The 65516-nt window shown below is 60.2% G+C and overlaps 3 protein-coding genes and 1 pseudogene across 3 annotated transcripts; 2 read left to right on the top strand and 2 right to left on the bottom strand.

Moving 5' to 3' along the window:
* Positions 1-4432: 4432 nt before the first annotated feature.
* Positions 4433-26428, bottom strand: GNA11 (G protein subunit alpha 11). Its single transcript, XM_019430860.2, has 7 exons — positions 26254-26428; positions 14634-14818; positions 11566-11720; positions 11061-11189; positions 8386-8515; positions 8156-8309; positions 4433-7175 (listed from the first exon to the last, which is right to left on the bottom strand). The coding sequence occupies exons 1-7, from the start codon at positions 26387-26389 to the stop codon at positions 6985-6987; spliced, it is 1080 nt and encodes a 359-aa protein (XP_019286405.1). The 5' UTR covers positions 26390-26428; the 3' UTR covers positions 4433-6984.
* Positions 26429-49165: 22737 nt separating this feature from the next.
* On the top strand, positions 49166-49264 carry LOC128775763 (U6 spliceosomal RNA; annotated as a pseudogene).
* A 1589-nt stretch (positions 49265-50853) lies between these two features.
* Positions 50854-56389, bottom strand: LOC109255965 (translation initiation factor IF-2-like). Its single transcript, XM_053897515.1, has 2 exons — positions 55500-56389; positions 50854-51737 (listed from the first exon to the last, which is right to left on the bottom strand). The coding sequence occupies exon 1, from the start codon at positions 56387-56389 to the stop codon at positions 55736-55738; it is 654 nt and encodes a 217-aa protein (XP_053753490.1). The 3' UTR covers positions 50854-51737; positions 55500-55735.
* TLE5 (TLE family member 5, transcriptional modulator) lies at positions 56305-64612 on the top strand. Its single transcript, XM_053897516.1, has 7 exons — positions 56305-56414; positions 57537-57634; positions 59816-59879; positions 61240-61284; positions 61887-61949; positions 63315-63389; positions 63472-64612. The coding sequence occupies exons 1-7, from the start codon at positions 56388-56390 to the stop codon at positions 63691-63693; spliced, it is 594 nt and encodes a 197-aa protein (XP_053753491.1). The 5' UTR covers positions 56305-56387; the 3' UTR covers positions 63694-64612.
* The last annotated feature ends 904 nt before the right edge of the window (positions 64613-65516 follow it).

The following is a 65516-nucleotide window of genomic DNA, read 5'->3' as shown; positions in this document are numbered from 1 at the left end:
GCCTGGAGCCTGCTTCGGATTCTGCGTCCCCCTCTCTCTCTGTCCCTCCCTCACTCATGCTCTGTCTCTCTCACCCTCAAAAATGAATAAATGTTAAAAAAAAATTTTTTTTAAGAAAAACAAAAGAACGGATGAATTGACTGTGAGATATTCACCCAAAGGAATGCTGCGGCCACAGCTGGCGGTGACGATTGACAACCCACAAGGACACACAGCACTCTGTGTCACACAGATGTGACACTGAGTGATAGATAGAAATGACTCACCACAGTTCATCTTGCGCAGCTCTCCTCAGATAAAGTTCACAAATGGAGAAAAGGAAACACAAATTTTAGGGTAGCTTAATTCAGCTGTACGTTTGTAAAGAAAAGCAAGGAAGCTGAATTTAAATAAGTAAATTTAAAAAAACTAACTTGAATTTAAAGACAGAAATTAAAAAAAACTAACTTGAATTTAAATAAACAAATTTTTAAAAACCAACTGGAATTTAAATAAATTTAAAAAACCGACTTGAATTTAAAGACATAACTTTAGGGGCGGCTGGGTGGCTCAGTGGGTTAAGCATCGACTTCAGCTCAGGTCACGATCTCATGGTTGGGGGGTTTGAGCCCCACATCGATGTCTCTGCTGTCAGCACAGAGCCTGGGGTCCCCCTCTCTCTGCCCCTCCCCTGCTCACTCGCTCTCTCTCTCAAAAATAAACATGAAAAAATTAAAGTGTTACTTTCTTTAAAAAAAAAATACATTTTTAGAAACTGTTATGTAAATAAGTAAATTTTAAAAACCTAGCTTAAATTTAAATAATTAAAAAAAAAAAGCAAGGAAGCAAAGAGGGACATTACATAAGAGAATCGATTCACAGAGGACATGGGCACCGGAGCGTGTATGCACGAGGCACAGAAAAGCAAAATATGAAAGGCCTGAAAGGAGAAATCCACAGAGCCACAAATCTGCTCCCAAACGTTGACACCCCTCTCTCCGTAATCAGTAGAATAAGCGGGCAGAGTGTTAGCAAGAATATAGAAGATCTAAACACCACCATGGACCGCATAGACTCGGACCAATATGGTGATGTGATTTTTGGTAAATACAATGACAATTCAGTCGAGAGATGGCAGTCTTTTCATTTATTTAATATATATATATATATATATATATATATATTTTTTTTTTTTTTTTTTTTTGAGAGAGAGAGAGAGAGAGAGAGAGAGATCACGAGTGGGGGGATGGGCAGAAGGGAGAGACGACGCCCGGATCATGACCTGAGCAGAGATCAAGAGTCAGCCCTTCAACGGACTGAGCCACCCAGGCGCCCCAACGCTTATCTATTTTAAGCAGGCATATAATTTTGCGTTCGTTTCAGATGTACAACGTGACGATCCGATATTTGTGCCCATCGTGAAACCATCACACGATGGGTCTCGTTAGGGGACATTTCGTTTTCCCGGGATGAAGGCTTCTAAGATCTCCTCTCATCCACGTTCACATGTGCGGTACAGTGTCACTAACCACGGTCCCCAGGCCGCGCTAGCCACCCTGTACCGCTGACGGGCGCCCGGCTAAATTTCAGCCTGGGGCTGCAGCGAGCGGGGCAGCGGTGGACATGTGGCCCAGGCCGCTGGTGACCGTAGGAGCGACCTTGCGCGGAGAGAAACCTAACTGGGGAACGGTGGCTTAGAAGGGGTTTCCCGGGGACTGGCTTTGGCCACGGCGCATGCGCCACGTATGCTCCCGGAGCTGCGTCCGTTCCTTCCCGTCTCCTGTTTCCTGAACGGCACGCGCCTTGCTGCGTCTTTGGTTTTACGAGTGTCCTTTGTGCTTAACAAGAATACGATCTGTACATCGTTCCCAAGTACCTCCCAGTCCTCGGCTGCCGGGAGTACCGGCCGCTGAGGGCCACGGCTGTCCCCGCCGGCCCTTGGCCACACCTCAGGTCCTGCCCACCCCCCGGCAAAGGCCCGAAGTCAATGCCGGGGTAACAAAGTTTTTAACTGATCGTTTCTTTGGAGAAGACGCGAAAGTCTTCCTGCCGCGATTTCACTGCTAGTTTTATATCCAGGAGAATGGCAAGCGCTGTTCAGGCACTTGCGTACCTGTGTTCACAGCGGCATCATTCACAGCCCCAGGTTTCCGTCGACAGGTCAGTGGGGCAGGCTTCGTGGGCGTAGCAACCCGGTTCTGCAGGTTTTCCGTCTTGAAATTCCCCTATTTTTTTTTTTTTTTTTTTAAACAAAGATCGTGTGTTTTCATTTAGTTCGTGTCCGCGCCTCGCTGGACCGGCCGCGCCTGGTGTCCATGTCTGGCGAGCGCTGGCCTACCGTCAGGGCAAGGAACTGGCCACTCCGTGCCTTGGTTTCCCCATGAGAGGAGGAGGAGGAGAGGCCCTCGCGCGGAAAAACGCGCGTCCGGACCTGCCGGTGTGCAGGAAGGCCGGAGAGCTCGAGAGCGCCACCTGCTGGACGCGGCGGGCGTGACGTCCAGGTGCGCCGGCTGCGTCGCGGGGCCTTCTCCTCCCCGCCTCACTTCCTGGATCCTGCCCCCTCCTCTGCCCCCACCTGGTGCAGCCCCCATCACGCCCGCGGGGACCAGAGCAGTCCCCTCCGCCGTGGATCCCCGGCTCGGGCCTTCATCCCTCCAAGTCCGTCCTCCCCATGGCGGCCATCGGAGGGCGCCCGTGAGCACCCGAGTCAGGTCTGGCCCTCCTCGGCCCGCAGCCCTCCGGGTCGCCCACCTCTCTGGGGGGAAAGCCCTAGTCCTCCAGAGGCTCTCAAGGCCCTGCAGACCTGCCCCTGCCTGCCCTCCCCTCCTCCCTCTCTCCCCCTCACCCACTCTGCTGCAGCCACGCGGGCCTTCTCACTGTTCCTCCGACATGTGAGCCCAGTGCGGCCCCAGGACGTTTGCACGGGCTGTGCCCCGTGCCTGGGGTGCCCTTCTCTCACGTCATCATTGTTCCCCATCCGGCTTCCCTGCTGTGTCTGGTGCCACAGCCTTCAAGGCCTATCCCACTGATGAGCAAGTGCGGAAAGCTGGAGGAGGCCGTGCAGAGACTGAACGCCTTGGACACGGCCGGTGGGAGTGTGAAACGGGGCGGCCGCTGTGGAAACGGGTTGGTGGTTCTTCAAAAAGCTAAATGTAGAACTACCGTGATCTGGCGATTGCTGGTGCGGTCTGTAGTCACTAGAACGGAAAGCAGGCTCTCAGCCTGATGTTTGCACACACAGGTCCCCTTCAGCATGATTCCCAGTCACTGAGACGTGGAAATAACCCGAGTGTCCACCGACGGTAAAGCAGAAAGTGGCTCATCCATAAAATGATCATCCAGCCTCAGCGAGGAAGGACGTCCTGCCGCCTGCCACCACGTGGATGGACCCGGAGACACTGCACAGTGACAGGAGCCAGACACAGAAGGACACGTCCTGCGCGACCCCACCCACAGGGGGTCCCCATAAGAGTCCCGTCCACAGAGGCAGAGAGTGGATGGTGGGAGCCAGGGGTGGGGAGACCGTGCTTCATGGGGACAGGGTCTCAGTCTGGGGAGATGGAAAGTTCTGGAGACGGATGGAGGGTGGGTGCACGACAGTGTGTGTTTGATGCCGCTGGACAGCTCAGCGGTTAAGCGTCCAACTTCGGCTCAGATCATGATCTCGCGGTCCGTGAGCTCGAGCCCCGCGTCGGGCTCTGTGCGGACAGCTCAGAGCCTGGAACCTGCTTCGGATTCTGTGTCGCGCTCTCTGCCCCTCCCCACTCATGCTCTGTCTCTCAAAAAATGAATAAACATCAAAAAAAAAATTTTTTTTTAAATAGTACGTTTCTTTGAAGTAGGCTCTATGCCCAGTGCAAGCCCAGTGTGGGGCTTCAACTCATGAGCCACAGACCCAGACCTGAGCTGAGATCAAGAGTCAGATGCTCAACTGACTGAGCCAGCCAGGCGCCCACAAATGGTACATGTATGTGCACTTACCACTTTTTAAAAAGGAAAAAATTCGAGGAGTGGTTGCGGAGACTGGCCTAATACAGGTGGGCGAGGAGAACATGTTCCACAAGAGCATCCCCCACGGCCCCCACGGCCCCCACCGCGAGTAGCAAGCCCGGCCCAGAACCGGGCTCCTCGGTCCCCTGCCCCCAGTGAGGAGGCACTACTCTTGCACGATGCTCTAGTCCCGCAGCACAAATGAACTTGAAGCCAGGGTCCAGAAAGAGGCCCTCAGAGCAGGGGCCCCGATGCCACAGTCGCTGCCCGGGGCGGAGGCACAGGCATATCCCGGGGCAGCTGTGGCCACGGGTCCCAGGAGCTCAGACACCTGGCCAAAGGTGCTGGGGTCCCAGCCAGATGCACAGACACCAGGCAGCCCCCTGCAGACCCTCGGCACCAACACACTGCCCAGCACCCACCACGGCCAGCGATAGGAAATAAGCCAGAGGGGGCCACGGCATTTAGGAACAGAATTTATTCCAATTTAAAACAGAATTCATTTCAGGAGAAAGATATGAAAAGTCAATTTCCATCAGGTGTCTCTGGATTAAGGGGTCAGGGCCCCGACACGATGAGCAAAGCCTGCCGTCCAGCCCGCCCGACCCTCGGCAGCCTTGGCCCCAGGACGTTGGCATTGAGCTAACGTGCCCATCCCCCAGCGCTCACAATACATGCATTTCAAATGACAAAAGGTTTAAAAACAGTATTTTTATATAATATTCTTCTTTAAAATAGGTTAAGGTTTAAATCGTCTGAAATCAGGCCTGTGTAATATACAAGTATAACCGGAGAACGTCTGCCGGCGGCGGGAGGATCCCCGCACGATCCCCGCGCGGCCGCGGGGGGGGGGGGGGGGGGGGGGGGGGGGGGGGGGGGGCGTTGGCACTGGGAGCAGGCGCGGCTTCCCCTCTGCTGGGGATCTGACGACGCAGCGGGAGGGGCGGGAGGCTGGCACTCTCGAGAAAGCCCACCAGGGTGTAAAACAACACAAACCAACCTCACAAGATGGGCGAGGGAGGGGCCCAGACCACGTGGTCCCCCCCCCCCCCCACTGACATTGGCACAGAACTGGTCTCGCACCCCCCGCGGCGCACAGCACCCGCCCCCCTCCCAGGTGCCGGGAGCACCAGGCTCTGGCTTTGGGGTGCTTGGCATACTGCTCCCTCTGGGAAAAGTGAATACTTCGGGTGCCTCAGGCCCGCGGCTCACGTCACCCTGAGAGCCCAATCCTGTTCCCTGGCGATCCAGGCCCCAGAGAGGCGCTAAGACATGGAGGTGCCCACCCAGCCAGGACCCTGCGTTCCCCGCTGCCGGCCCACAGCACACACCTCGCATACACACATGGCACAAGGGCCCTTTCGGTAGAGGCACCGAGGGACGACTGGCACAGAAATTGGGGGCCCTGCCCCCCCTGCCAATTCTGCCCCCAGAGAGGGCCGATCACCAGGAACGCAGCCACCCCGCCCTCCAGGGACTCTGTGCGGGAGCCGCAAGACTCGTCCTTTCTCCTCCGGAGCACAGAGGAAGTGGGCCAGGCACACAGGACCGGCGTCCGGGCTGGTGGTTGAGTTGTTTCTACCGTGTTTGAAGACGGCCCCAATAAGCAGCAGCCACACAGACCGCTAACGCGCCGCGACCAGATGTCCTGGGCGGGTCCAAGGCATCACCGGCGGTTCATCCCTGTTACTTTGTGCAAATCAAAACAACCAACCCACAGAAAAACACTGTAGTGCTTGCCCAGTCTACATCAGATGAAACAGCCACCTCATACCCCCCCCCCCAAAACAGCCCCCTGCTTGTTCCCACCCTCTGAGCCCCTCGGAAGACGGGGGCTCAGGCAAGGCGGCCCCGGCTCTGGCTCAGTGCGTGGCCGTGGCCGTGGCCAGGCCTGGAAACCACCAGGGGGCCGAGGCGCCAGCTACCGGCCTCCACGCGGCCTGGCCACCGCGGGCCCTCGATGGCTCTGGGCAAAGTGCGTGTGCTGCGTGCTCGCTTCCCGGGGTGGGGCTCGGGGCGGACCCGCAAGACGTGGGGGCAAGTGCTTGCTGCCGGAAGCCTCCGAGAACCCCCGCCAGGGGCGACTCCCCCGCTCCTGCCTCCAGGGGACAGACCTGAGAAGATTCTGAAAAAGTCCCCACCCCACTCGCACTGTTTCCAAACTGCTTTCAAAACAGAACACATCAAAAGTGACTCCCAGTCCGAGGGGGCCTCCTTCTGGCCTCCTGGATGCAGCGGGGTGCCCTCGGCCAGGGCCGGAGGGTACGTGACCCTCGGGGGCGTGCGGATGGCAGCCTGCAGGGCCCTGGGAGGGCCCCCCGAGGTCTGCGGGGGGCGGGGAGGGCTGAGAGCCAGGCGGTCTCCTTGACCCAAGAGTGGGCACACTGCGTTTTCCTTCCTCACCAAAAAAAAAAAAAAAAAAAAAAAAAAAAGGTTAGGCACTTCCCAGGCGGGCAGCGGGGGGCGCCACCCACCCCCACTTCTTGGAGTCCAGGGTGTCAATAACTTAGGAAGAGAAAGAGAGAGAAGTCACAGTCCCCAGGCCTCCGCCGCCGCCGCCGCCGCCGCCGCCGCCGCCGCCGCGCCTGTGAGGGGAACGACCGAGAAACGAGGGGAGGGCAAGCCGGGGAGTCCGAGGCCGGCGGCTGGCTCTGTCCCCGCGTGACCGCCGGGAGGCCGCCGGCCCGGGGCCGCTCGTCTCCACTTGTCTCCATCCGTTCTTCTGTTTCCTTTTTTTTTCTTTTTTTCTTGTTTTATTTTTTTAGAAAAAAGCGAGCCCCGAGTCAAGGCCAAGAAAAGGCGGCCTTGCCGCTGACACAGGTGAGAAGGTGCACGAGGTGTAAGAAAGAAAGACGTACGTCCCCTGATAACTGTGAAATAAAAAACCATTTGTTAAAAATATGAAAACGAAATCAACCGGTCTGCGGGCGGAGCCGGGACAGCCGGCCGGGCACGGCGCCCCAAGGAGGGGCCCGCCTGGGGCTCCCCCTCTTCCCTCGGGCGGCCGCGGCGAGGTCACACGAGGTTGTACTCCTTCAGGTTGAGCTGCAGGATGGTGTCCTTGACGGCCGCGAACACGAAGCGGATGTTCTCCGTGTCGGTGGCGCATGTGAAATGGGAGTAGATGATCTTGTCGCTGTCGGGGTTCAGGTCCACGAACATCTTCAGGATGAACTCCCGGGCGGCCTGGGCGTCCCGCTGCGGCCCTGGGGGAGGCGGAGGCGGGTGAGGCCCCGCCCCCCGCCGCGCACAGCGCACGCGCGCATACAGAGGCACCGCCTCCTCCCTGCTCCTATGAGGGCCCCGCGTGGAGGCCACAGGCCCCGAGCTGCGGCCTCCCGAGGCGGCAGCTCCACCAGCGCCCACCGGCCTCCACGCAGGTCACCGCCCCCCCCACCCCCCACGCCTCCCGGTCGGCTGTTACGTCGGACACCCCACCACCTCCAAACCGCACCCACCTTCCTTCCCACCGCGTCCCCGACACACCCCCGTCCCAACACGGACGGGCACGTGGCCACGCGCATGCACACACGGCCCCATGCGCCCCTGCACACGCGTGCACACTTGCACAGCCCCGTCCCAGCTGTCGGCCCACAGCCACGCGACAAGAGTCCACCAGCCGGACAAAGACAATCGGGAGAGAGTGGCCAGACCCCGACCGCCCCGGCCTGTGTCCTCTCCCTGTCCTGTGTCCTGGGAGGCGGGCTGCGGGGATGCCGAAGGGCAAGGCGGGGGCCGTCTCTGCTCACTTTTGCCTTCTGCTTTACCCTGGGCACTCTCTGGGCCACCCTTTCGCCGCCAGTGCCTCGCTCCCCCCCCCCCCCACTGCAGGGGTGGGAGGCGGGGCGGACTGCCAGCTGGGGCTGGGTGGCGGCCTGGGAGCACCGCGTCCGTCCGGGCGGGTCCCTCTGCCGCGGCGCACGCCCTCCCCAAGAGGACGCCCCCGCTGGGGACACAGAGGCTCGGGAAGGGGCACTGAGGCAGGGGGCCCGTGAAGCCCCCAGAGCTCCAGGAAGCTCCCGGGCTCGCGCTAACTGAGCCACCAGCCTCTGCCAGGGCCCGCGGGAAACCCCGTCCTCACCCGCGTCCCCGCATGGCGGGCACTGGGGCCCCGAGAGCGAGAGCGAGAGCGCGCGGGACGGGCGCCCGCCCCCCGGCGGCAGAGGGGCGGAGGAGGCCGGCTCACCGTCGAACTCCGGGAAGTAGTCCACCAGGTGGGAGTGCAGGATCTTGTCCTCCAGCAGGTCCTTCTTGTTGAGGAACAGGATGACCGAGGAGTTCTGGAACCAGGGGTAGGTGATGATAGTCCGGAACAGGGCTTTGCTCTCCTCCATGCGGTTCTGCCGGAAGGAGGGCGTGAGCGTGGGCGGGGCCCCGGCCGCAGGGAGGGGGGGGGAGCGGAGGAAGGTGCCTCACCTCGTTGTCCGACTCCACCAGCACTTGGTCGTACTCACTCAGGGCCACGAGGAACATGATGGACGTCACGTTCTCAAAGCAGTGGATCCACTTCCTCCGCTCCGACCGCTGCCCCCCCACGTCCACCATCCTGCGGGGACAGGAGCCCGGCGGGGCTCAGCACCCACGCCCGCAGACAGACATCTGCGAGGCCGGGGGGGGGGGGGGGCAACCCCTGGAGACCCATCCCCTCGTCTGCGCAGGGTGCACAGATGTCTGTGACACACGGGGAACGGTCTCCATCTCCACAAGAGGACGGAGATAAACGCTGGCGCAAGAGGAGCCTCGGCATCACAAGGGGGCGGCTCAGAGAGCCAACTGTCTCTGCCAGCAGGTCTCCTGCCCAGCAGGACCAACACGCGGAAAGTAACAGTACTAACAACACGCTCACAAGCAGAAGGAGCAGCAGGGGGAGGAAACGCCAGGGACACCCCATCACGCAGGCCTGCCTGCAGGGGTTGGCCGCTGGCTACCCGGGAGTTGCTGGCCCCAGCCCTGGCCCCGAGAAGGCAGGGGTCCCCGCGAAGGCAGGGGTTCTGGCCGCGGCTGCAGGGAGGGGCTGACACTCAGGGCTGTCGCCGGCCTGGCCCACGGGAGCAGGGCTTCCTGGCAGAGCGCTCCCCCCACCGGGAGACTCCAGAGAGCACAGGTGGATGGTGGATGTGCCAGGGTGACGCTGAACGGACGGGACAGTGGTGACAGGAGGGTGGGGACTGGCCGAGGGCCCTGTGTGAGGGCCAGTCCGGGGAGTGCCGTCAGGGCTGACGGCGTCTGGGGCCACGGCCTTACTGGAAAGCGAGGCCTCCCCAGTGTGGAGCGAGGTCTCCACGCAAGGCCCCCGTTTGGGACCAGGCCCATCTCCTCACACGCCGGGGCCGTCAGGCCACTACTCGGTGCCGTCCCAACCCCGCTGAGGGGCCAGACCCAAGCTCAGCGCCAGGGCCCGGAGGCTGTCTCCACGAGTGCACGGCTGGAGGGGAAGAACGCGGCTAACGAAGGGTGGGCTGGCTGGGGAATAGCAGTGGCAGAGGGTGGGGGCCCACGACAGAGCTCGGGCACCCCACAGAGAGGGGGCGACAGGGAGGGGCACCAGGGAAGTGGTGCCAAGAAGAGGGGACACACCCAGCTCAGGCTCGGGCAGGGGAGGGGGAGGACACAGCAGGCATAGGACACGCAGAGGTCAGCGTGAGGCCGCGAGGAGTCCCCGAAATGGGAGCTCGGGGGAACCCTCGTCAAGCCGCAGCCTGTGCTCTGGAGACCTCGGGTCTGAACTCTGAGGTCACAACCCCGCCGAGGATCTAATTAAAACAGAAAGCCGTCACCAGGAAAACGGGCTGTCGGACACACACAGGGCGGGTGCCCACAGCCTCTGAAGGTTCCGGGGACCCCAGAGGGCTTCCGACAGAGGCCCGGCAGGTAAGAGAGGGTGCGGACGGCAGGGAGGGGTGAAGGCCAAAGGGCCCCTCGGAACACAGCCAACAGAGCTGGCGCTTTGAGGCCAGGCCGGGGACAGGGGCCACGGCTGACCGCCTCTCTGGGACCCCCGCCCAGGAGGCACCGGCCCCTTCCCCAGGGTGAGCCTGCACACAAGGAGCAGAGGGCGCCGTGCCGGGGGCGCTGGGCTGAACGTCCTCCAAACCAGCGCACCCAGAACCGGGCACGGGACCCGCCGTGGGAGCAGAGCCACTGCAGAGGTCACTGGTTAGGAGGAGATCACACTAGACAGGGCGGCCCTACTCCGCTCACCGCTGTCTTTACAGGAAGAGGGACAGCTGGTCGCAGACACGTGGGGAGAGGCTGCGTGGCCACAGAGGCAGAGACGGGGTGGTGCGCCTACAAGCCAGGGGGTGCCAAGGATGGCCGGCGACCCCCGGCCGTGAGACGGGCCGGGACGGGAGCCGGGAGACGCACGGAACAGACCGTTCCGGCCTCGGAAGGAACCAGCCGTGCCCTCGCCTCAACCAGCTCTGCCTCCAGAGCCGGGACAGAAACAACGCGTGTGGTTTTAAACCGCCCATCTGTGCTCCTTTGTTACGGTGGCCCAGCAGACACGCACCTGCCCTCTGCCACTTAGCGACTCTCCACCAGCTGGGACCCCACTGAGAGGCCGGCCCGGGTCCTCAAGGACCTCAAGGCACCGGGTCTACTCTGGCCACACGACTCTGGCCCCAAGGGAGAACCGCCGCACCCCTTCTGCCAACGTGCCACGAGCCACAGTGGGCCCGAGAGCCAGAGTCCAGGACCCTCCCGTCACCCAGCTCTGTGTGGGTCCCCAGGGCCGTCAGGAAGCCCGCACTGCCCTGAAGCGTATCCAGGTCTGGCGGGAACTCCAGATCACCCTCCCTCGTCTGCGGCCCTGTCACAGAGGGCCCCCCGGAAGACCCTCCCCTCCAGGCCGCCTCTGGCCAGCTCCGCCACCACCCGCACCACTACTGGGACACGGCTCACGTGGAAACTCGGTGGCCGCTGTATGAGCCTTCTCTCCCATCGGGGTAGGACGCCCCCTGGGAGCAGAGGCCGGGACCCAGTGAATCACACTGTCTCCACAGCAGGTGCTTGGGCCCCTCCCTCCTGCAGTTCACAGAGCCCCAGGTGGCCCCAGGGCCACCCTCCCCAGGGAACCAGGGCGCAGGTACCTGAAGATGATGTTCTCCAGGTCGAAAGGGTACTCGATGATGCCGGTGGTGGGCACTCGGACCCGCAGCACGTCCTGCTGGGTGGGCAGGTAGCCCGAGGTGGCAATGCGGTCCACGTCGGCCAGGTAGCTGTAACACGGCAGGGACGAGGCTGTTCGGGCCAGCGCGTGAGGGGTGGGGGGACGGCCGGGCCACCACGGTCCCCCCAGCAGCCCTCACTAGCAGGGGTGAAGCAGCCCCGCCCTGGGTCCCGTGGCCAGGGGAGCCGCACGACTCGAGCCGGCTCTGAGGGACCCTCTCCCAGGGGACTTTCCAAAACGAACCTTCTCGTTCTAGCACAGTAGCAGAGGCTCACAGAAAAGTGGCCACAGCAGACGCTCGGGCACAGCCAGGCTGCCTACAGTGACCACGTCTCGCCAGCGTGGCCCGCGTGTCACGAGCAGCAGGCGCCCGACAACCCCGTCGCGGCCCTGGCTGGGACCCGCGGGGCGGGCGCCCTACTCACTACTTGGCGGAGTCCGAGAGCTGATACTCGCGTCTCCGGTCGTAGCACTCCTGGATGCCAGGGTCGTCCCACAGGGTCTTGATGGCGTGGACATACCGGTGCTCGAACGTCGTCACCTTCTCCACATCGACCTCACGGATCAGGAGCGCGTTGGCCTGCGAGCGTGGGTAGGGAGAGCCGTGGGCTCGCCGGGGGCCTGGCCACACGGGGCGCCCGACCGGGGCGGGCCGTCACCCGGTTAGGCGGGAGCACGCGTCAGGCGGGGGCAAGGGTGGGCGGCAGTGGCTGTGCCCGGGAACAAGGCAGTGCCTGCGGGGGGTGCCCGGCTGGGTCAGGGCCCTGCTCCGCAGGGCAGCAGGCGGGACGGGAGGAGACCGCACACACGCACAAGCAGATCCCGTAAAAGGGACCGAGGGCAAACGGGACGACGGAACGAACACCACCGCCCGCACAGGAACCGAGTCGGGGAGCCGCTGTCTGGCCTGCACCCCCCACCCCCACCCCCGGCCTGGCACACAGCAGGCCAGGGGTGGGGCTTGGGCCGAGGAACCTGCCAGCGGAGGGGGAGGGGCTGGAGCTGAGCTAATCACCGCGGCCAGTGGCTTCTTCACTCACAGCTACGACAGGAACCTGCACAGCGCCCCCGAACCCGCAGGGCGAGGGGAGCCGCTCCTGGGGAACCAGTCCCCGAGGGATGCCCCAGACGCGCGCGTGCACACACACACGTATACACACGTGTGCACACACACAACAGCGAGGCAGGTGGCTCAGGAGACTCTCCATTCCTCCTCCAGCCCACCCCACGTGCCTGTCTTCAGGGTGGTCAGGCCCACACAACCGGCCACCAGCTGAGGGACCAGGGAGGACACACCCGGACAGAACTCAAAATGGGGAACGAGGGAGCCCTAGCCAGGGCGCCGAAGGCCAGCAGGCTCCTCCTGGACTCGAGGGCTGCCCCCGCTTGCCCCCCTCCAAATGATGCTCTCCGGTCCCCCGGCCGTGGCCTCCGGCCCTCACCTGCCTCTCGGTCAGGGGCCTGGAGAAGCAGGCACCGCCCCCGAAAACCCACTGACTGTGCACACGTGGAGATTGGGGACCGGTGATCTGCTTCTGTAAAAGCCCAGACAGGAGTGTTGTCACCTTTGTGGCCAGCTGTGTCTGCCACTGCGGCGAAAGCCACCGGGGCCTCTAGGTAAATGAGTACGCGTGGTGAGTACCAATAAAACTGTTCACAGAAACAGGCCACAGCCGGTGGCCCCTGTTCTGGACGCTGATGGACACCTACGGTCCAAACACGGGACCCGCGGGACGCACAGTCGGGACGCTGGAGGGGGCCTCGGCTGTGCAGGTCGCACTGACCCAGACCCAGAGGACAAGAGATTCCAGCAGGCCCCGTACGCGCGGCTCACAGCCAGGACGGCAGGGACCCCCCAACAAGCCCACCATCAGGCCCTGCTGGGGGTCCCTGATCATCTGTGAACCAGGCGTAAAGGGAGGAAGGTGCCAATCGGAGACACATCAGCAATCTAGCTGATTGACCTTCTTAAGCCTCGAAGCGAATGGATTAATTTAAACCACCTCACGTTAGCCCAGGGCAGACTTCTGGGGTTGAACGAAACACTCCAAAACCAGATGTACAAAAGCAAAGCCGAGAGGCCAGCAGCGCGAGCCCACTGGTGCGGGGCCGGCGGGGACGCTGCGGCGAGAGGAGGCTCGTAGCTCCGCCCAGGGGCAGACCCCGAGCTGCCCTGGGACCGCCCCCCCGTCTCCACTCCGGAGAACAGGCCCCCGAGAGCGGAGAACAGGTGTGCCAACGAAAACCTGCACGTGAACGTCTCAACAGCAGGATCCACAAGGGCCAAAACGTGGAAACGACCCAAGGGTCCATCAGGCGGTGAGTGCATTCACAGTGTCCTCCACGCACGGGCACGTCCGCAGATGAACGTGTCCACTGCGCACGCGCACGTCCCTCGGCCGCGAGCAGGAGCGAGGCGCCCCCCCACGCCGCCCCACGGACGGGCCCCGAACACGCGACGCTCAGGGAGGGAACCGGCCACGAGAGGCCACGCGGGGTGTGAGTCCGCGTGTGTGGAACGTCCGGGACGGGCTCATCCACGGACGGGAAGGGGGCTCGTGGGGGCCTGGGGGAGGAAGGGGCAGGGGAGGTCACGGCTAAGGGGGACAGGGCTTCTTTCTGGGGGGAGGGAATGTTCCCCCATGGATGTGGGCACTGCACACTTAAGTGGAGGCCTGCACGGTGACTGAATTCTGTCCCAACTGCTGTTAGTGAAAAAAAAAGGAACGTGGGTGGGCGGCACCTGGGTGGCTCCTCAGTTAAGCGTCTGACCGGCTCAGGTCATGATCTCCAGGTTCATGAGTTCAAGCCCCGCCTCGGGCTCGTTGCTGACGGCTCGGAGCCTGGAGCCTGCTTGGGGTTCTGTGTCTCCCTCCCTCTCTGCCCCTCCCCCAATCACGCTCGCGCGCGCTCTCTCTCTCTCTCTCTCTCAAAATAAATAAACATTAAAAAAAAAAAAAAGAAAGAAAAGAAGAAGGAAGGAGGGGCGATAAATAAACATTAAAAAAAAAAAAGAAAGAAAGAAAAGAAGAAGGAAGGAGGGGCGCCTGGGTGGCTGTCGGTTAGGCGTCCAACTCTTGATTTCGGCTCAGGTCACAATCTCACGGTTTGTGGGACAGAACCCCATGTCGGGCTCTGTGCTGACAGCGTGAAGCCTGCTTGAGATTCTCTCCCTCCCTCTCTGCCCGTCCCCCCGCTCACAGGTGCGCTCCCTCGCTCGCTCTCCCTTTTAAAATAAATAAACTTTAAAAACAAGGAAGGGAAATGCCCCCTCCCTTGGGATCACCCAGAGCATCACACAGGGTGCTGAGGGGCCCGTCTCCCGGCCGGCTTCCCTGCCGGAGGACAGGAGCGCTAAGGCCCGGCCAGGACGGGCCCGCACAGGCGCTGCGAGCAGGCAGGCCCTGGCCGGGACCGGGGACGGGGGGACGGGGGGACGGGGGCCGGGCCCCACGCCGCGTCCAGCCCGCCCGCTCCCGCCCGAGAGCCTCACCTTGTTCTGCTCGTACTTGTACAGGATCTTCAGGGTCTCCATGGCGCGGATCATGGCCTGCATGGCGGTGAAGATGTTCTGATACACGAGCTTGGTGAAGCCCCGCTTGTCCTCCTCCGAGTAGCCCGCCCCGTGGATGATGCGCATCTGCTTGATGAACGTGCTCTTCCCGCTCTCGCCCGTGCCTGCAGAGCAGGGCGCGTGAGGACAGGCCGCAGCCGAGGCCGGGGGCCCACCCGGCAGAGGAGGGCCCCCGGGGGAGTCAGAGCCCAAGGGCCCAAGGGCCCAAGAGCTCGGCGCTCGGGGCGGGCGTGGGATACGCGCGGCCGGCACGCAGCCGGTCTGGGAGGCGCGTCCCCCGTCTTACCTCCCTCGTGTCCCCAAGCATACGACCCTGCCACGCGATGGGAAACCGAGGCTGGGGGGCTGGCGCCTGCGGTGCGTCCGGCCCAGCCACCTGGCAGGGGTGACTGGCCTCCGTGAGCGCTTGCTGGGTACGCTGGGTCTGGTGCCCCAGGGAGGCACGGGGCCACGTCTCCGCCACATGCCGCCGCCCCAGACTCTCAGGTGACAAGCTCCTCCTCCTCCAGGGCCCCCACGGCCGGCCGGCCCCCCAGACCTTCCCACGCCCACCGTGGACACCGAGCGTCACGTGGCGACATCTCCGCGGGCCCCCGACCAGGGGCCCCACCGAAGCCGGCCTTCCTTTGGGTCAAGAGTCGGGTATCCGCACAGAAGCCTGGACGCTCTAAGGACCGAATACGTCCCCACAAAGGTCCCCGGAAGCTCCTTCCCCCTTAGCCCTGAACTCACAAACCCACCCAGCGTCACGCCGCCTGCTGAGCGCTCCACGCTCGCCCGGAGCGACCACGGCACCAGGAGTCCAAGCCCCGTGTCCCACGCCCACCCAGAAGCCACGCCAAACCCGGCGTCCGCTCCCTTCTCCGGCCCGCTGAGCTGGCACGCACAACATCAGCCCCGGGGTCTCCCTTCTCCCCCGTAAGCACGAGCGGCCGCGGGGCTCACCGGGCTGCTCCGGGGCGGCACGCTGGCCCCCGCCTCAGCCTCCAGGATCAAAAGGATCGGAGGGCCAGCTGGAAAGGGGCTACGTGGCCACTGCACCCTCATCCCGGCCCCGCGGAGCCCCGGACCGGCACGTTCTGATCTCGCCGCGGCACAACGCAGCCCGGGCTCCCCTCCTGCGTCGGCCTCGCACCCCCAGGTGGAGGGGGCACCCCACACTCAGGGCCCGCCACTGCAGAGGCCGTTAATGCCCACGGGCCTCCACGACGCCCCCTTCCCGAGGGGGAGACCGAGGCCCCGGCAGCGAGCGCGGGCCGGACTCCGTGACTCACTTGCAGCCGACAGAGGACAGATGACGGCGCGCCCCTCCCGAGACTAGGTCCGCACTGCCCGGCACCACTGGCCGAGGGGAAGGGGGGGCGCCACACCGAGCACGCTCGAGCGGCGCTGGGCAGAGAGGCCACGGGGGGGCCCGCAGCCGGACGCGGCCGACACGTGCTCTGCAACCCCATGAGGGACCCCGAACGAGGGCCACCCGGACCCCGGACCCCCAGAGACTGAGTCCCGGAGTGACGTGATCACACAGCAGAGACGACCTGTAACTTCTGAGAGCACGACGCCTGAAACCGCGGCCTGACGACCCTCCACGGGCACCCACTCGCAGACCGAGGCCCCAGACCCGCCCCACCCGCTGCTCAGGCTTATTTTCACCGCTCTGGGTCGGTCCACGCACCTCCCGCGCCGTGGCCCGTGAGGCGATGCGCGCTCCACAGAGCCCCGCGCCCTGGGGGTGGACAGCCCTCCCTGCACGCAGAGCCGTGGCCGCTGCCCGAGTCGGGGGCTCTCTCTGCAGGTGTCTGCGGCCGGCACCCTCTGCGGCCCAGGAGCTTCCGCAGGAGACGGGTCCAGCGGGCCCCGCGTGTCCACACTGTCCTGCGGCCGGGAGGCCCTGAGCCAGTATCTGAGCGACTGACCGCACTCGGGGAGACCCGAGCCCCTAACCAGACACCACGAAGCGGGGCCTTGGCTGCCTCTCTGGTTCTTTCACCAACTGCCTCGGATCTGCCGCGGAGTCAGTGAAACGACCTCGGGTCCCCTCGGGTCCGTCATCAGGTAACGTGGTTACCCGCCCGCCCTCCTCCATCCACCCCCCTTCAAACAACTCGCCTCTGCTGTGAAAGGGACGGGAGGCCACCTGCTCGCCCTGACCGGCCCCCCGCCCCTCGGCGAGGGTCCCACACTGCTCCCCCTCACCACACACCGCGGGGAGGGGCGTGCGTGCTAGGAACGCAGTTTCTCCCGTGCCTTCCTCCTGGCCAGCGCCTGTCCCCCGGGCGCTGCTGACCCCAGGCCGACTCACTCTCTGGGGGGCGACCCGGGCACTGTGGGGGTCGCTGTGGGGGTCGGGCAGCTTCCCCGGCCCCACCCCCTCGATGGCAGGAGCCCCCCAGTGTGACGACCACAGATCCCCAGACACGGCCCAGTGACCTCCAGGGGGCAGGACCGCCCTGAGAAGCCCTACTTTTGACAAAAACGCTGCTACAGGAAAACTGCCCCGCTGGTCTGTTCTGGTCTGTTCGGGAGGCTCGCTCCCAGGAAACAGCTCACCAGGTACCCGCGTTACAGCCACAGCCCCCGACGCAGCCCCGAAGGTCAGCCCGACGTGCAGACACGGCACGTCGCACGCCGAGGGCAGCACACGCGGGAACCTCGGGACGGGAGAGGCCAAGGCCACGGCTCCCACAAGAGGCGGGCGGGAGACCACGGGCGGGGCCTGTAGACCGCACCGTGTGTAGCCAAGGACCGGCCTCACACCGGCTCCTTAAAAATGAAGGCAAGGGGCGCCTGGGGGCCCCGTCGGTTAAGCTTCCAAGCCTTCATTTCGGTTCAGGTCATAATCCCACAGTTCGTGAGCTCAGGCCCCGAGCTGGGCTCCACGACGCTGACGGTGGGGGGCCTGCTGGGGATTCTCTCTCTCCCCCTCTCCCTCTCTGCCCCTCCCCGAACCCACGCGGGCGCTTACACACACACCTGCTCTCTCGCTCTCAAAATATATAAATAAGCTTATTTAAAACATTAAAAAATTGGGGGACGCCTGGGTGGCTCAATTGGTTAAGCGTCCGACTCTTGATTTCGGCTCAGGTCATGATCTCATGGCCAGGAGTTCAAGCCCCACATCGGGCTCTGCATTGACAACACGGAGTCCGCTTACGATTCTCTAACGCTCTCTCTGCCCCTACACTGCTTGGGCGCTCTCTCAAAATAAGTAAACTTGAAAAAAAAATAAATTAAAAACAAAATTTGTAAAAAAAATCAAAAAATTTTGTAATTAAAATTACAGAACAAAAATAAAAATGAAGGCAAAAGAGGGAAGCAGCCCCCGTGGAGGCTCCGGGGGCCGTGCACACACGTCCACACACACGTGTGCACGCCCGCACATGTACTCGAGGGCACACGAGTGCGCACACCCGCACCCACCCACCCGCACCCACGCCCACGGCTGTGTCAATCAGCACAACACACTGCTGTGAGCCCCGGAGGGGACAGGAGGCGAGGCAGGTGTGCCCGCGAAGGGGCCCTCGATGCCGAGCCAGAGCAGCCTCGCATCCGGCACGAAGCCGGGCTGAGGGAGGACGGGGGGTGGCAGGGACACGCTCCGCAAAACCGAGATATAAGCAGGATGTCAAGGAGGCCGGAAACACACAATCAGCTCCCGGAGAGGTCGGGGGCCCCGGACAAGCTGCGTGGCCCTGCTGCCTAGTCTGCAAACGCCCCCCACACGGCAGCGTGGCCACAGCAAAGACCGAGGCTGTGGTCAAACTCCAGCAGAAGCGAAGTGCGCAAAGACAACGTGAGACGATGTGCCAACTAACCTAATGTGAGATAATGCGCTAACTGACCTGATTGCAGCAATCATTTTGTGGTACGTGAGCGCATCGAATCCTCAAGTTACATACCTTAAACCTGCTCAGCATCGACATCGCTCATGTGTCAATAAAGCCGAGGGGAAGAAGGACGCAAAAGGGATCGGCATGGCCGACAGTCCCCATCTGCCTGGGAAACGGGGTAATCAGTGACCCTGCCCACGGCAGCCACGGAGAAAGGAGGGTATGGAGAGAAAGGCAGGCGTGGGCAGGTGAGGACCTCAGAGAAAAATGCCACGTATCGCGTGTGGCGTATACTCTGGGCCTACGTCAACGGAGCAGGAAGGTCCCCAGGAAGGCCCGGTGCCGCAGCACAGCAGGCGGGAGCCAGCAGGGCCCTCTGCCCTGGCACGGGCCAGGCCCACTGCCCAGGAGGCGCTGGGCCACCGCAGCGTCCGGGAGGGAGGGGAGGGAGGGCTGGACGCAGGGGACCCGTGCAAGACTGAGCTGGCCAAAGCAACCCAGGTTCGTTTTCCAGATGCCCCGTTTCTGGGGCCAACTGAGCCACTGCCATATCTGTCGTCACGTAGCGCCTGGAAGCTGGGACTGGGGCCTGTGACAGAATCCCTGGCCCCAGGAACTGCCACACACCTGACCCGACGTGCACCTGCCCACAAGCGTCTCGGAGGCCAGGCCTGCCTGGACCTCACGGCTGAGCCCATCTGGAACCAGCCGCTCACCCAGCCCCGCGCCGTGGTCGACGCCCCGGGTTCCACTCAGCCCTGCCCCCCTCACCTCCCACGGGGCTCTCTCCTGCCCGACCCACCGCCCCGCTCAGTCTCCAGCCTCCGGTGCAACCTGGCTGGCCCACGCTCACACTCCCCCTGAAAGACATCTGGTTGCACGTGCCCTCCTGGCTCAAAACCTTCTGGCTGCCCACCAGGGAGGGAAGGCCCCAGCTCGTGCCCAAGCGTGTGACACACCCAAGACCGGGCCCCACTCCCCGACGCAGACTCGCCTACCGCGCCCCTCCTCGCCCCCAACCACGCAGGCACAGCTGCCCTGGACCCAGGAGCTCCAAAGTCGCTCGCTCCGGCAAAGACCGGTGTCTTCACTCCAGCACCCACGTGTGACTTCCTGGAACTTTCCTACAGCCACCGAGAAGCGGCATCGGCCCGGAGGCCCCCCACGGCCCCCACGGCCCCCACGGCCCCCACGTCCAGGCAGGTGGTTACAGCGGCCCAGCCGTGCTGCGGAGCGCACTCAGGGCCTAGTGGGAACCCCTGCGGACGCAGGGTGAGATGGGTGGCGGGGGTCCCTGCGGTGGGGTGCCCTGGGGCGGGTGATGAAATCACACCGCCTCCCTGGAAGGAACCGTGCCGGCACCAGGTCCTGGCTGGGGGCAGACCCCAAGTCCACGACCGTGGGCCCCTGGCCTGCCTGCTGCTCATCATTTCAAGGAGACGTCCGTGGGCACTTGTGCCACCAGGGGACATAAGCCACCCCCAGTGCGACTGGAGCCTCCTTCGCAGAAACGCAATCTCAGGTCTTCCTAGAAGTGCCCTCGGCCCCCTGACGCTCCACCCCTTCTCGCTGCAGACGATGCCACCCCAGTTATTCATGCGGCGGGGGGGGGGGATGGTGGGGGAAGGAGGGGGGGTCTGCCCAAAGCCGCCTGCCCCCAGCCCCCAGCCCCCCAGGCCAGCTCACGGAAGATGCTGCACAAGCTTTTTGTGAATGAACAGAACGAACTTGGCCCCCATCCAACGTGCTGGCTCCGCCAAGCATCCCCCGCGGGTCCTCCCCATCCCGGTGCCGGGCGGGGGGACTCGACTGGTTGTTAACTCAGGGACAGGAAGCCCCTGGGGGGCAGCCCAGCCTGGCGCCTGCCCCACAGGATCAGATGGGACGCAGCAGGACCGGGAGCCCGTGGACACCCCCCGGGTGTGCTCTGACGCATCCCTGGCAGGAGGGCCACATCTGACCCACGCCCAGCTGAGACAAGCTGAAAGAAGAGGGAAGAGAGTGGAAGCCAGAGTCGGAGGAGACGCCGCTGTCCGCCCTCACTAGGGACCGAGCTCTGGGGGATGGGCAGGGGGCGGGGGGCAGGGAGGAAGGAAGTGTGAGCCCTAGCCCCAGACGGGCGGGAAAGGGACCCAATGCCGTCGGGGCCAAGGCCTAACAGGCAGGAAGGATGGGACCGCTGAACCCTGGACCCCAGGGGCAGGCCGCCACGGTTCCGGCTTGTGGGCAGTGAAGCCGGGAGCTCCTGGGACTGCGGGGAGACCACGCGAGAGCACCCCTGCGACCTGGGACTCCCGGATACCCCTGGGACCTCAAGCTGTGCCAGCAAGTCTGATATCAGAGACGGGACGCTGACCTTACCCGGGAGGACAGAGACACTGTAAAGTCCTTGAGCAGCTGAGGATGGCAGGTCAAGCCCGCTCATTCCTTCAGTGACACCACTGTCCCCACATCCCCTCTGGGGAGGCTCTGATACACTCTGGAGGGTCACACAGCCAGGGACCGTCGGACCTCCAGACTGGGGCCATCTGGCCTCGGCGTTGGGGCGGAGCGCTCGTCGCTCGGGTGTGGGGCCCAGAGAGCGAGAAGACACCAGTGTGCACCTCGATTACGAGGGAGAGGAGGGAGGACACCCCGGGGCTGGGGCCGCGGGGCGCAGACGCCGGGCCGTGACGTCGGTTGTTCCTCCCAGCCCGACGGTGGGACAGCTGTCCCTGCTGATTTTGGTGGGCGTCCTTCACCCCACACGTGTCACTGCGCCCCCACTTTTGCCCCCGTGTGCCAAGTCCTACTGTAGCCCTTCCTGGGGCACCGAGGTAGTCAGGACCCTGTGAGCCCCCAGTCCTGCCCAGCCCCCCATGCAGCCCAGCTGGGGAAGAGGGACGGGGCCCGCACAGCTCACCGACACCTCCACGGAGGCTCGGAGGACAGGCCAGCTGGGCAGAGGTGGCGAGAGCCTCCCGTTTACGCTCCTGCCCCAAGGGACTCTGTGAGTGTTCTAACCTGACACCTCCTGTCCCTCTCAACACGATGCCCCGGGGCCAACACGAGGCCAGTTCCCAGGGGACCGGCCGGAGCTGCCCCTTCAGAGGAGTCTGCGAGTGCCCGGGGCACAGAGCGCCATCCAGCTGCCAGGGCTCAGGAAAGGTAAGGAGGAAAGGCAGTGAGACTGTGAGTCCCCGTGCTGCAGGACAGGGGGGCCCTGCTCAGTGGCAGAGGGAACTGCCAGCCAGGTGGACGGTGTGGTCGAACAGAAATGACAGAGACAGCGGCCCCCGTCTGTCCCTCCCCGTCACCCTCACTTCGGATTTCCAGAAGACAACGCCGAGACCGGGAGTCAGACAGAACAGAAACCCCACCCCACACCTGCCGGCCGGGTGCTGAGGGGCGGGGACAGGTGCCTCCCAGGGACGTCGCAGCTGCTTTCATAGGGGACGTGGTGCAAAGTGCCCAGGAGGACGGGCAGTGACAGGATCAAAGGGCTCCCTCTGCCTGCCGAGCACCTGCTGTGTGCCAGGGGCCTCAGTGGCACCATCACACTTAATCCCGGGACAGTCATTCCCATCAGACGGAGGAGGAAACCGAGGGCGGGAGCCGTGGTCCCGCCCCAGAGCCAGCGCCCCCCCACTGCTCCGAGCCGGCTACACAGGGCGCCCTCAAAGCAAGCCCCCCACACCCACCAGCAGGAGCCCCCGAGGAGGGTAACCGTGAGCTGTCCGCTGGGGTCCCCATCTGTTCACATCAGAGCAGAGGGCCACAGGTGAGACGGCATCGGGCCCACCTGAGCAGGGAGGCTCGGGTCCCCCAGGGCTGTGGTGGCAGCACCAAGTCACTCCCGTCCCACTTCCCTGGGGGATGTGAGTTCCCTTAGCAAATGGAAGTCACCAGCCACCATTCCTGAGACTGCAGGCCCTGCACCGGGGGCCGGGGTGGCGGAGCCCCGAAGGTGGGGAGCAGCAGCGGGAGCAAGGACGATACCGCACGGCGACTGAGTGGCCGTGAGATGGGACCCAGACACGGGCCGGACGCCCCACAGGGGACAGATACGGTGGCTGCCCCAGAAGACAGGCACCGGGACCGTGGGCGCAGGAGCTACGAGCACCTGTGAGCGGCTGCACACCTGAGGGGCTGGGATGGCGGTTCTGTGAGCAGCCTGAGCCCACGGACCCCAGAGGCTGGCTGTCCTCGGCTCCCGGGCCGGCCTGCCCGCCGGGACAGCCGTACCCGCAGACGGGGCCCCTCCTCCCGAGGGCAGTGGGCCCGGCTCAGTCCACCCACTCAGTCCACCCGGCGTGGCCCGGAGCCCCAGACCAGACCCGCCCGCCCCGGCTGAACTTTGCACCGGGCACCATCTGGGACCGAGGGGGACAAACACACCTCCCCTCCCCCTCCCCGGGGTTCTGTAAGCGCCAAACGCCGGGCACCACGAGCGGCGATGCCCGTGGCCGCGCTCCTGGGGCTGCACCGGGGAGGGCTCCACCACAAAAACGTGAAAGTGAAACCTCTTGTGGTTAAATATCTGAGGCAGAACACTTCCTCGTGTCCCACCGCAGCCCGGCCGGGCACGGCGCACGCGGGGAAGGAGCAGAGCCTGGAAAGGCCTCGATCTTCCGTCAGTGCATCTGGCGACGGGAGCTCCGCGCCCGGGGCACACCTGGCGGCCCCGCGGGAAGGAGAGAGAGCCGCGTCCAGGCGCTGGCGTCCTCCCGCACGTGCAGGGAAACTGAGGGAGGGGGAGCTCTGAGGGCAGCGCTGGGCTCCCGCAGCACTAACACGGACTGTGCCCCAAGAAAGCACACCCTCTGGGCAGGAGAAACGAAATCTGAATTCAAGGGGCGTCAGGCACATCCTGGGGTGGGTCACGGGCCCGCCGCAGCCCAGGGGCTCCCCGAGGTGCCTCCCGCTCTCCGGGGTCGCAGGGCGTGCAGCATGACCGCCCCGCCAGGAGCCGGTGGCCACGCTCCACACGGCGCCTCGAAGCCCCGGGAGGCGCGCCCTTCCCACCAGGGCCACCACACCCCATGCCAGATTCCGGGCCTTTCCACTGCCCTTTGGGGGCCGGCGCAGCCGACAGGAAGCCTGTGGAACTGACCGCCCTGCTTTATTTAGAAGTCCCAGAGCCGCGGAGGCTCAGCCGGGCCGTTCGCTGCCACCCCCAGTGACCGGGGTTCCCGTGAAGATCTCGATTTTCCAATACGCCCGCCCTAAGGAACAGACGAGGGGCACCCCCAAGTGACACAAACATAACAGCAAAGGACCTGGCCAGAAGAGGTCACGGGAGGCAGAAGCCAGCCAGGCCTGCCCGGGACCCCTGTCCCTAGAGCTCCTAACGGGGTTTCAGCCCGCAGGCCACGGGGTCCTCCCGCGCACAATTCTGAGTTCTCAGGACCCAGATCCCGGGAGCTGGCCCCGCACAGCCGCGCCCTCTACTCCCGCTCCGGACCGGACAAAACGGTAACCAGAGCACGGCCTGACCAGCAGCACCCAGAGAGCTGAATGCGCGTGTCGCACACGTTCACACACACATGGCCTACCAAACACGCACGTGTGTATGCGGCTTTCTGGTGGACAAATGGAGTACTCGCTTCGAAAGCCCTCCCCAAACACCTGACGAGCCTACACCCCAGCTCCACAGCCCGCACTGGACCCCGTGTGCTGGCACGGAGAATGGCCTGGGGCGCGGGGGGGGGGGGGGTCCCAACGGGGGCGACCCTGCCTCCAGGGCACCCCAGGCATTTGCTGCTGTGCTCTATGCCTCAGACCTTCACCTCGGACCTGCAAGCCCACCCCTTCGCTTTCCTATCTGCCCCCCATGCCTAGCACGTCACGGCCTCGGGGACAGGTGCATGACCCCCCACAGTGCAGGCTGGCAGGGGGCGGCTGTGTGCCTCTCTAGGGTCACGGGGCGGCAGAGGTGTGGGGCTGTAAACAGGCACCACCCCCGCCCACAGGCAGGCACCAGCACTTTCAGCAGGTGGCCCCGCTGGATCCCCCAATCCAGGGACACTGGACACGCACACCAAGGCTGCAGAAGCGTGAGCTGCTGACCTGCCCCCTCGAACCCCACTCGGCCCAAAGCCTGCGTGCTCAGGACGGGTGGCAGGAAAACCTGGAGGCTCACACAGCCCCCAGGCAAAGGCCAACTGGTGGTACCGTTACGAGGCCGATAACTTCCGAAGCCCCCCTCCCATGATAAAGTCTGTGTCACACTGCAAAAGCCAGCCAGAGCCATGCCGTCCCCCTAAAGACCCCTCGGCCCCACTGCAAGTCTCCCCCAAACTTGAAGATTACTCTCTGCCTATCTTTTCTGCAAGGATGGCCTATTTGGCAGTCTTCGGGTAAACCGGGACGTATGTTTGGAAAGAAAAACAACAAAAGGAGAGGTACTTCATCAAATGGGGGGCCCACGTGGGTTACCACAAGCAGGAAACGCAATGCATCCCCCTCAAGACCTGCCACCTCCCAAAGGGCCACCCACCACTCATTCACCTGCAGGCTCGGCTCCTCTAAACCCTCCGCCCCTCTCTGGGCGCACCCGCCTGGGCCAGCCGCCCGCTCCCACTCTGGGCCCCGTCCAGGCTACCCCTGAGGGCGAGTGAGCATTTCCAGCCCTCCCCTTGGTGCAGGGCGCAGGGCTCGGGAGAGCAGGGCAGGGCCAGGGTTTCTGTTTTGTAAACGACCTTCCTGCCTTTGGCGGTGATGCCCTGCGACAGCCCTCGCTAGGGTGACAGCACTTTGCCAACAGCCGGGCCCACTCGTCCCTACAACAGGTGTGCCTTGGGGCGATGGAGACTGGGACCCTGGCGACTGGGACAGGAATCTTCTGCAGGAGGAGGCCGACCTGGGAGAGCCCGCTCTCACCAAGACAGAAGGAAGGGGTTTGCGGAAGGGTGGTGAGCTGGCCGCTTCTAAGAATCTGGGATAGTTCCTGCAGTGCCCGCACCCTGGCCTCGGCCCGAAACAGAAACCCCGAGGGAACGGAAGGCTGTCTTCTCCCGGAAGGGATGTAAAACCGTTCAAAGAGGTTCTCCCCGCAGCGGGATTGGGGTGCTAGACGGGGGACAGACCCCCCGCACACAGGAACAGGGCTCCACCTGCTGGGAAGAACCGAGACAAGATCCCGAGAGGTGAGGGGCACAGCTAGCGGATGACAGCCCAAAGGTCCGCTGCTGAGCAGACGCTGGGGCAGCGGCCGGGTAGACTCCGTAAAGCAGGGACAGACGGCCAGCCCTGTGCGGGCAAGGGGCTCCTGCGGTGAGAAGTGGCACAGGGCTGACCCTCGAGGATTCTGGGTCCCTTCCCAGGCAGTAGAGGCAGGGGCTGACCCCACCAGGGCCTGGACATCTGATGTGGACGGCAGAAGTAGGGGAGGATTCCCGAGGCCCGACGCGGACAGCACAGGCACGGCTGACCCCACAGGGGCTGGGACTTGCCGTGCACAGCACCGGGCAGGGACGGCCCTGGAGGAGGCTGGGGCCTGATCTGGACAGCACGGGCAAGGCTGACCACGCAGGGGCTGGGACTTGCCGTGGACAGCACCGGCAAGGCCGGCCCCGGAGGAGGCTGGGCCGTGCTGCGGACAGCACGGGCAGGGACGGGGGCCCGCCGCGGACGGCACGGGCCGCGGGCAGCACGGCGGGGGCGGCCCCACCCGGCCGGCGCGGACGCCCGCTGGCCAGCGGGACCCCGGCAGGCCCGGCCCCACTCACCGAGCAGCAGCAGCTTGAGCTCGCGCCGGGCGTCGCGCTTGTCCCGCCGCAGCTGCTTCTCGATCTCGGCGTTGATCCGCTTGGACTCCTTCACCTCATCGCTCAGGCAACACGCCATCATGGACTCCAGAGTCATCGTCCCGGCCCCGGCCGCCCGCCGGCCGCCCCCGCCGCCGCCGCCGCCGCCGCCGCCGCAGCCCCCCGGCCCGGCCCTGGCCCTGGCCCGGAGCCGCCCCGGCCGCGCCCGCCTGGCCCTAGGCGTTCGGCCCCCGGGGCCGGCCGGTCCGCCTCGGCCGCCTACGAGCGCCGGTCCCCGCTCGGCCGCGCACTCCCGCCCAGCTGCCCCGCGCCCGCGCCCGCGCCGCCGCCGCCGCCGCCGCCAACCGCAGCCGCCGCGACCGAGCGACAAGCGGTGCACAACCTAACCCGCGCCTGGACAACGCCGACGGGCGGGCAGTGCGGCCAATGGGAGGGGGCGGTGGCCCGCGCGCCCGCCGCGGGGGCGGGACTAGCGGCTGCGCTGGGCGGGGCGACGCGCGGGCGGGGCGGGGCGCGGCGCGGCGGGCGCGCCCGCGGGTTAGGTTGCGCCGACGTGGGAAGGGGGACGCGCAGCCGGGAGCCGGGCGGGGCCGCCCGGGATTGTGGGAATGTGGCGGACTCGGCCGGCCGGCTCGTCTGTGCTCGGCTCCGCGCGGCCCCGCTCGGGCGGTCCGCTGGGCCCCGGAGCGAGCGGCGTGGACCCCGTAGCTGCCGTCGCGGCACCCGGGGACCTCGGCCCGCCGCGAGACGCTGGGGTCCCAGCGCTCACGGTCTCCCGGGAGGCGCCTTGGCATTGCCTGGCCGGAAACGAACCTTCCTCTCATCCGCTAAGCTATAAAGGAACGCCTCCTGTATATGGGGCCCGAGCCCAGCACTAAAGCAGCGCCTGCTATATGCCCAGCAGGAAACAAGCATTGATGGAACGCTGACTACAAACCAGGCACGAACCAGGCATTACTCCAGCGCCTACTGTATACCAGCCACTTACAAAGCGTTAATGCAGTGCCTGCTATTTGCGGGGTATTATGTTCCATATGCATATGAAGCAAGCGTTAATGGAGAGCCTGCTGTAAACCAGGCAGGGACCAGGCATTCACGTAGCACCTGCTATATACCCGATGTGGCCTATGCATTGGAGCAGCATCTGCTTTCCAATTAGGCATGGGCCGAGCACTAATATAATACCTGCTATGTACCAGACAGGGCAAAAGCGTTCCGGAGTGCCTACTGTAAACCAGGCACGGACCAGTGCAGCGCCTGCAGTGTTCAGGCAGGAGACAAGCATTAATGAGATGCCTGTTGTATACCCAGCACGCTTTAAGCCCTTTGAACCAGCCCTGCTGCCCCGTTGATTTTATTGGAACGTAGCCAGGCCCTTTCACGTAAGTATGGACCTGGGCCACTTTCACCCTGAACCCATGGAGTTGTATCGTTCCGACAGCCCTAAGATGCTTACCATCTGGCCTCTCACCAAAAGAGACCTAGAACAAGGTTCAAACACAGAGAGGGTGCTCCATCAACGTGCTCTGAGTGACAGAAAGAGAATAAAAGGGCCTGGAGTGTTCCTAGTGCGGGCAGACAAGGAAACGGAGGCTCCACGAGGCACGGTTCCCTGCAATGGCATCTCTCCCAGCCCTGACCCAGCAGGACGCCCACCTCCTCTCCCCACCCGGCCGTGCCCAGATCCACAGCAAGCCGCACCTTGACTTGCTGTTCTAGCCTATCTTGAGATATGAGGTGAGGGGAGGGTCAAAGGCTCCATTTATTAGTTGACTGGGTGTGTGGGAAGATTGGCTCCTTGAAACTCTCCTCTCTGGGACTTCCATCCACACCTGAGTGGGACACACAGCCAGGGCAAGGGGCCTGGGGCTCCCCCCACGAATAGACAAAAGTTGCGGGTGTTGTTTGCCATCCACAGTGACCACCAGACCGTGAGCTCCAGGAAGGCAATGACCGCATGTGTCCTGGTCCCCGTGGGGTCGTGTCTTGGGCTTCCTTCCTGCGCCAGCGACACTCCTGTGCGCCAGGTGCTGGCTGGACGGTGACGAGTGAAATCACTTACTCATGGTGTGAGCTCCACGTGTGCAGGGAACTTTGTCCATCTCGTTCCCTGTGGTGCCCCCAGCACGAAAACAGCACCGGCATACAGTGGGTGCTCGATAAATGTTTATGAAAACAGCAAAGGAGCCCAGCTCCCTTGCCTGCTCCTTCTCTGTCTCTGGAGAAAAAAGCAGTCGCTAAAATCTCTTCCCTCCTGTGTTCCTGTTTCTCGCTGCTGTCGGCCTCCTCCGTATGCAGGGCTTAAGCCTCAGGATGGAATCTTCCTTTGGCGGCTCACTCTTGGGTGGACTGCAGGTGGGCGACTTAACTTCTCTGGGCATGTTTCCCCACCCGTCAAGTGGGCATAATACTCGTTCTTTTTCGGAGAGCTGTTGTAAATAGCCAGGGAGATGATTCTCGAGAAGCACACAGTAGAAGCTTAACGTTTGCTTAAATGTTTAAATACTCACTGACGGTGGCAGATTACCCCTACAATGGCCCCGGAGAGCCCTGCTTCCTGGTATTCACGGCCTTATGTAATTCACCCGCCAGCTAGGATGTGGCTCGAATTTAGCGATCGTGATTTACTTCTGATACACAGACTACAGAAGACGCGGGTTCCAGGATTTGGTGACACGGTGTTTCTGGATTCCATCTTGGGCTCCCTCTTGAGTTCGTACTGTCTGCTGGAGAAGCTGGGTGGGGTGGGGTGGGGTGGGGTGGAGGCTCCCGCCAGCGCCCAGTGAGGCCCCAGTTGCAGGGGGCGGGGGGGGGGGACCCTCAGATAAAGCCACCCTGGCTGACAGTGTGACTGCCATTTCATGACAGATCCGAGCTACAGCCATCCATCTAGGTGCTCTCTGACCCTCAGCCGCTGTGTGAGGCGATGAATGTTTCTTGTTCTCAAGCATCAGGCTTCCGGCTGATTTGTTACACAGCAGTTGGTAACTAACGCGCGCACCCAAGAGAAATGAAAACAGAAAACCTCGCTGGCCGAGACCTGCCCTCGGGGCGCCTGGGCGGCTCAGTCCCTTGAGCATTCAGCTTTGGCTCAGGTCATGGTCACGTGGCTCGTGAGTTCGAGCCCCCCATCGGGCTGTCTGCTGTCACACAGAGTCCCCTTCGGATCCTCTGTCCCCCCTCTTTCTCTGCCCCTCCCCCGCTCGTGCTCGCTCTCTCAAAAATGAAAAATAAAATAAAATAATTTCAGAGCGGCTTTGCTCATAACATCCCTAAAGTGGGGGTGACCCAAAGGTCCACCGGCAGGTGAGTGGACAAAGTGTGGTCCACCCATACATTGAAATATTACTCAGCCATAAAAAGGGGAAAAACACACAACAGCCTGAGTGAACCTTCGCTGCCTTCTGCTGCACGCAAGAAGCCAGACGCAAAAGAGGATGTGTTGTTCGGTTCCACTTATGTATAATTCTGGGAAATGCCAAGTTCAGAGATCTGGAGTGACTACAAGGAGGTTTCTGGTTGTCTGGGGGGGTGGGGGTGGGGTCAGGCCGGGGCACGGGGGGACTTTCTGGGGTGATGGGCGTGGTTTTTCACCATTTTGATTATGCTGGTGGTTTCACGGAGGTAGACACGTGACAAAAGTCCTCTAATTGTCTACTTTAAACCTGACATTCGGGGCTCCCGGGTGGCTGAGTCGGTTGAGCGTCCGACTCTTGGTTTTGGCTCAGGTCATGTTCTCAGGGCTGTGGGCTCAAGCCCCAGGTCAGGGTCCACGCTGAGCACAGAGCCTGCTTCAGATTCGCTCTCTCTCTCTTTCTCTTCCCCTCCTCCCACTCTCTATATAAACTTTAAAAAACAAGTTACTTAAAAAAAAAAAAAAAAGAATTCCTGTGATGCAATAAGACAGACCCCCTCAGGGGGCACCTGGGTGGCTCAGCCAGTTAAGCGTCAGACTTTGGCTCAGATCATGATCTCACAGTTCACGGGTTCCGGCCCCGCGTCGGGCTCTGTGCTGACAGCTTAGAGCCAGGAGCCTGCTTCAGATTCTGTGTCTTCCTCTCTCTTTGCCCCTCCCCTGCCCATTCTCTGTCTCTCTCTCTCTCTCTCTCTCTCTCTCTCTCTCCGTCTCTCTCCTCTCAAATAATACACATTAAAAAAAATTAAAATAAAATAAGCGTGAGATTCATCACATGTCAGGTAAACCTTACTTAGGTGCTTAAAAAATGCATAAAATGTTTAAAGGGACACTGAGGCAGGGACAGGCGGGGTTGGGACTGCAGCTGAGGGCAGGGAGAGGCCCACTCTGGGGGAGAGGAGTCCCTGTGCCCTTGTTCCTGGGTGCCGCCCCTCCTACCACGGCTCTGCTGGGGGTGGGGGAGGGGGGCCTGGGAGGAGGAAGTAGGGGGAGGTGCGGGGAGCAGATCCACAGGGGGCGTCTCCTCCTTCTCATCCATTCTCCCAGTGCCTGCTACGGGCAGGGAGCTGGGCGTATACCAGGAAGGGCCCCGGTGGGTAAATAGGGAAACTGAGGTGCACAGAGAGACCGTGAACCGGCCCCAAGGCCCAGGCAGTTGCTAAACGCTGACTTGGGTTTCCCCACCCAGAGAGACAAAGTCCGCGGCTGCCACACCTTGATGGCTGGGAGGCCCTGCCTTCCTGGCTCCTGGTGGCCTCCTGGCCTCCGCTGTCCTTGGAAGTTGGCCTCCCGTGCCTTGAGGAGTTCAATTTTATGAGGGGTCCGGAGGCTGGGGGAGAGGCCGTTTCCTGGCACAGAGCAAAGGTGAGGGGGCCCAGGCTGGGGCAGGCAGGTCAGAGGGGCACCCAGGGTCAAAGCGCCAGCCCTGAAATTGGGTGACAGATGTCTCGGCACTCAAGTCCCTGACCTTCTCCAGACCTCGGTGCTGATTTTCTAGAAAAGGGATCACTAGGGGTGCCTGGGTGGCGCAGTCAGTTGGGCGTCCCACTCTTGATGTTAGCTCAGGTCGTGATCTCACAGCTCATGAGTTCGAGCCCCCCATCGGGCTCCACGTTGAACAGCACGGAGCCTGCTTGGGATTCTCTCCCTCGCTCTCTCTCTGCCCCTCCCCCACTTGCACTTTAAAAGAAAAACAAGAAAGAAAGAAGGAAATCACCAGCATCGCGTGGACACTTAGCGCCCCAGGAGCCTGAGAGAGGCTTGAGTCTTTGTCCTGCCGTGTGTCCCCAGCGCTGTCCCCAACCCGCATCGCAGAGGCTCTTGGCGTGTGCATTTTTTCGCTTTCTGAAAGTCGGCGCAATCCAAGGCGACCGAGGGGCTCTGGGTCCGTGAGGGTTACGGTTTCGTTCCCAGCGCCCGACACCCGGCCTGGTGGGTACCGGGCACTCAGGCATATGCCTTTTGCACGCCTCCGTACGTATGAGCTTTTGCTCTCTACCCAAAAACACATACGGAGGGCCCACGAGCACTTAGGAAAAAGCAAATTAACCAGAATGGCTAAGACGAAAAAGTCTGACCATACTAAGTGCTGACAAGAACAGGGGCAACGGGAGCTCTCATCCACAGTGGGCGGGAACACAAAGTGGGGGCGCCCCTGGGGGAAAACAGTGCGCTGGGGTCTAAAAAGTTTAAACCTGGGGCGCCTGAGTGGCTCAGTCGGTTGAGCATCTGACTTCGGCTCAGGTCATGATCTCACAGTTCGTGAGTTCGAGCCCCGCGTTGGGCTCTGTGCTGACAGCTCGGAGCCTGGAGCCTGCTTCGGATTCTGTGTCTCCATCTGTCTCTGCCCCTCCCCAGCTTGTGCTCTGTCTCTCTGTCTCTCAAAAATGAATAAATGCTAAAAAAAAAAAAATTAAAAAGAACAATAATAATAATAAAAGAAAAAGTTTAAACCTTTACCTACCACGGGATCACCTACCAATAAGCACATGAAAAGAGGCTCCGAAAAAGTCTGGTTTGTGTGATTGAAAAGAAAAAAAAAAGATCCCCAACATCATTAGTTACCAGGGAGATGCAAAGCTCAGCTACGGAGAGATGCCGCGCCACGAGGAGAAAGGACAGACAATGGGACGGACAGTAGGACAAGCTGGCCAGGGTGTGGAGGAACCGCGAGCCTCGACCACCTGCTGGCGGGGATGGGACGTGGAAAACGATTCGGTGGCTCTTCACAGACGTACCCCATACGGTTCCACCAGCAGCTCTGCTCCTAGGTACCTACCCGCCAGCACTGAAAACAGCCGTGCCAACAAAAATGTGCCCGTGAACGTCCACGGCACCGTGATTCACAACAGCCAAAAAGTGGGAGCAGCCCAGACGTCCGTCAAAGGATGGGTGTGTAGGTTGCACACCATAGTAAACATACCAAAACGCACGGAATCATACTATTTAAAATGGTGAATTTTCGGGTATATAAACCGCAGCTTTAGATAGATAGATAGATCAATGATTAAAAGCCTCCTACAGAGGCTTGAAGGCAGAAAGCACTCAATAAATAGTCAGGATCATCATTACAATGGGCTGAATGAACATAATAGAGCCAGTTTCTTATCCCACAAACATTTATTGAGCACCTACTGTGATCTAGGCACAGTTCTGGGTGCTGGGGACGCAGCAATGAAGAAAAGCAGATAAAAGTCCCTGCCGTCAGGGAGCTCACATTGTAAGTGGAGGCACACAGACAATAAACAGATATAAGTAATTAAAATAAACTGGCCCTGGGCGCCTGGGGGACTCAGTCGATTAGGCATCCGGCTCTTGATTTCCACGCAGGTCAATGGTCTCTCGCTGCTTCGTCGGATGGAGCCCGGCGCTGCTTGGGATTCTCTCTCCCCTCGCTCGCGCTCCCTCCCTCTCTCTCTCAAAAAGAAATAAACTTAAAAAAAAATAACAATAAAATAAAATACAGCAGACCCTTAAACAACACCCCTCTGAACTGCACGGGTCCACTTTCACCCGACTTTGTTTGATAAATACAGCGCTATAAATGCATTTTCTATCCTCCTTATGATTTTCCTAATAACATTGTCTTTAGCTGACTTGTTTGTAAGAATACAGTAAATATTACAGGTAACATACAAAATATGTGTCGGTCGGTTTATGTTATCGGTAAGGCTTTGGATCAACGGTAGGCTATTGATAGTTAAGTCTTGGGGGAGGCAGAAGTTATGCATACGTTTTTGACCGTGCGGGGTGTCGCCACCCTTAACCCCCCAGTCGTTCAAGAGGCAACTGTATATTGACATTAGTAGTACACGCTAAAGAGAAAAACATAAGCAGAGTACGGGGCTTAGGAAGGGAGTGGATACATGGATGCAAGGATTAAGGCAGCATTCTCTGTGAGGAAGTGAGCAAGGCACAAGTCTATCTACAAGAAGAGCATTCCAGGTAGCAGAGAGAGCCAGTGCAAAGGTCCTGGGGCAGGACAGGGCCCGCAAAGTTGGAGGAACAGCCAGGGAACCCGTGTGGCTGGAGCAGAGTGAACGAGGGAGAGAGGGAGGAGGGGAAGGCAGGGAGGGGACAGGAGTAGGTCCTACAGGGCCTTGGGGGCCTCAGAGAGGACTTGGGCTTTTACCCCAGGGAGGTGGGAGCCCTGGAGGGCTGTGAGCCCAGGCGGAGAAGGAACAGACTCAGGTGCTCACGGGCGCCCTCTGGTGGCTTCTCTGGGGAGGACAGACACCGTGGGGGAGGGGGGCCCGGGGGAGGGGGTTGGGGAACTGTGCGGGTCCAGGCTGGGGATGATGGGGCGGCACCAGCTGGAGGCTTGGCGAGAAGCGGCCTGGTCGGTAGCGGCCCAGATTCTGCCCCTTCGGTTTCTAGGTTCACATCCCAGCTCCGAGACCTTGAGCCGTGACCTTGAGGCAGTGACTCAATCTCTCTCCATATAAAGCAAATAGAAGTCACGTATCTCAGAAGATTGAATGGACGCACGATGCTGAAAACAAGGCCTACTACCCAGTAAACGGTCCACGAGTGTCGTTTTCTGTCGCAATAACGATAGAACCACAACGACAACAATAATAGTAATAATTGTTACTGTGCATTGTCCCAGGGGTACAACGGTCAACCCAGGATCCTTTTCATCCTGACCCCTCCTCCCTCGGTTTGCCTCCTGGGGAACCTTCAAGGCCCGCTCCCAGTGGATTCCTGGAGGCAAAGACTGGACCTTTGTCACCTTCCGGTCCCCAGTCTTCAGCTCCAGGCCAAGGTGTCAGGAAGGAGGCACTGAAGGAATGAGTGAGTCTCCTGACCCTTCTGAGCAGAGCGCTGCCCCCCTCCCCTGCCTTACTGGCTCCCCATCTGGGTCCCTTTCTCTGTCCTGGTTCCTTCCGTGCAAACTTCCTCCCTAGTTCAGGGGCTGCGGAAGGGTCAGGGCTAGCAAACTCCTACTCATCCTTCAAATCCTCAGCTCAAGTGTTTGGCAGAAATTTCATCTCCTCCCCACAGACTCCCTAAGCCTCACACCCTCTCTCCACCTCAGCCCTGCATGACCAGGCTCCTGGGAACATTGCCGTCCTAGAGTCCCCCAGAAACTCCCCACCTAGACTCAGTCCTCTCGGTTAGGCTGAACTTGCCACAGTCCTACAAACCCTCCAGGCAGGCTCACGCCTTGAGCTCTGCCTGCGCTGTATCATCTGCCTGGAACATTCTTCTCCCCCTCTCTGCTTTGCCGATTTCCAAAGCTGCACCCCAACGTCTCCTCCTCCATGCAGCCTTCCCTGCCTACTCCCTCCACACAGAACCCAATTTCCCCCTCCTGAGGACCTCAGCCCCAAGTCCCACATTTCAGCTTGTACCGAGACCTCAGGCAAATAACTGAGTCAAGATTTTCTTTAAAAAAAAAAAAAAAAATTATATGCGCGCCTGGGTAGCTCAGTCTGTTGAGCATCGGGCTCCTGATTCCAGCTCAGGTCATGATCTCGCAGTTCATGAGTTCGAGCCCCGCAGTGGCCTCACTGCTGTCACCGGAGAGCCTGCTTCAGATCCTCTGTCCCTCTGCTCTCTCTGCCCATCTCCCATTCGCACTCTGTCTCTCTCAAAAATCAATAAACATTAAAAAAAAAAAAAAACTTGGGTTAAAAAAAAGTTATAAACCATTTCTTCCCGTGTGCAGGTTAAGTTTCTTATTCCCAAACTAGGGCAAAATGGTCCGCAGTCCCCCGGCTACACTGGTAACATGAGAGGTCTACGCAGCTTCTCTGGGCGGGCAGAAACGCCCAGAATGTGGTTCATGGTGGAGACGGCCCTCACTCCACTGGATTAGCTTCTGCACAAAGCCAGGCCCAGGAAGCCGCGTTTAAACAAGCTCATTCTGAGCCTGGGGTAGGAGGTGGCTTCTGAGATGCCACCATGCATGGCCAGGGACAGTCCCTGCTCCATTTCCAGGGGATATAGATCAAGTGGAGAAGCCTCTTTCCTGTTGAATCTGTTATTGAATTTAAATCAGGGGTTCCTGGGGGGCTCAGTCATTTAAGAATCGGACTTTGACTCGGATCACGATCTTGCGGGTTCGTGAGTTTGAGCCCCGCATCAGGCTCTGTGCTGAGCGCTCAGAGCCTGGAGCCTGCTTCGGATTCTGTGCCTTCCTCTCTCTCTACCCCTCCCCCGCTTACGTTCTCTCTTTCTCTCTCTCTCTCACTCTCTCAAAAATGAATAAACATTAAAAATTTAGGGGCGCCTGGGTGGCTCAGTCGGTTAAGTGTCCGACTTAGGCTCAGGTCATGATCTCATGGTTCGTGAGTTCGAGCCCCACATCGGGCTCTGTGCTGACAGCTCAGAGCCTGGGTCTTGCTTCAGATTCTGTGTTTCCTTCTCTCTCTGACCCTCCCCCACTCACACTCCGTCTCTGTCTCTCAAAAATAAACAAACATTGAAAAAAAAATTTTTTTTTTATTTTTTAATCTGATTAAGGTCCTGTCCCTCCTCTGTCCACAGTCCTCCAGGGCTCCCACCTCCTTGGGGTAAAAGCCCAAATCTTCCCTGGGGCCTGACACATGCCCTGTACAACCTGCTTCTGTCCTCTCCCTGCCCTCCCCTCCTCGTTCTCTCTGCCTCTCCCACTCTACTCCAGTCACACGGGGTTCCTGTCTGTTCCTCCAGCACACCAGGCCTGGTCCTGCCCCAGGACCTGTGCATGGGCTGTGCCCTCTGTCTGGGATGGTGTTTCTCCAGTGTGAGAACCCTCCTTCCTCAATCTGGCTCTTCCCTATCTCTCTGTTAGAGAGAGTCTCTAACTCTGTTAGAGTTAGGCTCTTCCCTATCTCTCTGTTCTTCCTTCCTTCCTTCCTTCCTCTCTCTTTCTTTCATAAACTCATGGATTCTCACTTTTTAAAAAAGTGTTTAGGATTCACTATTGCCTTTATCTGTTTTGGTGCTCCAATGATCCCAGACCTGCCCAGTGACGTCCCTTCACGGTGGTTCCTATGTCCTATTGACAGGTCCTGGCTCTTCTGTGAATATTTCCCTACTCCCTAGTATAAAAAGATGCTTCGAGCTTAGCCTCTATTTTCCATCCCCCAGCCCCAGAATTGGCCATTTCTCCCATGAGCCCTGGGCCCGTTTTAAAATGCACCCAGGAGAGGGGCACCTGGGTGGTTCAGTCGGTTAGGCGTCCGACTTCAGCTTGGGTCATGATCTCACGGTTCGTGGGTTCAAGCCCCACATCAGACTCTGTGCTGACAGCTCGGAGCCTGGAGCCTGTTGCGGATTCTGTGTCTCCTCTCTCTCTGCTCCTTCCCTGCTCATACTCTGTCTCTCTCTCTCTCTCAAAAATAAATAAACATTAAAAAAAATTTTTTTAATGCACCCAGGACTTATTTTCTTCAGTACGGCAACACATGCAGACACGGGAATGCCTGTCATGTAGGAAGAAACTTGTCCTCTGGGATCCCTGAAAACGGGAGGCAGGGCCACACGGGGAAGCACCAGGGTCAGTCAGGAGGTGGGTGGGGGCCAGGAAACATGGGCAAGAGCCTTTATTATGGTCTCCAGGCAAGGGCCGGGTGAGGCAGGGTAAGCAAGCTGGCAAATTTAGGGTTGACTGCTGTGTATAATTGCAGAAGAGTCTAGGACACAAGGGACCCCCCCCCCCCCCCCAGCTACCTGGCACCAGGCTCTGGGGTGATGAGGATGGAGAGCAGTGGTCCTGAGCGTGAGAGCCCCCCAGGAGGCTCGAGTTGGGGTGTGGACTCTGGACTGGCTGGCTTGCAGGTAAAAGATACGCTCTGGGCAGTTTGTTTGCTGTCTCTGGGACTCCCCAGCTTTGGTGTCTCCAAGGTCAGCAAGCCCCCAAGACATCAGAGCATCAGAAAATAAAGGGGGGAGAAAAAGACACAATTAATACAGGATCCTTCTCCAGGAGGGTGGTATTTAGAAGCCAACATGTGGGCCCTGAGTGTGCTCATCGCCCCCGGGGCGTCCGTCTCAAGCCCCCTTGGCGAACGGAGCTGGGGAATATAGAAACGGAAATAAATAAACGCATACACGGCCAATCCTCAGGGTTCATACAGTCCGTGTTGGCAAACTCACTGACTCGCGTTTATCTGCGCCCCTGAAATCACTACTCGAGGCACTTTTCAGTCATTTGCGGATGAGCACCCGGGGGGCAAACGGCGGGAGCCGCCCCACGTGCCCATTCCCAGCTGAGGGCGAGGAAGGGGACACTCCGCCCTCTTGTCCCAGCTCGGACGGTAAACCAGCGTCCCTTCCGTGGGCTGTCGAGTGCCACACTTCGTTTGCTTTTTTGCGCTTCTTGTGGACGATTTTGCTGTTTGCGCTGCCCCCCCCGCCCCCCAGCCTCCTGGGCTGGCTGGTGTTCCTAAGCTCCAGAGGCTGTGACTTGTCTTATGGAGAAAATACTGACTCACGTCGAGTTCCGTTCCTCCCATCGTGGTGAGCTGCGGTGAGGTGGCCGTGGGCTGGGTTATGAAGCAACAACATACATTATAGAGGGTGTCTTTGGGGGGCGCCCGGGGGGGGGGGGTGCAGTCGGTTAAGCATCCGACTCTCGATTTCCACTCGGGGCATGATCTCGCAGTTCGTGAGTTTGAGCCCGGAATCGGGCTGACAGTGCGGAGCCTGCTTGGGAGTCTCTCTTTCTCTCTCTCTCTCTCTCTCTGCCCCTCCCCTGCTCGCTTGCTCTCTTAAAATAAATAAACTTACAATTTTTTAAAAGAGGGTGTCTTTAAACAGAAACACATGGGGCGCCCCGGGGTGGCCCAGCGGGTTGAGCACCGACTCTTGGTTTCAGCTCAGGTCACGATCTCACAGTTCGTGGATTCGAGCCCCACGTTTGGCTCTGCGCCGGCAGCTCAGAATCAGCTTGGGATATTGTCTCTCTTTCTCTCTCTGCCCCTCCCCTGCTCGCGCTGTCTCGGCCTCTCTCAAAAGAAAGGAATAAAACTTCAAAGAAAAACATTTTAAACAGAAACACATGACACAAGGTTACCTATCGACGGGCTGACGAAAGCGTTGTGAACAGAGACGCACAGGACCCTCACCCCAGATTCCCTCCCGGAGCCCTTCTTGGGCTCCCACTCACTCCGCGTCCGCGGCGACTCGACTTTGTCGTGAGTCACAAGAACGGACTGTGCATACATCCGGCCTCACTCGACAGGACCCCCCGAAAGGATCGTCAAGAAATCCCCCTCCCCCCTCCCCATGCACCTTAGAATCGACACCGCCCTTTGCGAATAACCATCACTCCTCACGGGGCAAGCAAGGCCATGTTGCACGCCTTTAGGAAATGCTCCTCTCCCTCTGCCCCCGACTTCAGAGAGGGAAACTGAGGCCCCCCCAGGGGTGGAGCTGGGTCTAGCCCAGCATCCTTCCCCAGCACTCCCCTCCCTCTGCACGGAGGCTCCTGAGGGTGTGCCTGTAAAAGCTTTCGGTTCTGAGCTTTCTCTGAAAACTCTTCCCTTACTTCTCCTTATCTGTGTCCAGCAATAAAAGTCCCCAAAGTTCACAGGGCGGGCGGGCAGATAAGAGCAGACACGTGAGCAGCGGGACCGCCCCTCCCCCCCCCCCCCCCCCCCCGCCCTGGGACGCAGGCGCAGTCGGGATCCTTGGGAGCCACCCCCCCCTCCCTGCCAGCCTCCGTGCCCGCAGCCACGTGGCCGGGCGCAGCGCCTCCTGCTGGCCACCGCAGGAAGCGGCCAGGCTCCCATTCTTGCCCGGGATCGAGGCCCCGGAGGGGGGCCGGCAGGGTGGGCGCAGCTGGGCTTGGCAAATAAAGTCACGTGGCGCCCAGTTAAGTGGCAATTTCCGATAAACAACGAGTAATGTTTCCGTGTAAGAGTGTCCCTTGCTCATTTAACCGGGCGTCCCCGAGTCCGTCTGGAGGCCTTGGCCCAGGCGAAGTCCCTGCTACTCCCCCGCCCCCCCCCCACCCCACCCGGGGAAGGGGTCCTGCGATCCCAGCCCCCGGCCTTTCCCTCCAACCCAGCTCCCTGAGCCGTGTGCGGCTCTGTTTTCCCTACCCAAGCAGGTGTGGGTTTTTTGCTTGTATGGTTTTTTTCTTAATACTTTTTAGCCATAGCAGAAGTACATGACATCAAACTTGCCGCTTTAACCCTTTCTAAGTGCACAGCTCAGCGGCGTCAAGCACGTGCACCTAGCTGTGAACGTCGCGTGCCACCCCCGCCATCCGTCTCCAGAACTTTCCACCTCCCCAGACTGAGGCCCTGCCCCCGGGAAGCACGGACTCCCCGCCCCCTGCCCCACCCCTGGCTCCCGCCATCCACTCTCTGTCCCTGTGGGCGGACGGGGACTCCTCTAGGGACCCCCTGTGAGTGGGGTCGCGCAGGACGTGTCCTTCTGTGTCCGGCTCCTGTCACCGCGCACAGTGACCTCCGGGTCCGTCCACGTGGTGGCAGGACGTCGTTTTTAAGGCTGGATCATATTCCGGTTGTGTGTATCCATTCACCTGCTGGCCGTTCCCATCTCCTGGCTGGTGTGAGTCATGCTGGTGTGAACACGGGTGAACAAGTACGTCTTCAAGTCCCTGATTCCGGTTCTCGTGGGCAGAAACCTGGGGTGACTCACTGGGTCTGACGGTCACTCTGTGTTTAATCTTTTGAGGAGCCGCCAGGCCGTCTTGCACAGCGTTGCACGCTTTTCTGTCCCCACCAGCCGTGCACCAGGGCCCCGCTTTTGCTACATCCTCACCGACACGTCTGACTTTCCGGGTTTTTTGGGGTTTTTTTTAATCATTATTTATTATTATCATTATTATTACTCTAGCTGTCCCGGCGGGTAGGAAGTGGAAACTCACTGTGGTTTTGATCTGCATTTCCCTGACGACGGATGATGGTGAGCATCTTTTCGCGTGCTCCTTGGATCTTTGCAGATCTCTCTGGAGAACAGTCGTTGGCCCGTGTTTTAAGGGAATCAATTCAATAAGTCATGGCCCAGAGGCCCCGGGTGGCTCAGTCGGTTAAGCGTCCGACTTTGGCTCAGGTCATGATCTGACGGCTCCGGAGTTCGAGCCCCGCGTCGGGCTCTGTGCCGACAGCTCGGAACCCGGAGCCTGCTTCGGATTCCGTGTCTCCCTCTCTCTCCGCCCCTCCCCTGCGCACGCTCTGTCTCTCAAAAATAAATCAACGTTAACGAAAAAGTTTTTAAGGTGGAAACTAGCACAGTGCACTATGCTTTGCAAGGCCAAGGGGCAGCTTGCATCGCTTTCCCTGGGGTCATGTTCGCACTGAAACGCATGCCCCGAGCGAGCGAGCGTCTGTATATGGGCGTGTGTACATACTTTGAACTGGATGCAGATGTCACGGACGAAAAAGGCTTGAAGGCTCTCCGCTGCTTCCATAATTTAATCCTTGTGTGTGTGATGAGTGGATTCACTGCAACGGCGACTCTCAGCGGAGCGTGATTTTGCCAAGAGACGGCAACGTTGGTGACATTTCTGGTTCTCACGACTCGGGGAGATCCTGCCCGCGGGGGACACTGGGCCGTGTCTGGGGACATGTGTGGTTGTCCCGACTGGGGTGCTCCTGGCATCGAGGGGGCGGGGGATGAGGCTCAGCCCACACAGTGCGACCCCAAAGAATGACCGGGCCCCGATGTCCAACTGCAGAGGGAAGGACCCTGGACCAGACTGCGCGGTGGCACAGGGCCCAGACCGTGTGACGCGCTGCCCCCGTGTGGACGCCCGTGGAACACGCTGCACGCACTGCGTGACCTTGGGGAGGGTCTCCACAGGCCCCGCCCACCGTCTCTTTCTTCCAAGGTGACACTATTCTAGCTCCCGGCTGCCCGACAGGCTAGCTTCTCCTGGCCGTGGGGCCCTTGAGATGTGGCCGGGGCAACTGAGGAAGTGAGTTTTCAATTTCCTGTCGTTGCAATTCATTTACCTTTAAATGCAAATAGCCCCATGTGCCCGCCGGGACCCAAGTGGACAGCCTGGTTTGTACAGAAAGCAGACACTCTTCCTGGGGCAGTAGGGGTGTGTGTGTGTGTGTGTGTGTGTGTGTGTGTGTGTGTGTGTGTGTGGCTGTTGTGTCTCCAGGTTGGGCGACGTGTGTATTTAGGACTACATTTTTGAATTCTTGCATATTTAGCACGTACGGGCACCAGACCCTGTTCTGAGCACTTCACCCGCCTCGTTCCAAGTCTCCACTCAAACAAGTACTGACAACACGCCCACTTTATAGAAGAAGAAACTGAGGGTCAGAGAGGACAGCTGCCCAAATGCTCATACCTCTGTGCTAACCCCCAGCTAAGGGGCCCTCGTGCCCTATTTCATTCCATCCCACAATTTTCCGGGACTTGTATGACTCCCATCTTGCAGAGGAGAAAACTGAGGCCCAGTCACCCCCACAAGTAGAATGCCAGAGTGAGGGACGCCTGGCTGGTTCGGTCGGTGGAGCGTGCGACTCCTCATCTCGGGGCTGTGAGTTCAAGCCCCATGTCGGGTGTAGGAATCACGTGAAAATAAAATAGAAAAAAAAAAAAAAAAGAGGGGAGCCTGGGTGGTTGAGTCAGTCAAGCATCCGACTCTTGGTTTTGGCTCAGGTCATGATCTCGTGGTTTGTGGGATCGAGCCCCCACGTCAGGCTCTGTGCTGACAGAGCAGAGCCTGCTTGGGATTCTCTCTCCCTTTCTCTTTCTCTCTTTCTCTCTCTCTCTGCCCCTCCCTTGCTTGCACAGTCTCTCTTTCTCAAAATAAATAAACATTAAAAAAATAAAAATAAAAATCTCCTTTAAAAAGGGGGGGGGCACCTACTGCCAGCGCAAAGCCTGGTTTGGATCCTCTGTCCCCCTCTCTGTGCCTCTTCCCGACTTGCTCTCTCCCAAAAATAAATAAGTATTAAAAAAAAAAAAAAAGGAAAAGAGAAAAGAATGCCAGAGTGAGGATTTCAACCCACATAAGTCTCTTAACCACGACACCAAACTGCCTCCCTAGAGTGGTCTGCGGGGTCATGGAGAAGGTTGGGGGAAACGGATGGGCTTGAGAACCGGTCACCCTGGTCTGAAGTTGGAACCTCGCCTCTGTCAATTCCCAGCTGTGTGACCTTACGGAGGTGTCTTGCCCTCTCTGAGCCTCGGGGTCTCCTCAACTGTCTTCCTGGGGCTTCTCTGGAGATTAAACGATATAGCTTGTCTTAGTTTGCTTGGGCGGCTGTAACAAAATACCACAGGCTGGGTGGCTTAAACACCTGACATTTCCTTCCTCGTGGTCCTGGAGATCAAGGTGCCAGGCGGGTCAATGTTTGGTGAGGGCTCTCTCCTGGGGCGGCAGTGGCCGCCTTCTGGCTGTGCGCTCCTGGCAAGGCCCCAGCCTCTGACCTCACCTAACCCTGACCCCCCCCCAAAGGCCCACCTCCAAACACCGTCCCGCTGGGGGTCAGGGCTTCCACAGAAACCTGTGGTGGGGACACAGTTCACTGCAAACCACTCAAAACAGCGAGCACGTTCACCAGGAAATACTGGCTAGGGGTGTCCGCATGGTGGTTGAGGTTCAAATCCTGCCTCTTCTGGCCACTGGCTGTGTGCTCCCGGCCCGTGGCTCGAACTCTCTGGGCCTCTGGGTCTCAGTTTCCTCTGCCGCAAAATGGGAGAGGTAACAGTGCCCACCTCAAGCACTTGGGACAACACTGGGGGCATGAGTGCATTCGGGGACCTTGGCCACTTCCACTTGTGACGAAGGGGGGGATTTATGTTGTCAGGGGGGCCGGCTGAGGGCGTCTGGGCACCAAGGAGCCGGGACGGGGGGAACCGGGTCCTGTGGCAATACAAAGTCTTCTCATCCACTAGAGAGAAGGACGCCCAGAGAGGGACGGACCCTTATCCAGAGCCACACGGCCCACCGGTCACAAAGCCGCACCTGGCACTTGGCCCCTGGGGACCTCCGGAGGGCAGGGTGGGTGGGCAGCCATACCTCCTGCTCCCCACAGTCCCCAAATGTCCCCAGATGTCCCCAGAGACACGCCCCCTGGCAGCAGCCTCCTAATCCCGGTCCCCAATTACCACACGGCCCCAGGGAAATACCGGCTACACCTTTTAAAGGCCTTAAACACCCCAACAAGCTCCCGGCCCTGCCAACGCCTGGCTCCCGAGGGTGCACCCAGAAGCCCCGGGAGAAGGCAAAGCACAAAAACAAACGCAGTCATTGTCCAGCACAGCCTCGGCCGGTGGCATCAGCCCTGGAGGCCTGGGTCCCCCTCTCCCTGCCCCCAACCAGGCTGGGTGGCAAGCGGCCGGGCCCCACTGTCCCTAACTAAGCCTCGATCGCCCGCATTTGCAAAATGGAATGAATCCTAGTGAATGAATTAATACACGAAGAATACCGAGCGCGCAGCACGCAGGAGGCCCCTGCCACCCCCGGAGGTCAAGAGCGTTGTCTGTCTGTCTTTCTCAGGCCTCCCCGCTGCAGGCCAAGCTGGCGAGGGCCGAGAAGCAGGGGACGGCTGTGCAGCAGGCCGGATCACATGACACGGGAGCACTGCCCGGGTTCCAAGATTGAGGGGCTGACGGTCCCGAGTGAGGTGGGGCTGGGGGAGGGGCAGCCGCCGTGGGAGACAGTCTGGTGGTTCTTCAAAAAGTGGCACGAGGAGGGGGGGCCCTGGGTGGCTCAGCTGGTTAAGCGGCTGACTTGCGCTCCGGTCATGAGCTCACAGTTCCCGGTTCGAGCCCTGCGTGGGGCTCTGCGCTGCCAGCTCGGGGCCTGGAGCCTGCTTCGGATTCCGTGTCTCCCTCGCTCTCTGCCCCTCCCCCGCTCGCAGTCTGTCTCTCTCTCAACAATAAGCATTAAAAAAAAAAAAATTAAGGGCCACCTGGGTGGCTCAGTCACTTAAGCGGCTGACTCTCAGTTTTGGCTCGGGTCCATGAGTTCGAGACCCATGTCAGGCTCTGTTCTAACAGCGAGGAGCCTGCTTGGGATTCTCTCTCTCCCTCTCTTTCTGCCCCTCCCCCACTCATTCTCTTTCTCTCTCTCTCTCTCAAAATAAATAGATAAACTTAAAAATAATTTTAAAAATTAAAACACAAAGTGGCACACGGAGTTTCCATCTGCCCCAGCGATTCCACTCCACGTTCCCCCAAGAGAAATGAAAACATGTGTCCACACGAAAACCTGCACACGCGTGTGCACAGCGGCGGGATTCATAACAGCCCACGGCGGGTGCAATACAAGGTCCGTCCACCAACGAAGGGACACACGCGACGTGGCCACCGCGCACGCACACGCCCCTCAGGTGCATCCACCGCGCACGCGCACGTCCACAGATGACCGTGGCCACCGCGCACGCGCACGTCCCTCCGCGGCCAGCAGGAGCGAGGCGCCCGCCCCCGCCGCCCCGTGGACGGACCCGAACACACGATGCTCAGAGAGGGAACCAGACACGAGAGGCCACACGGGGCGTGAAACGTCCAGAACAGGCTCATCCAGGGACAGGAACGGGGGGCTCGTGGGGGCTGGGGGAGGGGCTGAGGTGACAACTAATGGGGATGCCTTTGGGGGTGATGGAATGTTCTGGAATTAGATACTAGAGATGGTTGCACAGCTCAGTGAATGTACTAATCACCAAGGTGAATGAACCTGGAGGCCACTGTGCCCGGTGACAGGAGCCAGGCACAGAAGGACACGTCCCGCGTGACCCCACGCACAGGGGGTCCCCAGAGGTGTCCCGTCCACAGAGACAGAGAGTGGATGGTGGGAGCCAGGGGTGGGGAGTCCGTGCTTCATGGGGACAGGGTCTCAGTCTGGGGAGATGGAAAGTTCTGGAGACGGATGGAGGATGGGCGCCCAACGGTGTGAGTGCGCCTGATGCCGCTGAGCTGGGTGCTTAGACGCGGTTAAGGGGCCCGCGGCTGGCTCAGCCAGGAGGGCCCGCGACTCCTGATCTCGGGGTCGGGAGTTTGAGCCCCACGCTGAGGGCAGAGATTACTTTTAAAAAATATCCGAGGGGCGCCTGGGTGGCTCAGTCGGTTGAGCTTCCGACTTCGGCTCAGGTCATGATCTCGCAGTTCGTATGTTCGAGCCCCGCGTCGGGCTCTGTGCTGACAGCTCAGAGCCTGGATCCTGCTTCGGATTCTGTGTCTCCCTCTCTCTCTGCCCCTAACCCACTCGCATTCTGTCTCTGTCTCTCTCAAAAATAAATAAACATTAAAAAAAAATTTTTTTTTTAAATGGCTAAAATAGGGGCGCCTGGGTGGCTCAGTTGGCTAAGCGACCGACCTCGGCTCAGGTCATGATCTCACGGTTTGTGGGTTCGAGCCCCACGTCAGGCTCTGTGCTGACAGCTCAGAGCCTGGAGCCTGCTTCGGATTCTGTGTCTCCCTCTCTGTGCCCCTCCCCCGCTCATGCTCTGTCTCTCTCTCCTTCAAAAATAAATATTATGTAATAAACATTATAAATAAATATTATTATATTTATATTATATTATTATATTATAATTTATTATATTTTATTATATAATATTAATATAATATTAATATATTATTAATATTAATATATTATATTGTATTATTATAATAAAATATTATTATATTATATTGTATTGTATTTATTATATTTTAATAGTATATAATAATTTTATATAATTTTTATATAATTATTTTAATAATATATAATATATTAAATATATTATATTTATTATATTTATTATATAATATTAATATATAATATTAATGCATATTGTTAATATTAATATATTATATTATTATAATAAAATAAATATTATTAAATAAACATTAAAAAATTTTTTTAATAAAAAATGGTTGAAACCTTAAACTTTTGTTGATCCCGTCGTCTGCTCCCAGACGTTTGTTTCTACTTGGGCTATTATACAGACTTCTGCTATCAACGTGGGGGCGCTGGGGTCTGTGGGGGTCCCCGCTTTCAAATCTCTCGGGTCCGTACCCAGCGGTGGATGTGCCCGGTCAGCCGGTGACCCTCTGTGTAAGTCTTTAAGGACTGCCGGGGTGATGTCCCCAGTGGCCGCCCCGGTTCCTGCACATCCTCAGCCCCGCTGGTGTTTTCCACTCGTTCACGATAACCGTCCCAGTGGGTGTGAAGGGGCGTCTGGCTGAGGTTTCGATTTGCATTTCCCTGACGGCCAGGGGGGTGGGGCATCTTTTCATGCGCTTCTCGGCCGGCCGTTCGCGGGTCACCTCTGGAGCCGGGTGCGTTCAAGTCCTTTGCCCGTTCTTGCACGCGGTGCTTTATTTTGTGTTGTTGAATTGTGGGAGTTCTTTATATATGCTGGACAATGGAGTCTTCTCAGGATTTGCAGCCGTTTTCTCCCATTCTGTGAATTGTCTTTTTATTCTCTCGATGGTGCTTAATTTCCATGAAGTCCCGCGTGTCTGATTTTCCCCTCCTTGGCTAACTTTTGAGGGCGTTTCACTGAGTTCTCAAACCGGATTTGTCCGTGCCCCCGGCACCGTCTGCCAGGCCGGCTGGCTTCCAGGATGGCTCTACCCTCCGTCCCTGCCACCTCCCCCCCAACCCACCCCGGTAGCCCGGTCAGTGGTGATCGGAATCTCCTTCAGACCCAGCCCCTTCCCTCCTCGCCAAGCCCCCACCCCGGTCTAGTGCCTCTCTGCTCTCCAGGTCGCTTTTCCTGCCTGGCCAGCATGTCCACTAAGCAGTGCCCAGGGCTGACGACAGTTTAGGGGCCTGTGAAAATGTTTTCATTCCCTCTAGAATCAGAAGAAAACAGTGACTACAATAACCACGAACAGATCATCGTATTTCCACCCTGGATTATATCAGTGTGTATACCAATGCCATCATAAAATATACCCTTTAATGTTGTTGGCGGAGGAAGGAACCCACAAAAGTCAGGAGGCCACCCTGCATCCTGCTGACTGGAAGGAGCCAGAGGGAGGTCTCCAAAGCCAAATGGGACCGTGTTGCCCTCTTGTGATACCTGAAAACCTTCCGTGGCTCCCCAGCAGCCCCAGATGAAGGCGGAGTCCAAGCACCTGGGTGGTCTGTCCCCTCCCTCTCCCTGCCTCGTCCCCTCCCCTCCAGCTTCTCCCGCTGCCTCCGGGCCTTGGCACAAGCTGTCTTCTCCACCTGAGCACTTGTCACCTAGGTAACCCCCACCCCCTTCACTTTGGGGGAAGCCCTCTGACCTTCCAGCCCCCAGCCAAGGTCGGTTCCATTGTTAAAAGCTCTCCTGGAAAGAAACCCCCCACCCCTCTTCTCTCAATTTGCCATTTGGCTCTTATCAGAGACCGCAAAGCCCCAGCACGGCCGCCGACATCCGGAGGTCACTGTCTGTGGGGCATCCCTGGCCCCCACCCATTCCAGACGGGGAGCAGTGTCCCGGTGTGACAGCCACAGATGTCCCCTGATGTTGCCAAACGTCCCCTGGAGGCAGAATCGCCCTGGCTGGGAAGGGCCTCATTAGAGTGGTAATCAGATAAATGCCCGCCTCCTGCGCCGAGCTGCTCAAGGCCGCTGCCTGCCCTTCCTGGGGCTCCAGGGCTCCGCACAGGCCACGTGCTCCAGGAACGAACAGGCCACGTGTTCCAGTAGAACTATACCGTGGGCCGAATCGTGTCCCCCCAATTCCTGTGGGGCGGCCCTGACCCCAGTGTGGTTGCATCTGGAGGTGGGGCTTGGAGGAGGTAATCAGGTGAGTGAGGGCCCGATCTGAGAGCACTTGGTGGCCTTGTGATAAGGGGAGCTGCAGGCCTGGAGGAAAGCGCCCCCCACCCCCCCACCCCCATCCCCGGAGGACACAGCCGGCCAGCAGCTGTTTGCAAGCCGGGGAGAGAGCTCCCCACCAGACCTCATCTGCCAGCACCTTGATCTTGGACTTCCCAGCCTCGGAACTGTGAGAAATAGGGGTTATGCTTCATAAGCGGCCCAACCGTGTGCTGTCTGGTCACGGCAGCCCCGGGCTGACCAAGCTGCGTCCTGCTTTGCCTGGGCAGCGCAGTCCTGAGGAAAACGACCCTCACCTTCACAGCAAGTAGGATTTACTGAGCACCTACTGTGTGGCAAGCTCTGTGCAGGGAGTAAGAGCCTACATCCCGGCCTTGTGGAGCCGACTTCCTAGAGACAATAAACACATAAAGGAAAATATAAAGGCAGAGGTGTCCCTATAAAGAAAAACGGGGAAAGGTGAGGGAATGGACGTGGGGCTATTTTAGGGCCCAAGGCGGCCTGTGTGAGGGAGTGATTCCTGAGCTGAGACCTGCAGGAAGTAAGGGATGGGCCAGGAGATTTCCAGAGGGAGAGCCTCCCAGGCAGGGGGCACAGCCTGTGCAAAGGCCCTGGGGCAGGACCGGGTCTGGCGTGTTGGAGGAACCGAGCTGGAGCAGACCAAACGAGGGGGAGAGAGGGAGGAGGGGAGGGCAGGGAGGGGAGGGGGCAGGTCATGCTAGGCCTTGGGGGCCACGGGGAGGACTTTGGGTCTCATGGACACTACATTAGGGCACTCGCTTCCTCAGCATATACACTTAAGTTGGGACGATACAGAGAAGATTCGGCCCCTGTACAAGGACAACACACAAAGTCATGCAATGTTCCAGATTCTTACAAATTTAAGCCAAAAGTTATAGGTTTCTTTATTTTTCACTAAACAGGCAATTGAAATACATAGTACAATGAAAGGGACGGCATAAATATTCAATTTCGTTTTCCACCTATGGGAATCTCACAATAAAATCCTAGTTATTTTGTACAAAGAAAAAAGAAGTAATAAGGGTATTAGGGAGGGGGCGCCTGGGTGGCGCATTTGGACTGGGCTGGGTCCGGGTCATGGACTTGGGCTTGGGCTTGGGCTCAGGTCATGATCTCGCGGTTTGTGGGTTCGAGCCCCGCGTCGGGCTCTGTGCTGACGATGAGCCTGCTTGAGATTCTGTCTCTCTGCCCTTTCTCTGCTCCTTCCCCACTTATGCTTTCTCTCTCTCTCTCTCTCTCTTTTTCAGTTTAAGTAAACTTAAAAAAAAAATTTTAATGTGTTAGGAAATCCAGGGAGGCTCTTTCCCAGGGAGGGACACCACCTCATCTCTGTCTTCAAAACTCTCCCCCTGAACCTGGGGGAAAACTCGCCCCCTGAACCGGGCAAGAAAACAAAACAAAACAAAACTCTTCCCCTGAACCTGGTTCCCCTGCTGGAGAAGGAGATAAACTATGGGAAGAGGGAAGGAATAAATCCTGGGGTGCCGGAATGGGATCGGAGGGGTCAGGGGGACTCACAGTGCCCAAGAGAGACAGCTGAGAGGTAAGACAGATATACAGCTGAGAGACAGACGACCAATAGATCATAGATAACAGGATAGACAGACAGCTGGATAGATGATGCAGAAACACACGATAGATAATACATAAGCTCAATGGATGTCAATCAGTAGATTGACAGATTATAGATTTAGATGCACACACGTGAATATTAGTGTGTGTGTGTGTGTGTGTGTGTGTGTGTGTGTGTTTCTCTCGCTGGAAGGGTCTGGGAACAGCAAATCCCAGAAGTCTGAACACATCCGGCAGCCTGTTCTTGGATCCCAAATATCACTCCCGTTCCAAAGGAACCAGGCTCCCCGGAGAGACAGCTGAGACCAGGAGCAGGGCCCGGAGGACAGGTGGGCTTGGATGGTCTGGTGGGGCCAGACAGAAGGCTCAGAGAGGGGGACGGCCATTTCAAATGACACAGGGCCGCCTCAGGAGGCTCCTGAATGGGGGACGAATTCGGGGACCGCTTGATTCTGGGTACATTTGTGAAGCTGGGCCCAGTGAGGTCACTCGTGGATCATAACAGCCTATCTGTGTTTGTTACTTAATTCACGTCTCGCTCCCCTGCTGGAGTGTGAGGTCAGGGTCTGAGTGGGTCACTCTATCCCTAGGATGTAGACGGGGGTCAGACACACAGGGGGTGCCTACTAAATGCTTGTGGAGTGGCTGAGCTCTGGGGATGAAGAAGGCAGATACGTAAGTGACAGAAGCTGCCCTCGCCTTCCAGGGCCTCACCTGCAACATGGAGGAAATAATTACCACGCCATTCGTTCATTCCAGAAATACCTAAAATACTTTTTGCCGGACCCCAGGCCCCAGCTCTGTGCTGGGACAGCACGGCAAATAAGATAGGACGGGGCTGAAGGACAACACAGACGGCCATAGCTCAACGTGATCTTTCCGGCACCATACGTGCCCCTTAAAGTAATAACAAAGCAGGGTGATACAATACAGACTGATTTCAGCGTTGGTTTGTTTTTCCTGGTGGGAAAGAAGAGGCCAGAGAAGGCCTGCCAGCCAGCGCATGTCATGTGATCCAAGCCCGGCCAATCGGAGGATCCCAGCAGACCAAGCACCTTGCATCCAGGTGGCCTGTGCCAGCAGCGGGTACAAAGTGCTTTTCCGGGTCTGTCTTGGGGGGATCCTTGCAACCCGTCCGTCCATCCGTTCGTTGCTTTGTTCATTCATCCATTCAGCATTTGTCCAGCACTTAGGGCGAGGCAGGCACCGTTCTAGGCGCTGGGGATCCAGCAGTGAAGGCGGCAGACGAAAACCCCTGCCTCCGGGAGCTGACATTCCGGTGGTTAATTCTAGAGAGTCCACAAAAGCAACGCGTCGCACACTTCCTGTGTCCAACAGCGAGGAGTCCTCCAGCTGGGAGAAAACGTTGAGCTGTTAGCGGTTTGGGGAAGGGGGCCCGGGAGCAAGGGCACGCCGCCACAGGACTGGCAAGGGGCGGGGGGAACAGGTGCGGCGGGCAGCGCGTGCAGGACTGGATCCCGTTCTTAGGAAAATTTCGAAATGTCGCCCGTCACGGAAATTGTTTCATTGATTTCGGTTTGTTCAAATATCGCCTTATGCAAATCAAGACTGCAACGAGACACCGCTTTTCACCCACCAGAATGGTTACTGAGTGTTCTTTTTTCCGAAAGGGACAAGAGCGAGTGTTGGCAGAGACGTGGAGAAGTCGACAGCCTCGCGCACGGCTGGCGGGGAGGGACGCGGTGGGGGGGACGTGACATGGGGCAGCGCCGCGGGGAAACAGTTGAGCGGCTCCTGAGAAATGAAACACAGAACTACCGTGGTGACCCAGCACTTCCACTTCTGGGGATCCAAGACTCACGCACAAGCGTGCACAACAGCAAGATTGACAAGAGCCAAAAAGGGGAATCACCCCGACCGTCCATCAGGGGACACACGGATGCAAGCATGTGGTCCGTCCGGGCACGCACACGTCCCTCGGCCACCAACAGGAGCGAGGCGCCCGCACCCGCCACCCCGAGGATGGACCCTGAACACACACGACGCTCAGGGAGGGAACCAGGCACGAGAGGCCGCACGGGCCGTGAGTCCACGTGTGTGAAACGTCCCGAACAGTCTCATCCACGGACAGGAAGGCGGTTCGTGGGGACAGGGGGCTGAGGCATGGGGATGGGGAGTGACTGCTGATGGGCACAGGGCTCCTTTTTTGAAAGCGACAGAATGTTCCGGAACTAAAGGTGATCATTGTACAACGTGGCGAATGGATTAAATGTCTCCCGTGGTAAATTTTACGTATCTTTTACCACAATGCAAAAAAAAAAAAAAAAAAGGTTGCATGAAAATAGTGTTTAGCATGTAGACTGAGATTTTTGGTGCCCCCTTAAATTTTATGCCTGAAGAAAGTGCCTCACTCAAAAGTGCACTTGTCCTAGTCCCAGCCCTGCCAGAATTAAATAGGGAAGTCACAATGAGGCCTCATTGAGAAGGTGACCTTTAAGCCAAGGCTGGAAAGAAAGGAAAGAATTAGCCAAAGTGGCATTTGGGGATGAGTATCCCAGGCAGAGGAAGTTGCCCATGCAAAGGTCCGGGGGCAGGACCGGGCCGGGTGTGTTGGGGCCCATGTGGCTGCAGCAGAGGGAGTGAGGGGGAGAGAGGGCGGAGGGCAGGGCAGGTAGGGGATGCTACGGTTCGAGCAGGGCCTTGGGGGCCGTGGGGAGGACTCGGCTTTTACCCCAGGGAGATGGGAGCTCTGGAGGGCTCTGGGCAGAGGAAACGCAGGACTTGAGCCAAGTTTTTAAAGCCTGTTAGCTCTGCAAGGGGAGGGATTTCCATCCCCCCCCGTCAGCACCATAAACCTCCACTTAGAATCCCACTTGGCCCACAGTAGGTGCAGTAGAGACTTACTGAGGGAGTGAATGAATACCAGCTCCATGTGGGGGGGGTGAGGGTGCAAAGTAGGCAAGTCACCCTGTCCCAAGTCACGTGGCCAGGTTCGGGCAGGCCAAGGGCTCAAACCCGGAGCTGGGCAGCGGAGGCCCCGGCTCCACCAGCCTTACCGGAGGGAGGTCCAGGGCTGAGCCCGCGGTGGCCACCTGTTTCCTCCCCCGCCTGTGATTAATGGCCCTGCAGCCCATCCATCATGCACCAGCCAGTGCCTGGCTCTGCCCCGGAGGCCGCGGGGCCCAGCGCTCATTTGTAAGCAGGCTGAGAGGCTGGTCTCAGACGGTTGGATCCATGAGACAGATAGATCCCTGCTCCGACCTACCCCCCCAGATGTGGCCCTGATACCCGCCCCCCACCCTGGAACAGAGGAAACACCAGGATGCCGGTGCAGAGGCGGGGATGGGTGGGACCGGAGGATGCCCCCCATTGTAAGATCCTCGGAAGCCCCAATCCTTCCAGATTAATTAGACAGTCAAGACTGTTCCGTCCTGAACACTCTCCCTGCCTTTCCCGCACCTGCTACTCCTCCGCGCAGGGCCTGTCCCCCCCTCCAGCCTTACTATGGGCACCCCACCTCGTCTCCCGGCCTCCCACCCTGTCCCCCACTCGGCCACCCAGCACACGGCCTTCCAGGGCTTCTCAGCTGGGGACGATCTGACCCCTGGGGACGCTCAGCGACTGCCCACACTTCTGCTTGTCAACACTGGGCAGATGGGGGTGCTCCTGGCACCACACGGGGCGCCCAGGAGGGGCCCTCGCAGACAACGATCCAGGCCGGCATGGCAAGGGTGCAGAGGCTGGCTGAGAAACCCTGCTGTAAAGCTTCCCATGGCTCCCTGGTGCCCTCTGGGTAAAATGCCTACCCCTCAGTCCAGAATGTGGGGTTCTGCTTCCTCAAGCCTCCTGGGCCCCCTCCGGCCTATGCCACCGTGCCCCGCCTCCACGTCCCACCTGGAGAGGCAGTGACTGCACAGTGGTTAAAGGCCCGGGTACTTGGCTTCACATCCTGGCCCTGCCATCGTCTCGCTGGGTGATTTTGACCAGGTGACCTCAACCTCTTGGTGCCTTCATTTCCCCAGCTTTCCAATGTCATAATACCTAAGGTCAAAGTGCTTTAAGCAGAGCCTGGTACATAGTGCAAAACATAGACAGGTGGACTGGTTGGTTTTTGTTCATGGTCTGGGACATGATTCTGGGCCTCTCCACCTGCTGGAAGGCCCAGCCCTGACCCCACCGGACTTGGGGTCTCTGCATCCAGCTCTGACCCTGCCAGCCACATCTGGGGTCTGCTAAAATGGGAGTGTTGGGTCCCCAAATGCCCGAGTATTGGGATGTGCCTACCCAGGGCAGGCTCAGCCCCAGGGGGCTTCCCAAGGGAGAGGGCGCCTGGTGTGTGGCTCATGCTGTCCCATGGGACCCGGCCCTCGGCTTAATGCTCTGTTGTCAACATCCTGAAACGCCTACATTCCTAATCATTTTTCAGCAAGAGGCCTGCATTTTCATCATGCTCCGCCTGAAAATTCTATAGGCCGCCTCCATCGGGGACTCTGATTGCATTTGTGGGGTCCACGGACTCCAGAACCTGATAGGAATGTGGAAGAAGCTTTCCAAACATTTGTTCCTTTTTTCCTACAGGATTGGGACTAGGGGGACCCACGTCTTCCTAACTCATCTCCGGCCCCATCAGATGCTGTCTTTATTTAACGCACTGACATTCTGCTCACCGTGAATATTTTTGGCATTAATTTTTATTTTAAAAGATACCGTCTTAAAGTATTGTTTATCTCGAAGGGCTTTGGGGGAGGGCAGGAAGAGGCCTTACGTTTTGCTTTTTCATCTCATACTGGTCTGGCCTTTTCTTCTGCCCCGGAAAGGTGTCTGGGATCCTGACCCTCCATTTTACAGACTGGGAAAACCCAAGGCCCAAAAAAGTACCAAATAACCAGAGGCGAGCTGCAGAGTTGATTCTGGTAGTGGTGGCGGTGATTAAGAGCCTGTATTTAGCACTTGCCGGATTAGTGGGGTATTATTTCACTAGCTTCTTTGGGGCCTGTTCTCCACAGCAAGTGAGATCCTATCAAAATCCCAGCTAGGCCGGCCCTGATGGGGCCAGGGCTCCAGCCTCCCTGCCTCCCCGGGAGTAAAAGCCCAACTCCTCCCAGCAGCCTCCAAGGCCCTGCACCATCTGGAATGCTCCTGGCACCAGCTACAGAATTTGCATGGCCCAACTATAGAACAACACCGCGAGACCCCCTTGTTCGAAAACGATGAGGAGTTTCCAGGCCACAACAGCAGGTCACGAACCCAAGCGCAGGCCCTTCTGAGTGCAGGGCCCCTGTGTGAATGCATGAAGTCGCCTGCCCTGCCTCCCTGCCCTCCTTCCCTGCCCTGCTTCTCAGTACCAGGCTCGCTCGCTGCCTCAGGGCCTTTGCACTTGTTATTCCTGCCTCCTGGAGTAAGCTGCCAGCCTCCATCCCTGCCGGCTCCCCCGCTCTCACCTTCAGGTCCTCTCTGTGGTTAAGGAGGCCTCTCTGACCTTCCCCTGTTTGAAAATCGCACCTTCCTGGCCCTCCCCGCTGCCGCTTCATTTGCTCCATAGCCCTTACCACCGACCGACGTGCCAGGGATTCTGGCTCGCGCGCTCGTCTGTCTCATGTCATCGCCACCAGGGCCGGGACTTCGTGCCCCGCCACCCCCACCCCCGGGTCTCGGAGCAGGGCCTGGCACACAGTAGGCGCTCAATAAACGTGCGCCGAAGGAATGGCTCCCATGAGGTCGGCGGGATCACCGCGGCCTTTCTACAGAAGAGGAAACCGAGGCTCGGAGAGAAAACAGTCAGTGAGCCAAGGTTACAGAGCACGTCCCTGGCACGCGTCCAGGTCGCGCCATGACAGAGCCGGCGGTTTAGATGGGGGCGGCCGGGCCCTTTCTCCGCCAGATGGGGAAACCGAGGCCCGGCGGCGGCGGCGGCGGCGGCCAGGGCCACCCCGCCGGGAGGGGCCGCGGCCCGGGGCGGGGCGCGCCGGGCCCAAGGTCACCGCGCCGGCCGGCCGGGGAGGCGGGCTGGGTGGGGATCCGCAGGCCTCCCCGGGCGCGCGCCCCCCTCGGCGGCGCGCACGGGGCCCGGGAAGCAGCAGCGGCGGCGGCGGCGGCGGCGGCAGCAGGTGGAGCCGGAGCCTCCGCGCAGCCGAGGCCGCGGCCACTGCCGGCGTCGCCGCCATTAGACAATAGGAGCGGCGGCCGGGCGTGCGGGGAGGCGGGCGGCGGGGAGGGGCGGGGAGGGGCGCCGGGCGCGCAGGAAGCGGGGCCCGGGGCGCGCCGGGGCCGGGCGCGCGGGGAGGGGGCGCAGGAAGCGGGCGAGGCCGGGCGCGGGAGGCGGCGGCGGCGGCCCCGGGAGCTGCCGATCGGCGCCGGGACAAAGGCGCGGCCGCCCGGCGCCCCGAGCCGCCCGAGCCGGGGCGCACAGCCGGGGCGCAGCCCGCGCCCCCCGCCGCGACTGACATGATGTTTCCACAAAGCAGGCATTCGGTAAGCGGGGCCCGCCGGCCCGGCGCCCCCCCACCCCCGGGTCCGGGCCCGGCATCCCCCTAGGTCCGCGCCTGGAACCCCCAGTTCTCAGCCGGGCCATTCCCCCCCCCCCCCCACCCACTCCGGTCCGGGCCGCGCGCACCTCCCCCAGGTCGGCGCCTGGCACCCCAGTTCCCAGCCGGGCCGTTCCCCCCCCCCCCTCCGCTCCGGCTCGCGGCTCGGCGCCTCCCCCCCCACCCCAACTCCTGGGCCGGGTCCCCTACAGCTCCCGGCCCAGCGCTACTCCCCCGCCCCCATCGCCGCCAGCCCCCGGGCTCCCCCCCATCCCCCGTAGGTCCCGGTCCCTCTCCCAGCTCCCAGCCCAGATCCCCCCCCTCCACCCCCAGTTCCCAGGCCCGGTCCCCTCCAGCTCGCGGCCCGGATTCCCCCTCCCCCAGCCCCTGAGGCATGCTTCCCGCCCCCCCCCCCCCCCCCCCGCCAGGCAGGCAGGGCCTTGGGGCGGCCTTGGCCTCGGGCCTGGGGCTCCCCGGGAGCCCCACCGGGCACCTCTAACACCGGGGCTGCTTTTGGGGCCTAGGAGTGGGGGGAGATCCGAGGCGCACCCCTCCCGGAAGAGCGCAGCCGGGAGGAAGGGTGCTGGGAATCTGGGGTGGAGGGCCCCCCGCCGGGTGATTTCGGGCGCTGGGAGAGGCCCCTTCCCCAAGGGGACTTTGCGGGGAGGCCTTGCTCCCCCACCAACTTGGGGAGGGGCACTCCAGGACACGTTCTCCCCCCATCGCAGAGGCAGTTGGGGCTCTCGGATGTGCACCCCCCTCCGGCGCTGTGGAGGGGCGGTAGAGGGCGCACGCTGCCCCCCACCAAGGGCGGACCTTAAAACGCACCCCCACAGCCTGGGGGTGGCGGGGAACGAGGCGGCTCGGGCGCACCCACCCCCTCGCCTTCCCCCGGGAGAGGCGGGGGCAGGAAGCGAGGGCGGGGGCCGCGCCAGGGGCTGTAAACACGAGCCCGGGAAGTGGGGCGAGGGGGGGGGGCGCGCTGCAGCTGCGCCGCCGCCGGCCGCCCGCCGCCTCGGGGGTCGCCCCGCCCCGCCCGGCCCTGACCCGGGCCGCCCCCTCCCCACAGGGCTCCTCTCACCTACCCCAGCAACTCAAATTCACCACCTCGGACTCCTGCGACCGCATCAAGGATGAGTTTCAGCTGCTGCAGGCTCAGTATCACAGGTGAGCTGGGGGCCAGGGGCCCTGCGGGGGGGGGATGATGGACACCCCTAGAGGGGAGGTTGCGGCCCCTACTGTATACGTAGGCTTGAGAAAATGTAGGTAGAGGGTGTCCTTTCATGTGGTAGGCGCTGTCGTGAACACTTTTCCAATATTAAACTCCCCTAGACTTCAAAACAGCCCATTTCGCAGGTAAGTAGACGGAGGCACAAAAAGTTAAGTTATGTGCCCGGAGCCGCGACAACCTGCCTGGCTTCAGAGCCTCTCTCCCCACGCCCACCCCCACCCCCACCCCCATTGGGTAGAAGACCTCCCAAGAAGTTGGAGATGGCCTTCCACTTAAACAGGTTTAAGCCCAGAGAAGTTAAGAGATTTTCTGGGGATGCCCAGCAAGGAAGTGGCACACAGACACTTGCACCCAGTCCCTGGGCTGAAGAATGCGAGCCCTCAGGGCTGTGTTACCGAGTGTGGGGCTTTGCCTGGGAATCAGAAGGGGGTCCTTGGTCACGAATCCCAGCGGGGCCTCGGGCCCTCTCTGGACCTCCGTTTACCCACACAAAAGCGATCTAAGAAGTTTCCTGGGTTTTCTTCAAGAAGAAAGGGAAATAGAGATATTTACAAAAATCTCACCTTTTGAGGGTACTTTCCACGCTCCCCGTGTGGTAAATACTCAACCTACATCCTCTTGTTTAATCTTCCCCCAGTGTCCTGTCGCTGGGCCCATTTTACAGATGAGGAAACTGAGGCACAGGCAGTTGAACTTTGTTCCATCCCCTGATGTGGAGAGTTTAGGGGCTCGGCTTGGCAGGTCTGGCTTTTATGAGCCCCCCCGGGGGGTCCTTCCCTCCCTGCCTGGCCCGAGCCCAGGAGTACTGGGCCTGGTCCAGTCCCTTAGACTGGAGGTCACAGTACGGTCACAGTGCTGTGTGACCTCAGGCAATCCAGATGCCCTCTCTGAACTTTGGGATCTCCATCCACTGGACCTGGGTGTCTCTCTATACAATGAGGGGTCCTACCGTGTTGGGGGTACACACGGGATTTACCCGATCTCCAGGAAGGGCCAGAAATCCAGAGTTTGCAGTGGAAGTGCCTGATTTTTTTTTTTTTTTTTTTTTTTTAATGGCGTCAACAAATAGTTTTCTTAAAGAAAATGAGAGAAAACAAACTCACGGGGCCCCTAGCGTCACAGACTGTGGCCTGTGTCTGAACCTGGATGTACAAGGCAGTCAGTTTGGTGGAGGGAGACGCTAGGCCCCAAGAGACCGACATGCGTTTATTGGGTGCTTACTGTATAACAGGGGCTGTTCTAGAAGCTTTCCTTGTCTTAATCGGTTTCATTCTCCCCACCCCACCCTGGGAGGTTGGCACTTAACAGACGCAGAGACCAAGGCCCAGAGAGGTAGAGGGTCACACAGCGTCAAAGCAGCGGGGCCGAACTTTGAGTCCAGTCTGCCTGGCTCGAGTCAGCCGTCTGCCTTCTGCCTCTTTCTCTGCCCTCCTCGTTAGGGCTGGCGGCAAGTGGGCTTTGAGAAATGCTCTAAGCTCATCCTTGCGGGGAGAGCCTGAAAGAGGCCAGGGGCTCACCACCTCTGTCACCCAAAAGTGGAACTTGACTCCCCTAGTGAAATCAAGGCTTGTGAGAGGGGCCTGGCCGGTTCCCTTGGAGATTCCTTGCTGAGTCCAACCCAGCTCCCTGCCAGCCAGCCAGCCCTGCACCCTCTCTGCCCTTTTGTGGTTTCTGTTCCTTCCTCCCTGGCCGGATCGTTTTCCCCAGTGGTTGGGACTGTGGTCTCTGTAGCCAGCTTTCTGGCTGTGTGACCTTGATCCGCTTACTCAACCTCTCTGGGCATCCACTGCGTCATCCGTGGCACGAGGGTCGGCGCTAATATCACGGACTTCATCGAGTTTCTGGACGGGGAGAAGTTTCTCTGAGTCCCTGGCGGACCTGGGGTCAGGGTGTTTGTAATCCGTGTGCTTACCCAGGACTTTCTCTGCAGCCGTATCTCCCAGGCTGATTTCTTGATCCTTGGTTTACAGTCCGGGAGCCCGAGGCAACCAACCCCCTGCCCCATCTCCACAGAGGGGCGCGTCGTCCTGCCCCCACCAAAGCTCTGGGCGCCCCTGCACGGTGGTAGGGGGGACCTCAGCCCGGCCCCTGGCCCCTCCCTCCTTGTTCTGTTTCAGCCTGAAGCTCGAATGTGACAAGCTGGCCAGTGAAAAATCGGAGATGCAGCGTCATTACGTGATGGTAAGCTGGCCCCGGGTGGGCGGGCGGGGGCTGGTGGGGGGACCCCAGACCCTCCTCCGCCCCTGGCAGCTGCCTGACCCTGGCCGCCTCCTGCGGGACGTAGGAGGATTCGGGGTCTGCGCTCCATTCAGCCGGCCCCCGGGGCCTGGCTGAGTCCGCCTTGCCGGCCTGGCCGCCGGCCCAGGCGGTGGCCGAGGTGCCAAACCACCGGGTTGCAGCCTGGGCCTGCCAGGTCCCCCGGCTGTCCTTGGCAGCGGAGGAGGCGGCTGCTGTGAAAGCCAAAGCCAGGAACTGACGTGGGGGAGCAGCCTGATCCCTCCCTGCCCCCACAGTTTGGGCATCCCAGCGTTTAACCCCTCCTGGCCCGGGCTTCAGAAGGAGGACTGGGACTGGGGGGGGGGGGGGCAGGAAGCTGACATCCTTTGAGGTCCCAGGGAGGGAGGGGGTGACACTGCATTCTTTGCCTGACATCTGAGACCCTGCCTGTGCACGCTGCCAGAATCACTTGCCGAATCACTTGCCGGGATCCACACCCACCAGGTGGCAATTTCTACATCAAAAACCCCTGCGTTGGTCCAGCCCAGAGCCTGTTGGTCCAGCCCAGAGCCCGGCTCTCCCAGGCTACAGGGGAGGCAGAGGCAGATACTTACCCTCCTGGCCCCAGAGGGATGGGGCTGGGGCGGAGAGAGGGACCCAGGACTGGCGGGGGGCGGGGACGGTTCCAGAGAGGGGCACGCTGCCTAAGGAAGGCTGCACGGAGAACGGGGCATTGCGGCTCGGGTCTTGAAGAATGAGTAGGAGCTTTCTGGGCAGAGGAGAAACGTCCATGTCCTGGGAATGAACTTGGCTTCCCCTGCCCCACCCCCAGGGATGATGGGGAGCCATGAGGGACTTGAGGGGAGGGGAGGGGGCAGGGTCAGATCTGGGACGTGAGGAGGGGGGCTCCTGACCCCAGAGCCAGACCCAGCAGGCTTTGTTTATCCTGATTATTTATACCCAGGAAGGCAGACTTCCCGGGAGTCTGGGGCCACCCGCCGACAAGACACATAAAGATAAAAGATTAGGAGCCCTGGAATGTTTGTGTGCCGGAGAGGGGCTGGAAAATTATTCCAGAACCCAGGGGAGCCAGGCCAGGCTGGGGCCCTGAAGCCCCCTCCCAGCTCCCTCAAGTGCCCCCCCCCCCAGGGGCCTGGGCCCCTGCTCCGGGTCTGGGTGCCTCCTACATGCCTCTCCTCTCTCCTGCCTTCACACTCTCATCTGGCTGCCTCCTGCCCTCTCTGTCACTCCCCCATCTCTGTCTCTGGAGCCCCCCATCCTTTGCCCACCCCCCATTTCTCTCTCTCTCTCCCCCCCCCAATAGTACTACGAGATGTCCTACGGCTTGAACATCGAGATGCACAAGCAGGTACGCCCCCCGCCCCCCTTGAGCACCCCCAGGCAGGTGGGCCCGGCCCCTTGGCTATACACCAAGTCTGTCCTCCATACTGTTACTTCCAAGCCCTCTGTCTGCTCTTTCCTGGGGCCCCCTGGGAGGTTTATCTCCCTGAGGGGGAGGGGCAGAAACTTTCCCCCAACCTACCACCCCCCTGCCCCGTCGACCCCCCCTTTACAACAGTGGGGGAGGGTAACATGCCAGCGCACCGTGGACCCCCAAATTGCCCCTCACCCTGCAGCCTTGCTTTGGCCATCCGTGCCCTGAGGGGGGGTCATAAAAACAATGATGCTGGCCACCCCTCCCCTCCAAGCAGCCACTCCTTACCAGGCGCCGGCCATCATCTCAGGGCCCCCCGGCCCCCCGAGCCTGGTCCTGCGTCGTCACTGTCAGCGGCAGGGCCGGGAGCCAGCCTCGGATCCTACCTCTACCGCTGGTTGGGTGCCCATAGGCTTGAGGGGTTGATCTGACCCTGGGCCGAGCTGGCCTCTTAGCTAGAACCTCGCGGGCCTCCTGGGGCTGGTCTGCACCTGCCCCCGCCGCCCGCCCTGGACTGAACCCTCCGTGCGTTCCAGGCTGAAATCGTCAAGAGGCTGAATGGGATTTGTGCCCAGGTCCTACCCTACCTTTCCCAAGAGGTGAGTGACCCTCCACCCCCCAAGGGCTGCTGGGAGGAGGAAGTAGACAGACCGTCGACTTGCCCCAGGCCCTCCCCGCTGCAGCCCTCGGGCTGCCCCGACCACACACCTCCCCTCTCTGGACCTCCCAGACACCAGCCTGGCCGGCCGGTGCGGAAGAATCCCCAGGCTGGAGAGACCCCCGGGGGTGCAGGGCAGTGGAGGGAGGGGCCTCACCCTGCTGCAGAATTCCCAGCTGGAGTGAGTCATTTCACTGGGGAAAATGTCAGATATGCCCAAGACTGCACCAAGAGTTGTTCCTGCCTGTCCTGCTTCTGCCTCGGACCTTCCTGAGGTTTGTCTGCCAGGCCCCGCGGCCACCTCAGGCCACAACACCAGAAGCGTGTGTGTGTGTGTACGGGGAGGGCACTCAGCACACGTCCGCAGACGTGCACACAGACGTGCACAGACGCGACGCCCAGATACACGAGGCACACACATGCACGTGTGCACGCAGATGCACGTACGTGCAGCCACGCAGAGACCCACAGGTGGACGCGTGGACACACGCACGCGCCCCGGGGAACCAGGCACCGGGCTCTCACTTCTGCTTTTTGAGATTTTAAGACTCTTGGTGTGAGACCCGCTCCACATTCCCCGCCCCTGCCATTCCTGCCCTGCCAGGTTTTGCTGTCGATAATTCATTTCCTCTTTAAGGCCAGGCGATCTTGGGGCCCTTGGGGAACCTGCATGCCCAGGGACAGTTCCAGAAGGACACCGTGAAAACCCCAGAGAAAGGGGTTCTCGGGGCCTTGAAGACCTAGACTTGTGCTTTCCTCTCATGACGGGGGCTTCCTGGTAGGCAAGGCAGAAAGAGACGTTGGCAGATTCTGGCATCTGATGGCAGAAGACACGGACGTTCGGGGAGTGCTGGGGTGTGGAGGGGGCCGATTGCTCTGGGGAGGGATTGCGCTGAACCTAGACTCCTACTCCAGCACTGCCAGAATCCACCGGGCCTTCCTCAGCTATGGAAGGAGAGGGGCTTAGATTAGCAGATGTTCGACCGCAATCTGCAAGACCTTAGGATCGAGACTTGCCTGTACAGTTGGCCACGTTGTGCACTGTACATCTATTTCTTTGTAGGTGGCAGATTCAGGGTGTCTCTCAGACTCACCCAATGTTGTTTTCTTGGCTGAGGCTTGGTAAACAGAAGGGGATGGAGAGGGGTTTTCTGGGGGTCGAAAGCCATGCGGGTTGGGGGGGACGGTGCATGGTGCTGATAGCCTGGATGGGAGAGTGGCTTCTCTTGGGCTCTGTGCCCCAGAGCCCCACCTGAGATCAGGGTGCAGCACCTGGCTCCTCTCTGCCCCCCATTCCCCTTTCCAGCACCAACAGCAGGTCTTGGGAGCCATCGAGAGAGCTAAGCAGGTCACGGCTCCTGAGCTGAACTCCATCATCCGAGTACGTCTGGGTCTCGGGTGGGCGGGCAGGTGGGAGGGCAGGTGGGCCCGGCAGCTAACGCTCCCCTCCTTCTGCCCTGCAGCAGCAGCTCCAAGCCCATCAGCTGTCCCAGCTGCAGGCCCTGGCCCTGCCTCTGACCCCGCTGCCGGTGGGGCTGCAGCCGCCTTCGCTGCCGGCCGTCAGCGCGGGCACCGGCCTCCTCTCGCTGTCCGCGCTGGGCTCCCAGGCCCACCTCTCCAAGGAAGACAAGAACGGGCACGACGGGGACACCCACCAGGAGGATGACGGCGAGAAGTCGGATTAGTGGGCGGCCGGGATGGGGAGGGTGGGGGGACAGAGGGGAGACAGACAACGGAAGAGAGAGGAACGTTTAGCGCAAGACACAGTGTAGCTCGGGATTGGCTGAACTCGGTAGTATTTATGGTAGCCGCCTGCTGGGGCCCTAGCCCTGCCTGTGTGCCGCCCCTAGCTTCGCTCACACCCCCGGCCTCCCTCCTCCTCCTCCACCCCCCACCCCTGCAGCCTGAGTGGGTGAATACCTTGCTCATGCTCATTCCACACCGGAGGCAAGCTGAGGCCTGGAGGCACAAACGGGAAGCCAGGTCAGAGGAGAGCAAAGCCTCCAGAAGCCCCGCACCCCTGCACTTCCCCGTCCGCACATGCGCACCTGACGTCCGCCCGCAGGGCCCCTCAGGGCGCGCCCCCCAGCCTCTCACCCCGGCACTGCATGCAGACACCACGCTAGCTGCCCCTTCCTGCCCTGGGCACCCCCCCCCCTCCCGTCCTCCCCCCTCCCTCACCTCCTCTGCCCGTTCCGGAGCCCACGCCCACCTGTCCTCTCCCCTCGCCCCGCAGGAGAGGGGGCGGGGAGAGTGAGCTTAGCCAGGAGCAGGGGGAGGGGGGGCGGGCGTCCCAGAATTCCCTTTCTCCCCTTCCCGAATAAAGATGAGGGTACTCAAGTTGTCTTGGTTTTTATTTTATTTTTTTCCTTTTTCCAGTATACTAGCTTGTCTTTTAAGAAAAGGGATATTACGGGGGAAAAAAAAAAAGACAGAAAAATGTTTAAAAAAAAAAAACAAGCAACACCCACACCTGTGTCTGTATATAGCCTTTTAGACTGTCAGCTTTTGTTGTGCTCAGTCGTCTGATCGCTGCGGAGAAGTGACAATGCTGTGTCGAGGGTGGGCTTAGCTGTGCCTTTCAAATAAAGATGTGAGAAGGTTGGTCGCCTTGTTCCTGCCTCTGTGTTGCGGGCTGCCGCGGTGCCCCCCTTCCCAGGGGAGGAGGGGGTTCCCTCACGTCTGAGCTCCCTCCTTATGGGGGACGGGATAGCGAGAGTCCCGGGTGAGTCCGGCTTGTCCGTGTAAGTCTGTCTGCGGAACTTGGTGCATAGACCAGAGAGGGTCAGCTGGAAGATCTAAGTCACACAGCCACGCCCCGGTGCTGGAGGCTTAATGGAGCTGGTTTCTGATCACCAGGCCACAGGGCTCCTAAGTGGCATTCTTTTCCCTTAGAGACAGATTTCCAGACTGCGGGATCAATTGCCACTGCCCACGCGAAGACCCTTTTTCCAGAGCTGAGAACACAGACCCCCAGCTGAACGTGACCGGGCCAGGACCTCTTGAAGGTCCTCGAGCCACCCCCTGAGCGGGACCACCTGGGGGAGCCAGAAGGAAAGGAGGTTCCCAGAGTGCATCTGGCGCTTGGGCCAAGAGGCCCTCAGGCTGCCCACCCAGGATGTGGGGAGAAGCTAAGGGTGGGGCTGGGCGGGGCAGCCAAGGAGGGCTGGGGCGTAGAATTCCCACCCTCAGGGACCTGGGCACCCGGGGACTTTTCAAGTCCAAGAAATTCTCACCTGCCCCCCATCCAGTGGGTTCCCATGGGGGACCAAAGGCAGAGGGGAAGGCGGACTGCTCACCGCACAAGACATGGCTCATGTCCCTGAGCAAAGAGGAGACAGAGGAGTGGGGACAGGGACCGAGCCACCCAGGCGCCCCTGCACCCACTGCAGCCAGAGCACCTCTAAAAACGCCAGTGTGCTGGGGTCACTCCCCGCCTAACGTTTATCCTCGGGTTAAAAACCCAAACTCGGGCACCTGGGTGGCTCAGTTGGTTAAGCCACTGACT

This window comes from Panthera pardus, unplaced genomic scaffold (assembly GCF_024362965.1).
Source record: "Panthera pardus isolate Hobbes unplaced genomic scaffold, ASM2436296v1 HiC_scaffold_8, whole genome shotgun sequence".
NCBI classification, from domain to species: Eukaryota; Metazoa; Chordata; class Mammalia; order Carnivora; family Felidae; genus Panthera; species Panthera pardus.
The sequence above is the reverse complement of the archived record's forward strand: the minus strand, read 5'-3'. Positions and strand labels throughout refer to the sequence as shown.

What these genes read in the sequence shown, in the direction of transcription:
- GNA11 (XM_019430860.2), bottom strand. Translation starts at nt 26,389, where the DNA reads ATGACTCTGGAGTCCATGATGGCGTGTTGCCTGAGCGATGAGGTGAAG. An exon ending in ACAAGTACGAGCAGAACAAG is followed by an intron (nt 11,721 to 14,633) that starts GTGAGGCTCTCG and finishes CCACGCTCGCAG; the next exon opens with GCCAACGCGCTCCTGATCCG. An exon ending in CTGGAGAACATCATCTTCAG is followed by an intron (nt 8,516 to 11,060) that starts GTACCTGCGCCC and finishes CTGTCCCCGCAG; the next exon opens with GATGGTGGACGTGGGGGGGC.
- TLE5 (XM_053897516.1), top strand. Translation starts at nt 56,388, where the DNA reads ATGATGTTTCCACAAAGCAGGCATTCG. An exon ending in TTCCACAAAGCAGGCATTCG is followed by an intron (nt 56,415 to 57,536) that starts GTAAGCGGGGCC and finishes CCCTCCCCACAG; the next exon opens with GGCTCCTCTCACCTACCCCA. An exon ending in TACCCTACCTTTCCCAAGAG is followed by an intron (nt 61,950 to 63,314) that starts GTGAGTGACCCT and finishes TCCCCTTTCCAG; the next exon opens with CACCAACAGCAGGTCTTGGG.
- LOC109255965 (XM_053897515.1), bottom strand. Translation starts at nt 56,389, where the DNA reads ATGTCAGTCGCGGCGGGGGGCGCGGGCTGCGCCCCGGCTGTGCGCCCC.